General features: G+C 66.6%; 2 protein-coding genes and 1 long non-coding RNA gene across 4 annotated transcripts; 1 reads left to right on the forward strand and 2 right to left on the reverse strand.

Annotated features, from left to right (window-relative positions):
- The first annotated feature begins 308 nt into the window (after positions 1-308).
- On the forward strand, positions 309-4,043 carry LOC101419152 (uncharacterized). 2 transcript variants are annotated; one of them, XR_011645596.1, is made up of 4 exons: positions 309-747; positions 1,066-1,189; positions 2,530-2,604; positions 3,448-4,043. It is a non-coding gene; the product is annotated as an uncharacterized lncRNA (long non-coding RNA). The 2 variants fall into 2 exon arrangements; XR_011645597.1 differs by having other exon boundaries at positions 1,066-1,159.
- Positions 4,044-8,977: 4,934 nt separating this feature from the next.
- LOC139436387 (uncharacterized) lies at positions 8,978-24,738 on the reverse strand. Its single transcript, XM_071207789.1, has 5 exons — positions 24,573-24,738; positions 21,118-22,593; positions 10,357-10,433; positions 10,041-10,176; positions 8,978-9,264 (listed from the first exon to the last, which is right to left on the reverse strand). Exons 1-5 carry the CDS (start codon positions 24,736-24,738, stop codon positions 8,978-8,980), a joined length of 2,142 nt encoding a protein of 713 aa, XP_071063890.1.
- A 7,833-nt stretch (positions 24,739-32,571) lies between these two features.
- On the reverse strand, positions 32,572-46,793 carry GPR20 (G protein-coupled receptor 20). Its single transcript, XM_058276104.2, has 3 exons — positions 46,739-46,793; positions 36,336-36,552; positions 32,572-36,143 (listed from the first exon to the last, which is right to left on the reverse strand). The coding sequence occupies exon 3, from the start codon at positions 36,081-36,083 to the stop codon at positions 35,040-35,042; it is 1,044 nt and encodes a 347-aa protein (XP_058132087.1). The 5' UTR covers positions 36,084-36,143; positions 36,336-36,552; positions 46,739-46,793; the 3' UTR covers positions 32,572-35,039.
- Between the last annotated feature and the right edge of the window lie 17,995 nt (positions 46,794-64,788).

Consider the following 64,788-nt stretch of genomic DNA (forward strand, 5'->3'; position numbering starts at 1 on the left):
AAATGTAGTTACCAAACGCAGTGAATGGGCCACACTGATGGGGAGGTTGGGGGGCGGGGTATATGGGAACCTCTTATATTTTCTAGTGTAACATCTTTTGTGACCTATGGATATTTTTTAAAAAGACAATTTTTAAAAAGTTTGAAAAGTGGAAAGAAAAAAACAAGAGGAGGTGGGAGACAGTGAGCCCGAAGGCACGGAGCTGCTGCTGGCCCTGGGCGCAGCAACGGGCGGAGGCTCCTTTGGGATGGGGGGCGTGGTACCCCTTTGGCAGCCGCTTGCAGCAGGGTTGGACTGTCTGCCCCGGGGGCAGCACAGCCCCAGAGAGGTTGCCAGCGTGACCGAAGTCACCTGCCAAGGCCGGCGGGGCGCAGGGTGGGCCCACCCCGTGTCCCCAGCGGTGGGGCCCGCGGGTTCCCTGAGCAGCTCTGGCCCCGAAGAAGCCACCAGCCTTTGGGCTGCACTGCCAGGGTCAGTCCCCAGGCAGCGCGCTGGGCGAGAGGAAGCCGGTGGGGTGACTGCGCTGGGTGCCCTGGGGCCAGGGGAGTGGGGTGGAGCAGCAGGTGGCCGTGGGTGGGGTGGGCGGCCCAGCCCCTCTTCCCCGCAGGCCTCGAGGACCACTCCCCATTCCCACCCCGCACCTGGGCACAGAGCCTGCGTCGCCGATGCCGCGTTCCCAGGTTCTTGGCCACATCCCGAGAAAGAATTCAGAGAGACGTGCCTCAGGTTAAGCAAGCAAGAGAAGGGGTGAGTGAGAAAGGGAAGTGGGTGCGGGCATGCTGGGGCCGCGGCCTTGTGTAAGCCCCCCCATGTAAATGAGGACGTGGGAACTGCAACATCCCCCAGTGTGCAGGAGAAGGCTGGGAAACTGCCTCTCGTTGGCTCAGCGTCCGCCTGCGGGGGAGGGGGCGAGCGGGCTTCTCCTTATCTGTTGTCTGCAGGTGTCGGGCGGTGGTGGGCTCCTCCCTTGTTGACGGGGCTTTCCACTGTCGTGTACAGGCAAAGATGGGCGCCCACGAGCGGGAGTTTTACCCAGAACTGGCTGTTTTGTCCTTCTCGCCCTAGTGCTTTCCTGCATCGCTTGGGTCCCTGTTCCAGCCTGCCTCGCCGAGGCCGGGAAGACAGCGAGCTGTGAGCCTTCGCTCCAGGCTTCCTGCAGGTGGCAAAGGGGTCAGGACGCAGGAAACAGGTCAAGCTCAGGCAGGAAGCCAATGGGGTCAGGGTTCAGTCAATGAAACTAGAGCCAGGGTTAAGTATGGTCAGGGTTCAAGGTGTAAGACAGCAGAGGTGCAACATCTGACCAAGGTCAGGTCTCAGAACATGAACAGGGATCAAGACTCAGTCTGCGAGGAAGGCCAGGGCTCAGTGTGTGACAACAGTTAGGACTCAGTGTGTGATGAGGGTCAGAGTTCAATGTGTGACCAAGGATTAGGGCTCAGTCCATGACAAGGATCAGGGCTCAGTCCGTGACAAGGGTTGGGGCTCAGTCTGTGACGAAGGTCACATTGAGATCAGGGTTCAGTGTGGAACCAGGACTCAGAGTTCCAAGCAGATCAGGGCACAGTCAGCTGCTAGGTTTGGGCTCAGTCTATGAGTGGGGTCAGGGCTCAGTCTGACTGACCAGGGTCCTGCATGGGGCTGGCGCTCCTGAGGCTGGAATGGCAGGGTGGGCTGATCCCTCTTCTCTGTATAGCCTGACAGCTCCAGCCACAGGAATGGCCTTGCCTGGGCTCGGTCACCTGTGCGGCGTGGGTGTGGCTCAGGCACTCGCCCCCACCCCACCGAGCCCGCTGGGTGCGGCCCCGCCTCCTCAGACCTCAGCTGTGGCCACCCCCACCCGCACAGACCCCCAGCCGCACCCTCTCAAGCCTGTGGCCAGCTCCTGCCTCTACCTAACACCCTTCGGGGGCCCTCTGATCCGTGGCCAGGCAGGGAGGGCTCCTAGGACCACCGAGGACAGGGCTGCGCTGCTGGGGCCGGCGCGGGGAGGCCCCGGAGGGGAGCGAGGGAGCCCGGCCAGGGGCGAGGGGCGCGGGCGGGGCGGGGGCCTCTGGGGCCGGGCCACAGGCCCACACACTCCAAGAGCCTGTTCCCTCGAGCCCGGCGCCGCCAGCCTCCCTGCGCACGGGTGAAGCCGAGCACGGAGGAGTTGAGTGACGCGCCCGAAGTCTCCCCCAAATCGCACCACCTGGCCCCCGCAGTTGGATCTCCAAATCCCCAGAGCTGCCAGGACCCTCTACGGTGGGCAGTATCTGGCTTGAGAGGGGACTGGGGGCCGACGACATGCCCAGCACCCTCCCAGGCCCCCGAAAGACCCCCTTATCCCCTCGCCCCCCACACGCCTCCTTACCCGGGTACGACCCGTCACTTTCCTGGACGTAGTGTCCTTTGTGCCTGATGATAATAGCAACACGGCCGGCATTCACTGAGCACTTACTCAGTGCTAAGTAAGTGCTAACTAAGTGCTAAGTAAGTGCTAACTAAGCACTAAGGCCTTTTCACCCCTGGCTTCGGCTTTATCCCTGACAGTTGGGGACCATGTGCTGATCTTCACTGTACAGATGCAGAGACCAAAGTTCAGAGTGGCCCGGCGCCACACCGCAGGTGAGTGCAGAGCTCTGACCCCTCTGTCCGTTGCCCTCAAGGCCGGGAACGAGGTCGCCCCAGGCCCACAGGTAGTGGGGTGCAGGGTGGAACAAGGCCCACCCAGTTCTCGCCCAACCTGCTGGGTGGGTTTGGCGCTGCCCACGCCCCACGCTCCGCCCTCCCCGCTGGCTTTCTCTAAGAGCATCAACTCCGGCTGCAGTGGCCAGGGCGGCCTCGCCCTGCCATGTGGGCTGCGGGCGCTCGCGCTACCCTCCTCAGTCTCTGGAGAGAGCTGGGTTCGAGGAGCGGGGCTGCACCCTCCCGGGCCAGGGGGCGAGGGCTCCAGCCACTGCCACGGCCGCCCGGGACCTGGGGCCACTCACAGACCCCAAGGCCTTGTGCCGCGGGAGGGTGGGCCGGGGAGGCCGCCAGCCCTGCCGGCCCAGGCCTCGGTTTCCTCATCTACAGCAAGGCAAGGAGCACCCTCTCAGAAGGCCCGGAGAGGATTCGGGGGTGAGGGCCATGGGCTCGGGTCCAGGCCGGCCCACCTCCGGCCCTTGTCCTGGGGACCCCGTGCGGCCAGCCCCACGGAGGCGGGAGGCACAGCCTGCCCAGGGGCCGCCTGCCGCGTGGCGGGGGCTGGAATAGGCAGATCTGTGATTGGGTCTCAGCTCCACTCAGATGACCCAGCTGCCACCCCGTCCCGCGCCTCAGTTTCCCCGTGAGCACAGGGGCACAGGTCGTCGTGAGCCTTCGCTTCTCTGCCGTGGGTGGGTGGGCCTCGCGGGGCCTCCGGTGCTAGGAGCCACCCTTGGTCCCGTGGGTGAGCCTGCTCACACACGTGCACACCCACATGCACAGACACGCGCTGCACCCACGCCCACCCCAGAGGACCCGCGCCTGGTCACCCACCCCCTGACGCCTGCCGCCTGCCGCCCGCGTGGCCCTCACACCTGTCTGTCCAGCTCCACCTGGCTCCCGAGCCCTGGCTCCTGCCCCCCCGCCTTTGCCCACCCCCACCCCCCGCACCCCCTCTGGGCACCTGTTCTGGAGCTCACGTCTCCCTGAGGGAGTCAGAGCGGCTTAGGAGAAACAGGAACCGGCCAAGGGCAGGGCCAGGGCCCTTCCTGCTCCTGCCTGGGCCCCCGGGGGACGACCCCGCGGGCCGAGGTCACGGGCGTCTGAGGCTCCCGGAGGTACCTGGACAAAGGCCCACAACTGGCGACGTTTAGACCCAGAACTTTCTTCCCTCCCACTTGCGAGGCCAGAGGTCCGCCGCGCGGTGTGGGTGGGCGCGCCCTCAGGACCTGGGACCTGTCCAGCTCCTGGGGGAGCTGGGCTCTGTGTCTGCGGCGCTGGCCCCTGTGTCTGGCTCTCCGTCCAGTTCTCCCCCCGCCTTTTTTCCACGTCAAAATAAAAGCTATTTAACTGTTGACATCATAACAGATGTTGACATTCCCTGGCTTTTCCTTGTACCCTACGCGGTGCCTCTGAAAATGGTTTGACAGTGCTCTCCTTTCTCCTTACCGTGGCGTCCCCACACTGGAGGGTGCTCGGCCAGCGTTGGCCAGTTTTCCTCTTGAGCCGTTTGCTCGGACCTATTGGTGTGTGTTCGTGTTTGCCAGCTTTGACAGTGTTACGGTTTTTGGAAGAAATATGCTTTTGTTAATACTGGTGTAAGACACAAAACAAAAAGTACATACACTGAACAGAACTTGGCCTATTTAAAGAATAAATTGTTTGTTTGGCTTTTTCTTAGGAGGCTCAGGTTAGCGACCGTGAAACTAGGTCACGTGTACATGGAAACGTGAAAGGCGAAGTATAAAGTTGCTATCATGTTACTTTTTCTGACTTGTTTTGCCAGTTAGTGGACTGAGAGATGATATTTTATGCTACGGCAAGATATTTGAATAATTTTAAGGACTTATGAAATAAAGTCCTCTACAAATTGTTTCTTAAATATCTTCAGATGCGGATGTAAAACTAAGAAAACTGGTTTTCATTTCAGTGTTTCAGTGCATTTTTAACTTCCAGCTGGTGGGAATAAATATTTGAGGAAATTGGTGGCAGAAATCCCTGAGATAAAACAGTCCACAAGTGATTCTTGGCAAGTTAAGTTGTGCGGGAGTGGGTGGAGGGGTCTCCCCCCCTTTTTAAGGAGGTCCTGGGGATCGAACCCGGGACCTTGTACTTGGGAAGCAGGCGCCCAGCCCCTGCGCTGCAGCCGCTCCCTCTCCCCTTTCTGAGGACACTAGCCATGCTGGACGAGCACCACCCTCATAGCAGGGCATCAGCTGATTATGTCATCAAAGACCCTATTTCCAAATAAGGTCTGGGGATTCGACCCTGAGCACGTCTTTTTGGGGGACACAGTCCAACCCCCGTCCCGCATACCCGCCTTCCACCCGAGCCCACAGGGTGGCGTCAGCCTAGGACGCTGGCTGTGTGGGCCCAGCAGCACTCGGGGGGGGCCCCCACTGCCCCACAGGTGTCCCCTCCTTTTGGGGGTGCAGGCCTGCTCCTCTGCCAGGGTCCCCGTCTTGTAGGTCTGCCAGGCTGCACGTGGGGGGGAAGGAGCCCCAGGAGGTGGACAGAGGGGCTGTGCCCGGGGCGGCGAGCTCCCAGCGACCCCGCGGGGGGCTTCTCCAGGGACGAGGTGCGTGTACCCCGAGTGCCCGCATCCAGCTCAGGCCCGGCCCGGAGGGCCTGAAGCTTCTCAGAGTCCCCGAGGCTCTGCCCGGGCCCCCCGCAGGCGTTCTCAGCAACCACGGGCTGGGGTCCGCGGAAGGGTCTGAGCTCGCCCGGTCAGTGGGGCCTTGTCGCGTCACAGCATGGGCACCCCCTCCTTGTTGACCTCGGAAGGGCAAAGAAAAGCAACAAGAATCGATGGTCAGCCCCGACCCGAGAGCAGGCCCCCAGACAGTCCCAGGAGCCCCTGAGCAGCTGCTGCCACCCGACTCCCCAGAGGGCCACGCGTTGGCTGCCCGGCCTGGCTCGGAGCCGCAGGGGCACCCGCTCCCCCAGCCTGCACGGACCCTACCTGCCCCCCGGGGCCAGAGGTGGCACAGACGGACATGATCCACCTTGTGGATGAGGAGACTAAGGCTCAAGGAGGGGAGGACACCCCGGGGCTTGGCGGCTGCCTCCTGAGAGTGACGTGGCTCTCCGTGCCTCAGTTTCCCCGTCTGTGAAATGGGGACAGGGTCGTCTAGAGACCGGCTTGCGGTTGCATGAGGCAGGGGGGCCGCCTGAGCCTCACGCTGCCCTCTTTACTGCGAGGCCCGGGGCAGTGAGCGCCAGTCGGGGTCTCCGCCAGCAGAGGAGACAGGGAAAAGCATCCCGGCAGAAGAAACATGTGCGAAGACCATGAGGTCTGGAGTCAGGAGGCGTGCTCAGGGCCAGGCAGCCACCCGGGAGGGACTGGGGCCCGAGGAGCAGGTGCAGGAGGCTGCGGGAGGCACCCTGTCTGCGCTCCGACGGTGCTGGGAAAGGGGGACCCCGGTCCCTGCCAGCCCTGCCGCACCCACGACCCCCTCCAAACTCAACGAGCACACGACTCGTCCGCAGAGGCTCTCCTGCCCATCTCCTTGATCCTAGGGTGGGAGAGTCGTCACCGCAGACCAGCTGGCACCGCGGGGACCCAGCAGGCCTTGCAGAGATGGCTCCGCAGCCGGAGGGCCCGAGGGGACGGGGGGCCAGGCCCCGCCGCGGTTTTGAGTAGGACACGTGCTCTTTACCAAAATCGCCAGCCCCGGCGGAGCACCCAGAGGGAACGACTGACGCCGCGGGGGGCCCGTGCTCCTCGCGCGCCGCGTGCTGCCCATGCGGGGCTGCCCGCTCTGGAGCCCCTGCAGTGGACTCGGGTCTCCGTGCAGCCCATCACCCAGCTGGGCCCCGAGCGGAGGAAGCGGCTGGGGCACCCAGCCGGCCGCGGGCTAGAACTGGGGAGACACCAGAGGGCCGGGGCGGGAGGCTGGGGGAGCGCAGGGGCGGGGGGCGTGGTGTGCAGGGCAGGGAGGCCACGGGCTGGGGGTCCCAGGCAGGGTGGGCGGACGGCGGGGTAAGGGGCACAGGGTGCGGGTGCCGCAGGGTGGGGGGCCGGCGGGCGGGTCCCAAGGCTGGCGCTGGGCGGCGTGGGGCGCGCTCCCGGGTGCCCATCCACGGAGAAGACACATCGATACCCCCGCGGGCGCGCAGGGGCCATGCCGCCCGGGCGCCCCAATTAACCGGGGAGGAGGAGGAGCTGTCGCAAGGGCCCCAGATTTTGAAATTGGGCTAGGACGCCCTGCCTGTTGAACTCGATTCACCCCCGGTGGGCGGGGAGCCGCCTCCCTGCGGAGCTCCCCGCCCTCCAGGTGAGGCCGCAGCCCGCTGCACCTCCGGCCGGGGACGCCGCCCCCTCCCCAGCCAGGCTGGGCCTCCCGAGTGGGGGCGGGCGTCCTCCCGCTGGGGGGCTCGTGGGCGCCGGGCACGGGGTCTGGCGGGTGGGGGCCTCCAGTGAGTGTGGCGATTATATACACCTGAAACAGTGTGTCACGTCCTTGGCAAAACAGAAACAGCAGCAGGGACCCGGCGTCAGGTGGCCACGCAAAGCAGGGCACAGGGTTTACGTCTGGGCCCTTGAGAGGAGGGCACGGTGCTGCCTAGCGGTGAGAAGCACGGTCACGTAGGGGAACCCATTAGCTCCTCCGTGCCTCAGTTTCCCCATCTGCCAAATGGACTTAAAAACAGCACCTGCCCAGGTGGTTGTGAGGTTTGCCTAAGGAAGGGCTCAGCTAACTCTTTCTGGAAAGGGCCAGAGACAAAGCATTTTCTTCTTTGTGGGATGTGCAGTCGCCATCTCGGTTCTCGGCTCTGCCATGGAAGCTGAAAGCAGGACCCGGGCCATAAATAAAGCTTTATTGGAACTTTGCGTATGGACATGGAAAATCAAATTTCACATCATTTTCATGTGTCATGAAATATCATTCTTTAGCATTTGTTCCCAATCGTTTAAAAATGTAAAATCCATTTTTGGGAAGCAGATGTGGCTCAATGGATAGAGCATCTGCCTACCACGTGGGAGGGCCAGGGTTCAAGCCCAGGGCCTCCTGACCCGTGTGGAGCTGGCCCATGCGCAGTGCTGATGCGTGCAAGGAGTGCCGTGCCACGCAGGGGTGTCCCCTGCATAGGGGAGCCCCACACGCAAGGAGTGCACCCCACAAGGAGAGCCACCCTGCACAAAAAAAGCACAGCCCGCCCAGGAGTGGTGCCACACACATGGAGAGCTGGCACAGCAAGATGATGCAACAAAAAGAAACCCAGATTCCCGGTGCTGCTGACAAGAATGCAAGTGCTCGAGCTGTCCCTGGGAGGGAGGTCCTGTTGGCATCGCTGCCATTTCACAGACCAAGCAGAGGCTCAGAGATGAGGAGCTCCACCAAACCCAGCTGAAGCCAGGCCAGAGGAAGCACAACCAGCCAGGGGGTGGGCAGGGAAGGATCGAGGAAGGAGTGACCCTCCAGTGAGAGCCGAGAGGATGGCCCCAGGCAAAGGGGGAAGCGGGAAGGCATTCCCGGCAGAGGGAACAGCTTATGCAAGGGCCCAGAGGTGGGAGGGATGTGGTATTGGTGGGGCAGCTGGAAGATGGGGTTATTGGTGAGCAATGAGGCTGAGTCGTAGCAAAATCCACACTGGCCATAAACACTTTTGGCTTCAAGCAAGAGAGGACAGATGTGACTTAGATTTGAAAGGCTCCCTCTGTTGGCAGTGTAGACCAGAGCTGTTCAATAGAAATCTAATGTCAGCCCCATAATGTAATTCTCAATTTCCTACTAACCCCGTTAAAGGAACTAGTGAAATTTATTTTAAGACTCTTTTTTATTTATGCCAATTTATCCACGACATTATTTCAACATGTAATTAATGTAAAAATCCTTAATGAGCTATTATGCATTGCTTTTTTCATATCAGGCATTTATTTCACACTTACAGCACATTTTAGTTTGGATGGGCCATGTGTCAAGTGCTCAGGAGCCACACAGGGCTAGTGGCACCTGTACTGGCCAGCACAGGTGTAGACGTGCAGGTGTAGACAGTGGGCTGTGGGGCAGTGTGGGGGCATGGAGGCCACTGTCCAGGGGAGGGATGGTGGTGTCTGGCCTGGAGCTGTGGCCGGGCCTTTTAGCCTCCCCTCGGACGCCAGTGCAGGGGGGCACACAGTAGGGACAATAAAATGGCCCCTCCTGGCTCGCACAGTGGGGGCAGTGGCAGCGCGGGTGAGGCCTGGCACTGGGGCCCTGGCCGAGAGCAGGGCTACCAGAGCTCCGTCCCGGCCACTTGGCTGTCGGCCAGACGGCTGGTGTCCCCAGGCCCGCGCTGGCCTCCCCTCCCCTGCGCGCCGCACTGATTGTCAGGCTTCCTGTCCCAGCTGGAGGGTGACCCGAGGCCCTGGCGGATGAGCCCAGAAGGAAGCCTGCTCCTCCGTGCGCTGCACGGCGGCAGCCCGCGGGACGTCCCCGGAGGCTCCGCCAGGAAGCACTTCACACGTGGGCGGGCTCTCGGCCAGGGCGGCCCCCGGCGGCGCAGCAATGAGGGACTCCGGGGCTGCCTTCAGTGACCCCGCAGGACGGTGGGAGCCCTCAGGGAGCGCGCCAGGCGCCAAGCGGGCTGCCTCTCGGCCCAGCCCGGGACACGGGGCTGCGGAGAAGGGGGTGAGGAGCCCCCTGGCCGGGGGCCCCCTGGGGTTCCCCCTCTGTAATGGGGCACAGGGCCCCTCCTCCCCAGCGTCGGGTGGGAACTCAGGGGGCCTGCGCGGGTGTTGGGGGTGCCAAGCCCGGGGCCCCAGGAGAGCGTCACGAAGCTTCAGGTTCTGGAGACCCCCTCCCCAGGCGTGCGCCCCCTCCCCAGGCGTGCCGCCCCCCTCCCCAGGCGTGCGCCCCCTCCCCAGGCGTGCGTCCCCCCTCCCCAGGCGTGCGCCCCCCTCCCCAGGCGTGCGCCCCCCCTCCCCAGGCGTGCGCCCCCCCTCCCCAGGCGTGCGCCCCCTCTCCCCAGGCGTGCGCCCCCCTCCCCAGGCGTGCGCCCTCTCTCCCCAGGCGTGCTGCCTCCTCTCCCCAGGCGTGCCGCCCCCCTCCCCAGGCGTGCCGCCCCCCTCCCCAGCTGTGTGCCCCCCCTCCCCAGGTGTGCGCCCCCCTCCCCAGGTGTGCGCCCCCTCTCCCCAGGTGTGTGCCCCCTCTCCCCAGGCGTGTGGCCCCCCTGGGACTTAAACCCTCACATGGTCCTCCTGCTTCCCACAGAATCAGCTCTCAGGGTGCTCCGGCCAGCCCCCCGCCCCTTCCTTTAGTCCTCCCACAAGTTCTTCCGGAGCGCCGACTGCATGCCAGGCTCCAGCGCAGGCACTAGGAGTCAGGGGTAGTGAGAGAGGGAGAGCCCTGCCCTCCCAGACCTGACGCGGACAGAGGCTGTTCATATCGGACCGGACGACGCATGCTGAAGGGCGGCTGCTGCCAGCGCCGGGAGCAGCGGGGCCAGGCCGGAGGCAGGAGGCAAACAGCAGGGGGCTGGGGCTCGGGAAGGGACCACCGAGGCCGGAAGCGGCGAGAAGGGGTGAGACTGCGAGCGGCAAGCGCAAAGGCCCTGCGGCAGGAGTCGGTTGCCCCGCAGGGCGGCCTCTGTGGGCGGCGCTGGCGGGGACCCTGGGGAGGGTCCATGGCAGGGCGTTGAGGGTGCAGGGCTCCTCTCCCCTCCAAGTGGGTCCAGCAGGGGCTGGCGCAGTCTGATTGAAAGGGTCACCTGGCTCCCGAGAGAAGGCTTGGAGGGCGCCAGGGCTGCACAGTAGCCGTCCTCCGCGCGGAAGAAGCTGGCTCGGCCTGGAAGGAGGGGCCCGAGGCGGTGGACTGAGAGACACGCGGGCTCCCACTCGGGGATCTCAGGGAGAAGCTCCAGAGCAGTGCTCAGGCCACACTCCGGCCCCCAGCCCGGGCCGCCCCGGCCCCCAGGCACCCGCTGACGGCTGAGGCTGGAGGAGAGCCAGCCCCTGCTGCGCCTCCCGCCCCGTCTGTTCATTCATTGAGAAGGACCTGGGGTGTCCTGCCCTGCCCACAGGTGTGCGGGGGGGGAGAGGGAGGCATGGGTGGGGTGGGGTGGGGGAGGGGGTTCCCCAGGACCTGCTCTCCCTTGCAAAGCGGGAAGCATGCGGAGTTCGTACCACCCCTGCCCTTCCACGACCCCAACGTGGGCATCCCGAGTCCCCAGTCAGAACCCGGGAGCCCCCCGGTGCGTCCCGGGGCCCTCTGCTCCCTCCCCACCCTCGTCCCCTCCCCACCACTGCCCGGGGACCGGGGTTTCCGACTGGCTCCCACTTCCAGTCTCAGCGCCCGGTTTTGTGCCAGTCCGTCTCCCTGCCCCGCTGCCTTGAAGGTGCTTGCTGAGCTGCGTGGGCAGCGCGGGCGCAGCGGGGGCGCGGCTGCAGCTGGGGGGTGGGCCTGGGCAGGATGGACTCAGGAGCTCAGGGGCCAAGAGCCCACGGGCCTGTTCTGCGCCTGGGTGGCCACTCCTCGCTCAGCCCTCCGGGCCTGGCATCCTTGGCCGTGAGCCGAGCGCGGCGCCCGCCGGCCTGCTGGCCCCACCCCTGCCAGCCTAGCCCCCGGGCCGAGGGGAGGGAGGACGGGCTGGTGGGACTCCCCGGTGGCGACAGGTCTGCATTCTGTGTGAGCGAGGACGGCCGACACGCAGCGCCAGGTCGTGGCAGGGGCGTCGCAGGGGGGAGTTGGCCGAGCTCCCCAGAACTTCCCGACCGGGGCAGCCTCGGTCCTGCTGGCGACGGACGGCAGGAGGGAGGCCCAGCCCGAGGGCCCCCACACACTCCCAGCTTCCTGCGACTGTGCCCTGGGCCGCGAGGTCGCTGGGGGCTCGGTCCCCCCGAGCGCTGCCCGGAGCCTGGAACCCCCACTGGCCTCGCGCGCTCCTGGTCCCACAGCGCTGCGGGGTTTTCAGCGCCCCGCGAGCCCTTGGGCCGAAGCCGGCTGGGAAGGCAGGGAATGGACAGGCGGACCTGGAACCTGGCGAGACGTCCCCGTGGACATCAGCACCCCCGAGACGGCGGCTGGAGGGCCCCCCCAGATCCCGCCATTCAGGACGAGATCTCCTCCGGAAGTCAGGAGAGGCCCCGGATATCCCCCAGGGCCTTCTCACAGGGCCTCCTGGGGCGGACGGTGGGGTGATCAGTCAAAACAGCAGCAGCTGGCTCCTCCAGGGCCATTGGCTCAGGGGGCAGTAATGGAAAGCTCAGAAGGCAGGCGCCAGGCTGAGCGCGCGCTCTCCCCTTTGGAGCCCGATTCTGGCCGCCTTCTCCGTGACACGGGTCAACACGCGAGGAAAGCTGGGCATCTGCAATCTATAGCGGGAACTGCAGGCTGTGAGCCCGCCCTCTTCACCTCTCACCCCTTCCTCTCTACCTGGGGCCCGTGATCTGTTACTTTCTCCCATTTCTCGTCCCTCGCTCCCTGGGCAAATGACTGGCTAACTCCCCTGACGTGCTCTTGAAATTCCTCTCCGCAGCCTCGCCAGGCACCTCGACAGAGCCGGTGGCAGTGCCCTCGTTGGAGCCGCCTACCTTTTGAGCCTGTCCCCTGCCTGGTCTCACAGCGGCAAGTCGGCGCCCCCAGCAGCCCATGCCAGACAAGGTCAGGCCGCTCGCCCAAGGTCCCCCACTCATGAGGTAGAAGCCAGGTAGAACCCCGCCCTTGGGACGATGGCCTGGGGGGCCCCGACTCACCTTTAGAGACCCCACCCCAGCCCAGGCCCCTGGAGGCAGGCTGAGCTCAGCTGGGGCCATCGGGCAGCCGTGGGGGAGGGAAACTGAGGCTGCCGAGCTGGACGCCAAGCCCTGTGCCCTTGGGCAAGTGACCTCACCCTCGGAGCCTCAGTTTCCTCCTTTGTCCAGTGGGGTACTCAGATGGGACTGACAGGGAGGTCGTGAGACGTCCATGGGGAAATCCTGCTGTGTCTGCAGCCAGGAGGTTTCAAAGAGGAGCTGAGCTGGGGTTTGCATAGACCCCAGCCTGGGGGGCAGGGCAGGGGGTCCCGGGGGCCAAAGGGGGCCACCGGGGAGGCTGGGTCAGACGATCAGAGGAGAGTGTCTTCTGAGCAGACGCAGGCCCTCCGGTCCAGGGCGCAGCCCCCTCTGGAGACCCCCTCCAGGGCCCCTCCCGGGCACAGAAGGACCGCCCTGCCCCCGCCCCAGAGCTTGGGCGGGCACGTGGCCGCACCAGGCCCACAAACTGCTGGCCGAAGTGCCACCGGCCACCCGACCCCAGTGTCTGAGGCCAGCGCGAGGCCCTCCCAGACCCCCGCCCGCCCAGCGATGAGACAGGCCGTTCCTGTGGATGCAGCGGCGGCTCTGATCTTAGCTCCCGCGAAATCCCTGCGGGGCTGCCGGGACTCGCAGCGGGCTCGCGCGTGAAACTAAGCCTTTGTTGCTTTGAATCCCCGAGACTCGGGAGCTGTTTGCTCTTGGGGAGGACAGATGCAGGTGGACTCAGGCCTGTGCCCGGAGCACAGGGTGGTGGAATTAAGCACGCTGGATTTTCTGGCCCCACTGAAGTCCACAACCTACACAACTGGACAGGGCGACCCTGGTGTCAGAGTGGCCCAGAGCCCAGAGGTGCGGGGTGAGGGCACAGGCAGAGACCAGCCCAAGGGCTTGCCAAGGGCACACTCTGCCAACCGCAGCCAGCCCGTGAGGCCCCGGGCTCTGGTCTGCTGCAGGGGAGTCAGGGAATGAGGGCTGTGGCAGGGCTCTTGGGCCAGGGAGGTGCAGGGCCCAGGCCAGCCCTTGCCGAGCCCTCCAGCTTCCCTGCTGTCTGGTTTGGCTCAGCCCCCGTTGCCTCGGATGACCTGCAGCTCCCCAAGCTCTGTCTCCCCAGAAGCTTTGCAGATGCTGTGTCCTTGCCTGGAACCCCCTTCCCCACCTGCCGCCCCCTGCTCGGGCCTAGTGGTCTCCCTCCAATTCCAGGACAGCTGGGCAGGGACAGGATTCGCCTCTCACTCTGCTGCCTCTTCTGCTTGCCTCGGACATAAGACTGACCACGCCGTTCATTCAATTATTCAACTCAAACATTCCCTGAGTGCTACTCCATGGCAGGTACGCAGCTTCGTACAGAACCTGCAGACTAACAGAGAAGACAGGGGCTAAGCAACAAATAGGCTATTTGTCTACTACCTAATTAATTAACAAAACTTCTCTTAGGTCCCTTGCAGGGAGAGTTCAAGATTGAGGGGACACTGGTACCGTCCAAAGCCCATGGAGGAGACTGTGGGGAGTGTCAGGGTTTAGCATGTGACCAGGGACAGGGCTCAGGTTATGACCAGGACCAGGGCTCAGTGTGCAACCAGAACCAGGACTCAGCATGTAACCAGGACCAGGGCTCAGTGTGTGGCCAGGACCAGGGCTCAAGTTGTGACTAGGACCAGGGCTCAGCATGTGACCAAGGGACAGGGCTCAGTGTGTGACCAGGACCAGGGCTCAGAGTGTAGAGTGTGACCAGGGTCAGGGCTCAGCATATGAATATGATCAGGATTTAACTTTTTTAAAAAGCAGTTGTATTGAGATATATTCACATAGTATACAATCTATTCAAAGTGTACATCGATGGCTTTTAGTATAATCGCAATGCTGTGCATTCATCACCACGAAAAATTTTAGAACAATTTTATTCTGAGAACAAATTTATGCTGAGGCAGTCACATTTCAATCCTTCTATCCTTCCCCAGCCATACATAACTGCCAATCTAATTTCATCTTTATAAACTGATTTATATTTACATTTATATAAATGGAATCATACACTATGTAGTACTTTGTAACTGGTTTCTTTCACTGAGCATCATGTATTGTTTTTGTTTGTTTGATTTTAATATCTTGTAACATTAACATACTCGTTCAATTTCAAAGAAAAGCAGTCGTATATATGCAATTTTACCCATATTCATATTTCACATGAGGTTTTAATATGCTGTACAGTCCCATGTTATAATTTTCAGTTTTCCTTTCAGTAATTTACATGACTTTAGACTTTCCCTTTAAACCACTGTCCTACCCACATAGCAGCACTGCTAGTTACAAACACTGTGATGTGCTTTCACCTTCTCTATTCATTTACAAAGATTAGCACACATCCTTTTTACCAATTCTGCACAACTCAACCCTCGGCATTCCATTCTCTATTCTCATTCTATTTTCTGGCTACCCATATTCAAATTATTAACTCCATGAGATTATGCAATATATTTAGTTCGTAAGAGCACAGTCACACCATATTTGTCCTTCTGTGCCTGGCTTGCTGCACTCAACACAATGTCCTCCAGGTTCATCCATGTTGTCATAAGCTTCACAACTCATTTCTTTTCACAGCTCAATAATATTCCATCGCGTGTATACAGCACAGTTTGTTTATCCACTCTGGTTGATGGACACCTGGGCTGTTCCCAACTTTTGGCAACTGAAAATAGCGCTACTGTGAACACAGGTGTGCTGATGTGTGCTTGTGCCTCTGCTCTCAGTTCTTCTGGCTGGCAAATCTGCAATCCACTTCCTTGGGAACTACCAAACAGTCCTCCACAGTGGCTGTACAGTCTACCTTCCCAACAGTGCATATTTCTCCACATCCTATTTCTTCACATCCTCTCCAACACTTGCAGTTCTCTGTCTTTTTAACAGTGGCCATTCTAATAGGTGTGAAATGATATCTCACTGTAGATTTGATTTGCATTTCTCTAATCACTAGTGAAGTTGAACATTTTTTCACTTTTTTTTTTGCCATCTGTAGTTCTTCTTTGGACAAATGTCTATTCGAATATTTTGCCCATTTTTAACTTGGGTTGTTGATCTTTTATTATTGAGTTGTAGCCTCTCTTTATATATCCTGGATCTTAAACCTTCATTTGATATGTGATTTCCAAAGTCTTCTCCCATGAAGTCAGCTGTCTTTTCACCCTTTTGACAAAGCCCTTTGAGGTGCAAAAGTATTTAATTTTGAGGAGGTCCCATTTATTTATTTTTCCTTTTGTTGCTCGTGCTTTGGGTATTTGATCCAAGAAACCACCCCCTACCACAAGGTCTTGAAGTTGTTCCCTACATTTTCTTCTAGTGGTTTTATGGTCCTGGCTTTTTTATGCAAGTCTTTGATTCATTTTGAGTTGATTTTTATATAGAAAGTGAGATAGGGGTCCTCTTTCATTCTTTTGTTAATGGAGATCCAGTTCTCCCGGCACCAACTGTTGAAGAGCCCCTGTCCTCAACGCAGACTTGGTAGGATTCTCGAAACCAGCTGGCCATAGAGGCGAGGGTGTATTTCCAGACTCTCAATTCTACTCCATTGGTGGATGTGTCTGTCTTTATGCCAATGAAGCAGGCTAGTAAGACAGGAAATCAATAGGTGGATCTGGAACCTGGCAGAAAGTCCACGTGGACATCAGTAACCCCCAAATGGCTGCCGGAAGACCCCGCCCCCAAGATCCTGCCGTTCAGAACAAGACTTCCTCCGGAGGCCAGGAGAAGCCGCAGGTGTTCCCAAGGGCTGTATCATTGGGCCCTCCTGGGGGGTTGACTGGGGGTGATCAATCAAAACAGCCAACAGCTGGAACCCCGCCCCTGCCATTAGCAGAAGGGGGAATAATAGTTCAAAAAGCAGGCGCAAGGCCTGACCGAGGGGTTGCACTCATGCTCTCTTGCCTCCGGAACCATTCCTGCCCTCTGTGCACCGCTCTCGCCATTTTTCCTCTGCCATGTGGCCACGCAAGTAAACCTGGGCATTTATCATCTACAGTGGGGAATTGTAGCCTGTAGATCAGCCCTCTTTACCCCTTTTCACCCCCTTCCTCTCTACCTGGGACCCCTGCTCTATTATTTTCTCCCACATCTCTTCCCTTCCTACCTGAATAAATTACTGACCTAACTCACCTGGCATGCCCTTGAAATTCATTTCTGCAGCATGGCCAAGAACCTGGATAAAATCCGGTAACACCAGTACCACTGAGCTTTGTACTATGTTTCAAGTTCAGGCAGTGAAAGTCCTCCCACATGGCGCTCCTTTTTTTTAGAATGCTTTTGGCTATTTGGGTGCACTTTCCCTTCCAAATAAATTTGGTAATTGACATTCCAATTTCTATAAAGTAGGCTGTTGGAATTTTGATTGGGACTGTGTCGAATCTACATATCAGTTTGGGTAGGATTGACATCTTCATGATATTTAGTCTTCCAGTCTGTGAACACATAATGTTTTTCCATTTGTTTAGGTCTTCATTGATTTCATTTAGCACTGTTTTGTAGTTTCTTGCATTTAAGTCCTATATGACTTTGGTTAAATTGATTCCTACTATTTGAGTCTTTTTGTGGCTATTGTAAATGAAAATTTCCCCCTGATTTCCTCTTCAGATTGTTCGGTACTAGTGAATAGAAGCATTATTGATTTTTGCGTGTTGATCTTGTATACTGCCACCTTGCTGAATTTATTATCTCAAGTAGCTTTGTCATAGACATTGCAGTATTTCTAAATATAGGATCATGTCATCTGGGAATAGTGAGAGTTTTTCTTCTTCTTTTCCAATTTGGATGCCTTTTACTTCTTTTTCTTGCCTAATTGCTTTAGCTTGAACTTCTAGCACGATGTTAAATAACAGTAGAGACAGTGGGCATCCTTGTCTTGTTCCTGATCTTAGAGGGGAAAGTTTCATCATCTCCCCATTGGGTGCGATGTTAGCTGTGGGTTTGTCACTTACGCCCTCTATCATGATGAGGAAATTTCCTTCTATTGCTATCTTTCCAAGTGCTTTTATCCAGATAAGATGTGGGTTTGGTCAAAAGCCTTTTCTGCATTGATCAAGATGATCATGTGTTTTTTTTCCTGTAATTTGTTAATGTTCTGTATTTGTTAATTGCATCTCTTATGTCGAACCACCCTTGCATGCCAGGAATAAATTCCACTTGTGGCGTGTAATTCTTTTCATATGCTGTTGGATTCTATTTGCAAGTATTGTGTGGAGAATTCCTGCATCTATGCTCATTAGGGAGAGTTCAGCCTTTGACCAGGGCTAGGATCCAGTGTGAGCAGGGTCAGGGCTCAGGGTGTGGCCAGGGCAGGGCTCAGAGCGTGCCACGCTAGGGTCAGTTTGTGAGCAAGGTCAAGGCTCAGGAAACAAATGAGGTCAGGCCGTGTCCTAAAGCCGGATCTCTCAGTGCCCTCACCTCCAGCTGGAGCACGGTGGCCCGGTGCCCAGATCCTCACCTCAGGGGCCTGGACGGACAGGGCCAGCAGACTTTGGGTGTGGCCCTCTCACCTGTGTCCTTAACCTCCCACTGTGAAGGATCTGGACGTGGGATGACAGGACTAGCTCCTTCCCCAGGCTCCTGCCACCCTGTCACTCATCTTGCAATGTACCTGCCCCTTCCCCCAAGCCCACCTGCAAATTCTCAAGGCTCCCTCCCCACCCCCACCCCCATGCACAACCTGGCTGGGACGTGGGCTGGCACAGCTGGAGAGACAGACGGTCTGGGGGGCCAGGCAGCTTGTGGGTGTGCACAGGTGCCCGGGCACCTGAGTTGGACATGCCAATTTCTGGGCAGGGGGACCAGAATCTGGGGGAGGGGTCCTCAGCCAAGGTAGGAGTCCAGTTTGTCGCCAGTGTCGTGCTGGGGAGGGTCAGGGGAAGGCGTGAACTGTCCACTCCACGGAGCTCCTGGCTGTGTCTCCCAATGTGAGCTTGAGCAGGTCTGTTCACCTTGCCAAGCCTCAGTTTCCCCATCTGTGGCATGGGACAAAGGTCACCTCTCCTTCCCAGGGGTCTTGTGTGGATGATGCGAGACCCACGTGTGAACGGTTCTGGGAGACCAGAATCATGGTGCCTGTCCTTGCTGTCCACGGCCCCACCCCAAGTCCCTGCCTGTCGGTCCCCCAGCCTTCCCGGAGCTGCTCCTCGGTGCCGGGTGCTAGGTGAGGCAGGGAGGGGCGGGAGACACACCCGGCGTGACCCCTGCCTCAGTGGAGCTCGTGGGCCCTGGGGAAGAGGCGTGAACCTGGCTGACAGCCGTCAGCGTGGCCGTGGGAGTGGGGCACAGGGCCGCCTTACTCAGAGTGCCAGCGGGAGGACGCCCCCCGGGCAGGATGTGCCAGGCGGTGCCCCGAGGGACGAGTATGGGCGCGCGAGTTGGCAGAGGGTAGCGCAGGTATGCAGGTGTGCCGGCGGGCGTGCAGGTGTGCTGGCAGGCGTACAAGTGTGCTGGCAGGCGTACAGGTGTGTGGGCAGCCAGCACAGAGGTGAGGCAGGGACTGGGGGCACTGCGGGGGTCCGGCTCTAGCACATCCCAAGGCCCAGCCTCACGCTCTGCGGGGAGGAGGCTGAGCCCTGAGCAGGTGCCCGGCCGGGTCACAGAGCGATGGCAGGAGACACGGCTCAGGGTCCGGCTCCCACTCGCCACCACCCGAGTGGACCCCAGCCTCACACGGCCCCAGAGCCCCAGGCTGGCCCCCTTGGATAGCACCAGGGTGCGGGGGGCTCTTTGCACTCCTCCCAGGAATACTTCTATTTTCTATTTTTAAATTTGTGCCAGGGTAACATATATACAATGTAACATTTCCCATCTAACCATTCCCAGCGTTCACTACATCCACAACTGCTGCCATCAGCACCAGTTACCAAAGCCTTTCCATCCCCAAAGAGAAGCCCTGTCCACGCTAAGATGCAGTCTTGGGACTTCTGGTCTTGCCAACGGAGCGAAGGCGGTGCTTGGCCCAGAGAGGGCGGTGCTTAACTCTGGGGAGGGCAGTGCTTGGCCCAGGGGAAGGCGGTGCTTGGCCCGGGGGAAGGCGGTGCTTAGCTCTGGGGAGGGCGGTGCTTGGCCCCGGGAGGGCCCTCTCTGGTCTCGGCTGAGGCAGCTGGCCCACGTGGACGCCTCGGTCGATGTCCATCCGCTGTCAACCAGTAAACAGCTCCCTGTCCCCAGCTTCCCGTGACCGTGGAGAGCAGAGCAGAGCCGACGGCGAGGAGCGGGGCTAACCTGCGCCCTCAGTGGGCTGTGCTGCCACCCCTGCAGGTGCCCTCCCTCCTCCGTAGCGTCCACTGCTGTGTAGATGTGGCCGTGCCCTCGTCACACCTGGACTGCGAGCAGAACTCCCGCCCTGCCCTCCCTTGCCTGTGTCACACCTTCTCTGCTGAAATTGTATGAGTTTTTAATTCAAAATGTGCTAAGACAAAATATCTGCTTCAAATAATGCGGCTGAACGTTTACAGATATGATGTGCCATTGCAGATGGTAAACACATGGTGTTAAAAATGGACATGGACCCCCAATACATTCTCTTTTCTTTTTGAAAAAACAACTTCAGTGGTACATATTATAAGGAGCACAATTCATCCAGTGTCCAATCCGTACTATTTGGTATAATCACATGGTTGTGCATTCGTCACTGCAATCATTACAGCATTTTCATTATTTCAATAACAATAACAATAAGCAAAAAACAAATAAACAAGAAAATTCTTCACCTCTCAATCTCCTTACGTTTCCCCTGCGGTACATAGCTGCTATTTCTGGCTCTTCTTGCACAGTTATTTATTAAGCAGTTTTATTGAGACATAGTCACACGCCACACGAGCTATCCAAAGTGTGTCAGCAGGGCTTTTAGTATAATCACAGTGCTGTGTGTTCATCGCTACAAAAAATTTTAGAGCCATCTCATTACTCTGAAAAGAAAGGCCCCACACCCCTTAGCACGCCTTCCCAGCCCTGCGTGACCGCTGATGTCATTTCATCTTATAAATTGGTCCGCTGCATTTCCGTAGAGTATGCATTTTTGTTTAAATCCGTTCATCCATCTGCAAAGTGTCCTGAAAGTGGACAGAGCCCCGTGCCGGCGGGCAGGCCTGGTGGGGGGCTGTTGTCCCACTCCCTCTCGGGGTGGGCGGGGGCCAGCTGGAGGCGGTCTCGGACCCTGGTGCGGCTCCTGGCTGGAGCGGGGGCTGCTGCCCGGCCGGGGTCGGCGGTGCAGCCCGCACTCAGCCCCGCGCCCTTTACGGAAGCTTCGGTTCCTCCCCTCGCACAGCCGAGGAGACCGAGGCGCGGGCTGGGGCAGAAGCGTCCCCGCTGCTGTGCTGACCCAGGCCTGCCCAGCTCAGGGCCGGTCGGGGCGGGGGGCAGAGGGCCCGAGAGGCGGCGCTCTGCTCTGGGTTCCCTGTCGGGCTCAGTGTCCTGCTCTGTGACGTGACCGGCGGGTCCCCGGGTCCTCTTGCCTGGGGCTTGTCTCCCCTGGGAAGTGCCAAGGTGAGGGGCACGCCTGGCGCCCCCCAGGAGAGAGATGGCGGTGGGGCGGGGATCCTACTTCTGGGTCCTGGGGGCGGGTGGGAACTTGGGCCCACGGGCTCCATCGCTCCCCGGGCCTCAGTTTCCTCATCTGTAGGTCCTGCCCCCCCCCCAGGGCTGGAACACGAGCGCAGGGGGCACAGAGCCCAGGGAACTTGGGGCTCCATGGGAACGACGCCAGGGTGGGGGCCACGGGCAGGGCTGCTGATGGGGTGGGGGCCCGGGGCTGCTGGCGGGGTGGGGGCCCGGGGCTGCTGATGGGGTGGGGGCCCGGGGCTGCTGATGGGGTGGGGGCTGGGGGCTGCTGGCGGGGTGGGGGCTGGGGGTTGCTGGCGGGGTGGGGGCTGGGGGTTGCTGGCGGGGTGGGGGCCCGGGGCTGCTGACGGGGTGGGGGCCACGGGCAGGGCTGCTGGCAGGGTGGGGGCCCGGGGCTGCTGGCGGGGTGGGGGTCAGGGGTTGCTGGCGGGGTGGGGGCCACGGGCAGGGCTGCTGGCGGGGGTGGGGGCCCGGGGCTGCTGACAGGGTGGGGGCCACGGGCAGGGCTGCTGGCGGGGTGGGGGCCCGGGGCTGCTGGCGGGGTGGGGGCCACGGGCAGGGCTGCTGGCGGGGTGGGGGCCCGGGGCTGCTGACGGGGTGGGGGCCACGGGCAGGGCTGCTGGCGGGGTGGGGGCCCGGGGCTGCTGACGGGGTGGGGGCCACAGGCAGGGCTGCTGGCGGGTTGGGGGCCCGGGGCTGCTGGCGGGGTGGGGGCCACGGGCAGAGCTGCTGGCGGGGTGGGGGCCCGGGGCTGCTGGCGGGGTGGGGGCCACGGGCAGGGCTGCTGGCGGGGTGGGGGCCCGGGGCTGCTGGCGGGTTGGGGGCCCGGGGCTGCTGGCGGGGTGGGGGCCACGGGCAGAGCTGCTGGCGGGGTGGGGGCCGAGGGCTGCTGGCGGGGGTGGGGGCCCCGGGGCTGCTGGTGGGGTGGGGGCCACGGGCAGGGCTGCTGGCGGGGTGGGGGCCCGGGGCTGCTGGCGGAGGTGGGGGCCGGGGGCTGCTGGCAGGGGTGGGGGCCCGGGGCTGCTGGCGGGGTGGGGGCCCGGGGCTGCTGGCGGGGGTGGGGGCCACGGGCAGGGCTGCTGGCGGGGTAGGGTCCCGGGGCTGCTGGCGGGGTGGGGGCCCGGGGCTGCTGGCGGGGTGGGGGCCCGGGGCTGCTGGCGGGGTGGGGGCCACGGGCAGGGCTGCTGAGGGGGTGGGGGCCCGGGGCTGCTGGCGGGTGGGGGCCACGGGCAGGGCTGCTGACGGGGTGGGGGCCCGGGGCTGGCAGGGCGGGGGCCACGGGCAGGGCCTCGGTGTTCCCGTCGTGAGTCGGCGGTGGCGGGAACATTGGCTGATGTCAGTGGCTGGCGCAGCCGCGTCCTCCGAGGGCAAGCAGCCGCTGCCAAGTCTGGAGCGGGGACGTGGGGGGTGGGCGGGGGCGGTGGCCCGGGAACGCACCTTCACAGGCACCGTGACCGTGTCCCTGGGGTCTGCTCGGGCCAGGCCCTGTGCTTGGGGCTGGCACATGGGGGGCCACCGCCCCACGGTCTGATGGGGGAGGCAGTGGTCCTTGAGGAGGGGCCCAAGGTTGGCAGGGGCACCGGGCAGCACTGGGCCCTGAGGGGCAAGCCAGCGCTCCCTTGCCTGGAAGAGCAGGGCTGCAGAAGGCACAGCGCGTTCGAAGGCACAGAGGCGGGGGGCCGGGCCAGGGGCTGAGGCCGGTGGGGGCAGAGGGCAGGGAGGAGCTCCAGGGGCGCGTGGGGACGCTGGGGGTGGGCCGGCCTGCTGCAGCCTGGCCTGTGGGGGGCAGAGGCCGGGGCCTGAGAGACGGGGAGAGCTCGCGGGGGGGCCAGGAGGCGGGGCTGGAGGGGGCTCCACGGAGCTGGCAGAGCCGGGGCCCGGAGGGAGCCGAGAGAGGGCAGCTGCCAGGGGGCTGCGGCTTGCTCAGCCCGACCCCGCCTCTGCCCTCAGTGCACCTGTGCCGCAGTTTGACGGAGGGGCAATGGCGGGGGTCTCCCCGCTGTGGCCTGTCCCCTGGGCGTCTCTGGGCTGGCCACCTGCTCTTTCTGAATGACAGGCCAACCCCCGGCGAGGGTGGCCACAGCTGCCGAGAGGCCGCTCTCCCTCGCTGGGGCACCCAGGGCAGTGGGAGGGAGTCCCCGGCCCGCCTCCCACCCCGGGGGCCGGCGCACCCCCCGTGGCTCTGAGCTGGGTCCCGGGGTCCTGGGGCGGGCGGCCACCCCCACAGCCTGCGGGGTCCAGCTAGAGAGGGCCAGGAGGTGCGGGGGCGGGCAGCGGCGGGCGGGGGCAGGGGGCCGTATGTCACAGCAGCCTGCTGCCAGGCGGCGAAGCGGGAGGCTTTCTGGGCCAGCACCCACCAGCTTCTGCCTGGCCCTGCCCAGAGCCCCCGGTGACAGCCCCCGGCGTCCCTTAGCTCCCCCCCCGGGTCTCCAGGGTGGCGCGTCATGTCGGGGTCCAAAGACACCCGCCCCCAACAGGCAGCATGGGGGTCCCCAGCGGAATGGCAGGGCGGGGTGCGGGAGGATGCAGAAGGGGGGGTCCCAGGGGCCGGTCCCTAGGCCCGTCTAAGTTTCCCGGCATGCTGGAGGGAGCCGCGGCGCAGCGGGTGTCCCACCCAGGGCCCTTTCCCGGCTGCCTGGGCCGCGGCTCAGGGGCTGTTCATTCAGCACAGGGTTTGGCTCGAGGCCGGGCTGGGACGTCATCAATAGGACTTCTCGTTCCTCCTTGTGGTGACCCTGAGAAGGCCACAGAGGCACAGGGGGGCAGGGGCCCCCAGAGCCACACAGCCCGTGGGGCGGAGCCGGGATTTGAACCCCTCTTTTGGGGGTCTCCATCTGCACTTTCTCCCGCAGTCCTCAATCCCCGGGCACCCGTGGAGGGAGGCCAGAAGCGGGGTGCAGAGGGCGCCACCCCCTCGGAAGCTGGGACCGTGACCTGGGGCCGGTGCCCGCCAGGGGGGCTGGGCTTGGGGTGGGGGTGCCCCCTGGAGCGTCCACCTGGCCTCCAAGGGCGGTGGGCGCAGCCCGGAGGTGGGGGTGGAAGGACACCTGGCGTGGGTGGGACGCCCGAGGCCGCTCCATGGCGTGGGCGTTGGGGGACAATGCAGCAAGGCGCCCCGGGCTGGAGGAGCCCACCAGCGGTTCTGCAGGGGCCCCCTGCCCCGGTGGGACGGGGCGCTGCCAGGGACCCTGAGCTGGGGCTGTTTCCGGAATTCCCCAGGCTGCAGGTCCAGGGGCTCAGTCCTGGCGGGGATCCCTGTGCCCCCAGCCCCTCCCGGGACCCAGGCCGTCCTGCCTGGGCGCTACCACCACCCGCCGGGCAGTGGCCCCACCCCCTCCTCGCCAAGCTGTCCCTCCCCGCACTGGCTCCGGCCTGCCCCTGCCCCGCCTACCCCAGCCCCCCAGCTCCCCCCTGCCACCCCCATCCCCCACCAGGGAGAGCCTGGAAGGGCCCCTGGCGGGGTCCTGGGGTGGGAGATGGGTGACGGGGGGCTTTCACAGAGGAGTGGGTTGGGCCACTTCCGGCCAGCAGAGGGCTCTGGCAGGAGGGCAGCGGCTGCCCGGGTTGGGGGGCGGCGCACAGCCAAGGGAGACCTGCCTGCTCCCCCTGGTCCCACCTTGCCCACCCGGGGCCCAGCCTCCGGGCCGGTCCTCGGGCCTGCCTTCTGCTGTGGAAGCGGGGGCGGGGGGGGCGTTGGAAGTGGGGGGCGGGGGGGGGCGTTGGCACCGGGCCTCGGGCCGGCAGCGGGAGGGCGGGGCGCTGGGCGGCAGGGGGTCCCGCATGTCGGAGGCGCTTCTCGCCTGGACCCCCCCGCCGGCCTCCGGCCCCCTCTGTAGAGGGAGGCCTTGGGCTGGGATGCTCGGGCCCGGGCCCCCGGCCGGGCTGCCTGGGGTGGGGAGCACCACGGCCGGACCCTGCCCGCCCCGGGGTCTGCGTGGCTTCACGGGAGAACATCTTTGTCCCGCGCCACGTGCCCTGCCTCTGTGGGAAAGGACGCGCTCCAGGCTGGAAATAGCTGAGTGTGGACAGAAATAACCCTGGGCTCCAAAAAGAACATGGGAAATTAAATATGGAACGTTAGCGCTCGCCCGGCATTTTCCACGGCCATTATCTCATTTGGCAGGCTGGTATTTTTATCCTTCGTTTGTAGACAAGGAAACTGAGGCCAGGGAGGGAGTGGCCTGTCCCCTGCCTAGGGCCTCTTGCACCTCCCACCACAGGGCCTGCATCATGTATGTAAGAGCCTCTGTTCCCCTAGTGCTGCCCTCACTTGCTTCTCTGAGAGGCAAACTCCTATTCATCCTTCAAAACCCAGTGAAATGTTGCTTCCTTTGGAAAGCCTTCCCCACCCCTCAGGCAGATGAGTTGAGCCCTAGTATTGACCTCTGCCAGGACACCGGCCACCGTGGGTTAGAGCTGTGGACCCCCCCAGGGGCAGGGATCGTGCCTTGTTTGTCTCTGCTTCCCCCAGTTGCACGCCAAGACGCATGCATTGTAGGTGCTTAGTAAATGCACGTCAGTGGTGCGAAGTTGAGTGCCTTGCCCCTTCCCCTGCATTTCATCCCAACAGCCCCCACAGCTGGCACCCCGAGGCTGCTCTACTGATGTGGATGCTGTGGCTCAGAGAGGTGGCCCCCCTGCCCAGAGGCCACACAGCCCCCCCGGGACTTCACCCAGCTCTACAGCGCGGGCCTTTCTGGGGAGGGTGCCGTGTGCTGGCCCGGGCTGAGGTGGGACTCAGGAGGGCAGGGCTCCCTCCCCTGCACCCCGTGGCCCTGCTGTCCCCGGCCAGCTCTCAGGGGTGGCATCTCGGCCTCCCGCCGACCCCGGCACCCGCTCTGCGGGGCCCGCGGAGTCTCCAGGGCCTTCCTCCGCCCAGGCGTCCGGGCTCCCGGGCAGGCCTCGCGCTGCGCCAGAGGTGCTGCCCGTCTCAGCAGAGCTCCCCGAGGTGCCCCCTGCAGCCAGGAGGGGCCTGGGAGAGGCCCTGCCGCGGGAGAGGAGGCGGGTCCCGCACCCACACCCGGGGCCCAGGCGGCGTCGGGGACACCTGTGAATCACGGCTCTGCTCTCCAGCCCTCCCTCAGCCGGCCTCCCCCCTTCCTGTCCCCTTCGAGGGGCTCTTGAGGCGAGAGGCCTGCTGGGAGGGTGGGGCGGAGGCCGCGGAGCCGGGACGGAGGGGTGGGAGGTCCCGGGGCGGGCGCAGCACAGGGCAGGGAGAGCGTTTCGGGATCCGGCTTCGAGAACCAAGGTCTGGGAGTCGGGGGCTGTTTCCATCCCTGCGGCACCCCCAGGCCTCCGCCAACTCTTTCCCAGACCCCAGGCCCCCACTGGACCCCAGGCCCCACCTGGACCTGCGCCCCCCCTTACCCCCTGCCCCTGCTGAGGAGCCGGGGGGCAGTTTGCCAGAATGAGTCGGACGCCCTGCTCTTCCATACACCCCCGGGGACTCCCCCCGCCTCAGAGTAAGAGCCTCGGGGGTCTTCCTGTGGCTGCAATGTCCCCCACCCCACAGCCCCTCTGTGCTCAGCACCCGCCCCCTCGGCCACACGGCCCTGTAGACCCGCCAGGCTCTTCCCTGCCCCAGGGCCTTTGCACCCGCTGTCCCTCGGCCTGGGAAGCGTGTCCTCCTCTTCCGCTGGGCGGCAACCCCCTTTCCCTCTTCAGGGTCTGCTTGAACGCCGCCTCTTCGGAGAGGCCTTCGGGGTGGCAGGAAAATGGCCCGGTTACTCCCGTCCCCGAAACGTCTCCACACCCGGGGATGTGGCTCTGCTGTTCCCAGCACCCAGAGGGCGAGCCCACGTCTCCGCCCTTGACGCTGCGCTCGGCCTCGTGACCTGCTCTGGCCCGAGAAGGCGGCGAGAGTGAAGTTGTGCAAGTGCTGAGCCAAGTCCTCGCGGCTCTTGCTGTCCTCCCTGGAGCCCCGGGCCGGCCGGGTGAAATGGCCATGCGAACCTCTGGGGTGACGACAGGCCCTGTGGCCGACGCCGTTCACCTGCCAAAGGTGCGTGGAGCTCTTCTAGATGCTTGCCCCTGCTGGTCACAAATGTGTGGCTGAGTTTGGTCCGGATGAGCAGAATCACCTGATCAATCGAGGCCACTGAGTTTTGGGGTGGTTTGTTATGCAGCACCAGCTAACTGATACACTTTCTCTGTCCAGCTCCTATGGTGAGTGATTTTGCTTAAAATCTCAGCCCCTGGATTATTTTTACCGTTTTTATCACAACTTATGGTTCTGCCCTGGGGGGGCGCCCTTGAGCCGGGCCTTTGTGGAACGGGTCGGGGGGGTGAAGGAGGTGGGGGAAGGGGTGCGGGGGCTGTACAAGCACTCAGGGGCTGGCAGTGGGACAGGCCCCGAGGACCCTGAGAAGGGGGCGATGGCCCGTGGGGCAGCGCAGGACACGCAAGGGAGAGGAGAGGGAGAGGAGGCGCAGCAGGGAGGCGTGAGGCCTGGGGAGACGCGCCCTCTGGGGCCCCGTGGAGGAGCCCGGGGACTCCTCCCGCCTGGCCTGCGCAGGAATCCAGGCCCCGGGCGGGGCCGGGCTGAGCTCGGCCTTTGTGCAGCGGCCTTGGCGCCCCCTCGCTGCCGGGCAGTGTCCAGGCCCCGAGCCGGGGCCAGGCTCGGCCAGACACGGTCTCCTTCTGCCAAGGTGGAGCCCACCCCGTTCCCTCGCCCAGGGGCTCGCTCCCAGCCCCGGACCCCTGACGTCTGCCGATCCACCTGCCCGCCTGCTCCTTCCCGGCTTTGGGGCGGACGCCAGCGCCCTGTGGCTGGCAGCACGCGGCGGCTGCCTGTCAGGACATCCCAGGCCTCGGGCGCGTTTCTCCTCACCCACACAGCACGCTCGCTGCCAGGCTGTGTGACTCAGAGCGGGCGTCTGACCCTCTCTGACCTCGAGACGGTGGATGAGCTTCTTCACCTGGGGACCTCGGATGGCCTTGAAGGGGGCGGTGTGCAGAAAGTGGCCCGGGCAGTGGGATCCGCGGGGACCTGGGTGTCCAGCCTCTCCGGTCAGACCCCCCCCACGGGCACCCACACGTGCCCAGTTGGCCAAATGGGCCCGTTCGTACCCAGCTTCCCAGAGTGCGCTGCCCTGCGGGTGACGGACCTGTGTCCCACCCCTTCCTCCCAGGGGACCCCAGGAGGGTGCTGGCGCCCGAGCCCTTCCGTGGGCACCACCTGCCCGGTGGAGCGGCTCAGGGCGCCGGAGCACGGCCAGCACGGGGAGGTGGGTTCAGGGGGCCGCTCTGGGGACGGCGTCTCGCCAGGTGTCAGGCACGAGGAGCTGGTGGGCACTGCGCACAGCCGCCCCTGCCCCAGGCAACACCCAGGCAGCGCGAGGCGCTCCCGAGCGAGACACTCGGGCCAGCGGGCGCTGCCCTGCCCAGGTGTGCAGGGGGCGAGGGGACCCCGGAGGGTGCAGCCCCAGGCCCAGGCTGCCGAGAACGCCCCTGGGACAGGGCCTGGGAGAGGCCTGTGCTCCCCCGCCGGGCACGCTGCCCGCCTGTCTGCCAGGAAGACGAGCGCAGCTGCCAAGGCCTCCCCGCCCGCGGCCTGGCGCGGGAACTCGGGCGCTGGAGCACTGGGCCCCTGTCTGGGAGCGGACGCCAGCCTCTGGAGGTGGGCAGGCGGACACTGTCACTGAGGAAGAGACCCCAGCCCCGCTCGGGCCTGCGCGGGCACGTCCTGGGCACTGCCGCGCCCGCTGGGCCACATCTGCCCCTTCCCCACGCACTCCTGGACATGCAGGCGCTCCCTACGCTGTCGCCCACCTGCAGTGCTGGCCGCCCGCTCTCCACGCGGGCCCCTCCTGCTCCTCCAGGAGCGCCCTCGGATGCCACCTCCTCCTGGAGGCCCCCTCGGATGCACCACTGCCTGCTCCAGGGCAGCAGCGTACGCTGGACTCATGTTCGCCCACGGAGTCCCCGACGGCCATGTACGGACGCGGGCGCGAGGCACAGCTGGCATCGGGCAGGCCCACGGGGATGGTCCCCTCACTCGCTGGCCCGCTCGGTGCCAGGATGGGGGCCTGTGGGGCCCCTGGGGCCTGGGACGGGGCGTTCTCGCTGTTCTCTCCCCTCCAGCCTGGGGCTGCCTCGCCCATCTGGCCCAAGCGGGCAGCCCAGAAGGTCGAGGGCGAGGTGGCCGCATTGGAGCCCCGGGCCCTGGCCCGCGTCGCCATCCTCTCCTGGTCAGGAGGCCGCCGCTCCTCCGACACCCGCCCGGCGGCCTGGCTCAGGGCTGGCCCCTCTGAGGGGCGGGCGGCGGGGAGGGGACGGCGGGGCCTCGGGTGGGGGGTGGACACCTCCGCTGCCGCTCCCGGGCCGGCACTGCCCCCTGGTGGCCCCAGGTCCCTGGCGCCGTCATCCCGGTCCCTGGCGGAAGGCGCCTCGGGAAGGCGATCGCTCAGGGCCGCTGGCAGGCGGGGGGAGCCGGGGGGGCCCCTGCGCCCGCTGGACCCCGGGGTGCGTCCCTCAGCTCAGCACCCCAGATGCGTGCAGGTTCCCAGCGAGGCCCGGAGATGTGTGGCTTAGCCAGAGCGAGGAGCGCTGACGGGGGTCTTGGCTGTGGGGCGGGGGGCGTTCTGTTGGGAGAGAGACCCTCAAGTGACATCGGGCACAGGGGAGGGAAGGGAACCCTGCTGAACGAATGAATGCGTGAACGAATGAGTGAGCGGGGGCCTTCCTGGGGCAGCCCCTTTCCTTCCTCAAGGTGGCATCGCTAAACCGGACACACGACACCCCTGACTCACGGCTGCCCTCGAGGGAGAGTGTTCGTCAAACCCATTTGACAGAAGAGGAAACTGAGGCTCAGGGAAAGCACGTGACCTGCTTAAGGTTGGGGAAGGCGGCTTGTGGCCTCCCGGTGGGCAGGGCACCCCCAGGTACCCCAGCTTGGGCTGTTTCCCGAGGTCCCCCACGGCCGGGGCTGGGTGTCCAGGGCCTGCTGGCGTAGAGGGCGGTGCCGGGGTCCCACCCCCAGGGCCAACCCAGGCCCACGAGGGTCAACGGCCACTGTCAGTGCCTGCCACTCCTCGGACTCCTGGACCCCCTTCCCAATAAAATGCCAAGGACTCCCCAAAACACCAGCGATGCCACGTCATTGAAATAGTGAAAGGGGCACCGGTAGACCACGTGGCGTTTCCGTGGTGACGCGGGCGCCGTGGGGTCTCCCTTGGGGCCGGGGTGGTGGGCCCACGCTGGGTCCTGCCAGGCCGCAGTGCGCTGGGATGCACCGTACCCTCCGAGGCCCCTGAGGGCACCTGGCCCGCTCCTCTCGCCAGGGTCATGCCCCTATCCCACCCGGGACCCCCAGGAAGGCATCCCTCTGCCGGGGAGCCCCAGGAGCCCAGGAGGCCACGGGGCCGCAGGGGAGTGCGGCTGATGGGCACGCCCAGCGCTTTCCCGCGTCAGGCCTTGGTACCAGCTGGATGCCAAGGGTGAGAGAGACGCGGGCGAGGGGGCGGGCAGGGCCTGGGGGGCCAGGTGGGTGCCTGCAGCGCCGGGGCTGGGCGCCCTTCGTCCCAAGCCCTGGTTCACAGCGGGCGGGGGCAGTGAGGTCTCAGGGCCTGGGGACTCCTGCCCGCGCAGCTGCCTGTCCCCAGGCCTCCCCGCGCCGCGTCTCGGCACCTGCCAGGAGCTGACCAGGCGCTTGTGCCCCTGCAGCCCGGGGCACCGGCAGAGCTGTGCCCGGAGGGTTCCCGCGACATGGCCACACCGCAGGGCAGCCGGCGCCCCTCGCCTCCATTCTGCGCCGAGCTGGGGTGACACGCCCTCGGCATGGCTGACCAGCGGTGAGGACGCTCCCCGCGGAGACACCCCCGGCTCCTCAGCCCGGAGACGCGCCGCTGCGAGGCCGCCGGGACGCGCCTGGGAGAACCCCTCCTTTCCCAGGTGGGTAAACTGAGGCCACTGCCTCCTCCCCACACACCGCAGCTCTCCCTGGTCTCTGCCCCACCGAGGACGGGGTGGAGGGCTCTGAGCCCCCACCCAGCTGGGCCAACAGGCTGTGGGCTCCCAGGGAGCGGGACCCCCCAGGCCCTGCGGGGTCCTGACCCCCCCAGCTGAGGCTGCGGCATATAAGGTGAAGGGTGGGCATCAGCCAGAGAGCCAGGACGGGCAGGGGTGGGGAGGGCAGAACCCCTGAGGGCGCGGCGAGGGGCAGGGGTCCGGGCTGCAAGGCGTGGGCCTGCGATCTGTCCTGGGCTGGGGTGGGCATGAACCAGGCCAGCCCCAAGGGCGGCGGGCGCTGCTGCTGGCACAGGCGGGTGGGGGGCGGCTGAGCCCTCTGCGGAGCAGGGCCCAGCTCCCACCCAGAGGCGGAGGAGGGAGGCAGGCGGGGCTGGGTGGGGACTTCGGGCGGCCGGCGGGGACACCCGGGGGGCTCCGGGCGGGTGGTCGTGAGGAGATGGGGGGCACTCGGCAGGGGGACAGCAGCGCCAGGCCTGGGGGCCCGTCCCGCTGGTGCAGCTGCCCTGGGAGGCCCCTCCCCACGCGGCCCCTCCCCACGCGGCAGTCCCCCCAGCCTCCTGTCCTCCCCCTCCTCGCCCCCACGTCCCCCTGCACCTGGGCGCGCCCCTCCAGGCCGACCGCCCCACCCCTGGCTCGCTTTCCGGCCCCTGCCCCGGGATGGCAGCGCCCCCTCCTGGTGGCCCTGGGTGGCCTCGGATGGCCCTGTCTCTGAGCTTTGGTTTTCTCTGAATTGGGGCAGGGCCCCGCGGTCAAAGCCGTGGTCACAGCCCAGGAACCACCCTCTGGCCTCAGGCCCGCCCCTGCCCCCCATCGCCCCACAGTGCCTGGAAACGACCACCCCCTCCTGGCACCAAGGGTCCAAGGGGGCACGCAAGAGCCCCTGGGGTGCAGAAACTTCCGAGGCCAGCACAGTTGAGCAGCGGGGGGGGGGCCTGTCTGAGCAGGTGGGGGGGCGGCCAGGGCAGGCGTCTCCGCCGGGTGCCCCAGCCTGGCCCGGGCGTCCACCGCCTCCAGGAGGCCGGGCTGGGACACCGTGTCGCTCCTGCCATTAGCAGAGCGAATCTAAACAGGCCAGTGTCTGCGGCCACAGGCCTCCGGCCCACCGGCCGCCCCGTGCTGCCACCAGTGCCAGGCCAGGGGCTGGCGGAGCCACGGACTGGGCCCCGGGGCCCGGGTTCGAGCCCCCGCCCTCGCCGACTGCCAGTGCCTCAGTTTCCCCATCTGTGACATGGGGTGCTCGCCCCAACCAAAGAGGCTTGTCGGGAGGTTCAGGAAACGGGACACCCCGGCAGGCACTTGGTCTCGAAGATGGTGCCTCCACGTCGTTTCAGCCAGCGGACGGCCGGGGGCTCCGGGAAGGACACGGGGGCCGTCCCCGTCTCCCCCTGGGCAGGTGGCGCTGGGACCCGGCCTGCGCCCCCACCCTGCCTGCAGGCCCCCCGGCTGTGCCTCCCGCGCTCCCTGCCCTGGAGCGCCGGGCTGAGCTTGAGCCCCTCACCTCCGGCCCACCTGCGGGCCCCCCACCTGTCCACAGGCAATCACGGGGGGAGCGAGGGGGCGCGGAGGTCCCCGCCCGGCTCCGCGCCCCACGCCCAGCACCTCCCGCCCGGCCCCGGGGGAATAAGCATCATCACGCAGGACAGGCGTCACGCTGCAGGGCTGTTTACATTGGCTATAAATACACTCGGCGTTTTACATCACTTGGGCTTCTTGAAAATCCAGGGAGGAGGCCACGGGGAGGGGCTCAGAGCCTCGCGGTCCCAGGGACCCAGGACGGTCCCCACCTGGCCTCGGGAGGCTCCTGGGCCTTGGCCCCAGTGGAGGAGGCTGGAGGGAGAGTGAGCTGGCCATCGGGAGGAGGAAGCAAGGGTCTGAGGCAGCTGACAGGCCCTGATTGCCTTGGGGGCCCAGACAAGGGCGGCCCTGCTCCCCCGGCCCTCGAGCTCCAAGGCAGGGAAGGGGCGGGAGAGGCTGGGGAGGGGGCAGGGCACACTGGGGCGGGCCTGGGAGGGCGCGGGGCGGGCGGCCGAGCCCCCGGAGCCACGAGGCCCACAGTCCTTCCAGCCCCACGGCCCGGGCCTCGGCCCTTGGTGGGGGGCCGGCCTCCCGGGGGCCGGTCGGAGCCCCCTGCCGCGCTGCGCAGGGACTTCAGACGGGCCGGCAAGGGCGGGGGCTCGGGGCCTTCCTGGGCTTGGACCCACTTCTGCCCCGGGCAGTGAGGACCAGTGGTGCTGATGCAAGGGCCTGCCCAGCCGGGGTGCCGGGGCCCCGGGCGAGGCAGTTCCAGCGCGTGACGCTGGCCTCTCGCCGCCTGTGGTGTGGGCATATGGCGGCTTGGGGCCAGCGCGCAGTCCCCGGAAGGGTGAAGCTCTGTGGGAGCCCCTCGCCTGCAAGCCCGCCCTGGGTGGCACCGCCACAGGGTCAGCACTGCCCCCCGCCACGTTCTCGGCGGTGAGCAGGGACAGCCCGACCCGGCTCGGAGGGCTGGGGCCCTTGGGTGAGCACTGCCCTCTCGGATCGTCCAGGGATGTTCCGGCACCACGGCTGGCGCGCAGTAGGCACTCAGTAATGGCGGGCCCCACCCGATGGGAGGGACACGGGCAGGGGTGCAGAGGGGAGCCACGGAAGGTCATGAGTGTGGGTGACGAGATGATGACGGCTCTCCCGCTGCCTGGTGGGTGTTGGGGTTTGGTGGGGGTCCAGCCCCTCTGCCATCAGCCGGCTGCAAAGCCACTGCCAGCGCCTGACTCTGGGTTCAGGCCATCCTGGCGTCCCCCAGCCCCAGCCACACGACCGCTCCTGGAGTCAGGGGATCCCCTGGTGTCCCCTCTCCTGCCCGTGGGGCTGTGGCAGGACCCCTCCAGGGCCTTCCTGTCTCCTGCACCTTGGAGGTTAGAATATTTGACCTGGAGCCCAGCTGGGGTGCCCTGGTCACTGCCTCCCCTGCCTCCTGCCCCCCTCAACGCAGGCCATAGGTCACCCCCAAACATGGGGGCAAACGTGGGGCCCAGATTCCGGCCCCTTAGAATCATCTCAGCCGCTTCAGGGGCGGTGGCCAGGTGCAAGGGCGGGCCTGGGGCGGGGCTGCGCAGCACCCAGGGGTGCCCACCCCGTCTGGCAGTCTGGAGGGGCTCGTGGAGTGTGGAAACGCAGGGAGGCATGCGGGGTGCAGAGCCGGCGCTCGGAGGCCGAGTCAGGGCTGTGTCCATCCCAAGGAGGACGGGCGACAGTGCGAGGACCGCGCAGGCGGCCGCCAGAGCCCGCGGCTGGCTGAGGGGAGAAGCGGGGGTCGCGTGTGGGGGCAGCATGGGTGGGGGCCACCGGGGCTCTGGTCTTGGTTTTCCCGTCAGTCGGGTGGAGGGGTGTGGGCTCCCGGGGCGGCAGGCGGGGTCTGCCAGGAGCGATCCGGAGGGGGCTATGGAAGACGAGGACACAGGGCCCTGGAGGGAGGGGTGGCCCACCTGTGCACCCGTGCAAGTCAGCCTCCAGCACCTGGAAATGGGGGAGATGGCCCCCCCTTTGTGGGAGGGCCGCGGGTCTAAACATCAACCCAGAAAGCAAGGCCCTCGCGCAAGGCAAAAGGCCCCGTGGACGTCACGCCACCCAGCGGTGCGCGCCGCGGCCGCTCCGGGCGGGGTCCTGCATCCACGTCACGTTCATGTCTCCTGCCCCTTCCTCTCCGTCCTTGCTCTTCTGCCGCAGGGGTGAGGCGGCGGGGACCTCCTCAGGTTGTCTCGGTCCTCCTGGGAAACCCCAGGGCTAAAATCCCTTCTCCTCTCCCAGAGGAGCCCCTTCTGGGGGTAACATGGCCCAGGGGAGCAGCAGCTCGCGGCGACCTCTCTCAGTGTTGATAGACATAACTGCCCCAGAGATGGCAAAGAATTGGCATCCAGACCCCCACGCCACACCCGAGTCCACGGCAGACATCGCCAATCAACCGCAGCACGGCGGCCTCGGACTCTTTCTCAGTGCCCAGGCAGCCATTGCCAATCGATCAGGAGGAAAGCGATTGGCCACCTGCACCCAGCAGGGCTGCTCCTGACCTGGCTTGAGGAAGGGCCCCTGCAGCCCGGCCCGGCCCCGGCCTTCCGTCCCCCCGGCAGGGTCTCGCTGACTATGCCCGGGGCCCATTAGCCAGGGCCAGCGGGAGAGCGCGGGGGCTGGCCCCCAGGATGGGGTGGGCAGCACCCTTGACGCTCTTGTGCACGCTGGCCGCGTCGCCGCTGCTGGGCTCGCGCTCTGCCCCACGCCGGCGGAAGAGGCCGCGGACCGTGGCCTGGAAGCCGCTGGTGACGAAGCAGTAGACGACGGGGTCCATGCAGCTGTTGAGGCTGCTGAGCGTGACGGCCACGTGGTAGGCCACGAGGCTCACGGGGCGCGGCATGCCGGGCCACAGCGCCACGGCCACCTGGCGGGCGTGGAAGGGCGTGAAGCAGACCAGGAAGATGACGAGCACCGTCAGCAGCAGCTGCACGGCCCGCACGCGGCGCTGGCGGCCCTGGCGCAGCAGGCCCGGGCGCGACAGCGCGCACACGACGCGGCCCGTGAACACGCTGATGACCAGCAGCGGCAGCAGGAACTCGAGGACGGTCAGCGCGAAGACGCGGCAGCAGGGCCGGCCGCCCGCCGCCACGCCCAGCACCGACAGCGTCACGGCGCCCGCCGCCAGCCACACGAGTGCGCACGTGGCCTTGGCGCAGGTGGGCTGGCGCCAGCGCTGGGCGCCGTCGGGCCGCACGATGGCCAGGTAGCGGTCCACGCAGATGCAGGTGAGGAAGAGGATGGAGCAGTGCATGTTGAGGAAGTAGCCGAAGACGTGCGGGAAGGCGCAGCGCAGGCAGCCGCGCATGCCGTAGAAGACGGCGAAGCGCGTGGGCAGCGACAGGCCCACCAGCAGGTCCGTCACCGCCAGGTTGATGGTGTAGATGACGGACGGCGTCTTGGCCCGCGTGCGGCAGCAGAAGACGTAGAGCGCGAGCCCGTTGAGCACCAGCCCCGCCAGGAAGATGGCGCCGTGCACTGCCATCAGCGCCAGCCACAGGCCCGGGAAGGCCGCGTGCAGGTCCTCGTCCAGCCGGGCAAACAGGTGCAGCAGGGGCCCCTCCGGCCCGCTGGCGTTGGGGGCCCACGCCGCCGCCGTGGCGTTGGGGGCCGCCATGGCCGGGGGCCCCACCGGAGGCGCGGACGTTTCGGCAGCGGCCGGCGCGGTGTGCTGGGCCTGGGAAGAGGGGGGGGGACGGGGTCACCTGCACCCTGGCCGGGAGGCGGGTCCTGCCCGCCGGCCGGCTGCCCACAGCCCTGGACACCCCCCCACCGCGAGGCTTTGCCTGGGCCCTTTGCCAGCAGACGCGCTCGAATCCCAACCCCGGCAGTGGCCCAGGCGCTAACTTTTCCAACCCTGTTTCCTTACCTGCCCGAGGGAGGCAGAAACCCCTGCAGGACCGAGCGAGAAAACAGGGGCGACAGGCTGCGGTGCGGTGAGGCAGGGTGGTGCCAGTGTGGCCTTCCGAGTCCTGACCCCAGCTTGAATCCTCACTTGGCCTTTAATCTCTGTGGGGCCCCAGGCAAGTCGCTTACCCTCTCTGTGCCTCCATCTCCTACTCTGTACAGCTGGGATTGCGGAGTTGCTAGGAGGTGGAATGCAGCTAGTCAGGCGACGTAGTTATTGCCCAGGTGACCGTTCCGCCCAGGGGGAGCCTGGCACACGGTGGGCACTCACCACCCCCCCCCGGCTGCCCCCAAACCCACCCGCATGGCCCCGCCCTCCAGGCCACCCGTCTGCTCTCCCTCCGCGCGGGCAGGTGCCGGCTCATCGCCCTGGATGCGAGGCCCTGTGAAGGGGCCCCCGGGGGCACCCCGCCAGGCCCTACGGGTCACCACCCCCCTACAGAGGAGGACGCCGGGCCCAGGCGGGCGGCCCGAGGAGCCAGGCCGGGTGTGAGTCAAATAAACACGGCGTGTCCCCTCCCGGGCCGGCGGGGGGGGCCCTGTTTATGCTCCTGCCGGGCGTGTGGAGCTCGGCCGTGATTTATCCCTTTATTTATAAACGAGGGGCTAACCGGACCCCACCCCCGCCCGGCGGCCTCGTCCTCCAAATAAGGACATTTCTGGCTTTTTCAGGAGAAAGGAGAGGACTTGGGGAGCAGCAGCGCAGGGGGGCGGGCTCGGAGGGACGATGGGGGGTGCGGAGCCCTCTCCAACCCGCAGGGGCCGGAAGACCCCCTCCCGCTCCCGAAGGCCCTCCCGGCGGCCCAGGAGGGGGAGGCGGCACTGGCCACCCTGCCCCCGCCCCACGGGCTCCCGCTGCCAGCTGGCCGGGGGGCATGGCAGAGGGTCCTCACTGACCAAGGACCGGGGGTTCTAGCGCAGCCCAAAGCCGGGTCCGGCAGGTTTGGCAGGGTGGGCGCCGGCTGCTGGGAGGCTGTGGTTGCAGCCGGGGCCCGTGTCCCCCAAGCCCGCGCTGGCCCAGGCCCCTGCTCGCTGGCCCCCCACGCGCTCGGCTCCCCTGGCCCCTAACTGGGGGCACCTGAGCTGTTGCACGACCCCGTCCTCCTCCAGGACAGGTGGGCTCGGGGAGACGGGCAGCAGAAGGGGCACAGCGCACAGCCCGTGAGGCTGGTGCCAGCCCCCCGTGCCCCCGCCCTGCCGTGAACAAAAGTGGTGCGCGGACGCATCGCCAGAAGGAAGGGTCCGAGCAGGCAAGCGGAGCTGGCCCAGGGGACGGGACGGCCAGGCGGGCTGCATTTGGATCCCCGTCTTGGCGCTGCAGCGTCCCCCCTTTGTCGGGAGTAGGCCCGCGTCAGTGTCACATCAGAGATGGGTTGTGAGGGCCACGGGACGTTTCCTCTGGGACATAGTCCCAGGATGACGCCAGCCGCGGAGCCTGCCCTCCCGGAGCGCCCCGGGGCCACCGCGCACGCTGTGGCAATGCGCTCGTGGCGCTCCAGCTCCCGTGCCCCTCGCAGAGGCCATGCAGGTGAGCAGGGGCAGGGCCAGTCAAGCTCTCACCAACCCTCAGCTTGAGCCTGACCTCCGACGCAGCCTGCCCTGCTCACACTCTGAATCCAATTACTCAGCGAGCCTCGATCCCTGACACTGAGATGGGACCCTAATTACACTCTGCGCCCCAATTCCAGTCACACACTGAGCCCTGATCCCCATCACAGGCTGAGCCCTAATCCATTACGTTGAGTCCCTGTGACATAACAAGCTTTGTCACACTCTGAGACTTGATCCTAATTATACTCTGTGCCCTGATTCCAGTCACACACTGAGCCCTGATCCCCATCACAGGCTGAGCCCTAATCCTGGTCACTTGTTGAGTCCCTGTGACACAATGAGACTTGTCACGCTCTGAGACCTGACCCTCATTGTTTTCCGAGCCCTGATTCTGGTCACAGTCAGCCATGATCCCAGCACACACTGAGCCCTCAACCTGATCATATTCTGAGCCCTGATCCTGGTCAACACCCTAAGCTTGTCCCTAGTCACTGTCTGAACCTTTACCCTAGTCACACTTGAGCCCTGATCCCACTCACAGACTTAGCTTTCACCCTGGTCACTGACTGGGCCCCAATCCCCATCACAGGATGAGCCCTCAATCTGATCTCACTCTGAGCCCTGACCCTACTCCTACTCTGAGCCCTGATCCTCATCACAGGATTAGCCTTGACTCTGGTAACTGACTCAGCCCTTTTCACCATTGTAGGCTAAGCCCTGATCCCGGTCACATGCTGAGCCCTGACCCTGGAATTTCCTACACTCACCCATTTCTTTCCCTTTTCTGTCTTCTGAGTCTGGGGGGTCTCTGTCTTTCTATAACAAGCCCCCCTGCCACCCCATCCCAGTTACTCCCCCAACCCCCCGCATACCCATCCCATTCACTGCCTAGCTTCTCCCAGGCACTACGGCTCTGATTGAATCATCAAGCAGCCCCAGCCTGGGGTCCTGGCCAGGCTCGGCGTGTTGGGGCAGACCCCTTCTCTCGCTGCCCTGGCCCTGGGGCCCAAGGAAGAACATTCCTGCTCTGGGGCTCGGGGTCCCCACCGGTCTCCCGGCCTCAGTGCCGCCCTGATGTGCCCCCCCCCATCGCGTATCTGGTCTTGTCCTGGATGTGCCCTTCCAGTGGGCATGCTGGCCCCTTGACAGGGCCGCCCACCCCTGCTCCCTCAGCGCCCCGTGCCCCTGCTGTCCTCTGGGCTCTGTCCGCTCCCACTAGCCTCCGCCGTGGCCCCTGCCCGTCCCCACGCCTGCGGCCCTGCCCTCCTCCACCGTCCACCCCGGGCCCCCAGGCCTGCCCTGCCCACCAGGGCTCTCCATGCTCCCCCTGGGGAGACGGGGTTCAGGCCGATGGCACAGCCGGCGATGGCGGGGGAGGGGCAGGCGCTGGCACAATGACAGGGACGACGTCACAGCAGCGGCCAGCCCCGCGGAGGGCAAGGGGCAGGCGGGTCAGCCTCTGCCCACCCGGGCCCTCTCAGAGCCTCGGTTTCCTTGCCGGTAAGCGGTGTCTCACAGAGCCTCCTTCCTGCGCCTTCCGGGAAGGCCCCAGGGTGGATCTTGGGGGGGTGCGCGGCTGAGCCCAGCTCCTCGCCCCCCCACCTCCCACACCAGGACTCAGGCCCACCCCTGCCAGGAAAGGCCGGGACGCGGACCCCAGCCGGCCCGGGCAACGTCCCCAGCCACGTCCTCGGCCCCGAGGGGGCGGGGGGCACCCAGGCGCGGCCCCTTCGTGGCAGACGGGCATGGCGGCACCCCGGCCCTGCAGGCTGCCCCCCCCCCGCCTCTAAATATAGCCTGGAATGAGAGAAAAGCAGTGTGCCTCGGGGGTGGAGGAGAGGTCTGCTCCTCCTGGGGACATCTGGTCCAGGGAGGCACGGAGCTGGCCCTCCACAGGCCCGCAGGGCAGCCAGAGGCCTGGGTTCAAGTCCTGCTCGGCCACTCTCTCAGGTCAGGCAGGTCAGTGGGCCTTGCTCTCCTCACCTGTTAAATGGGCACTAGTGCCTTCCACAGACTGAGGGCAGAGGCACAGCCCTGCCCTGGGAGCTGGTCTGAGGGAGAAGGCAGAGTCCTGCCTTGGGAGGCTGGTCTAAGGGGGGAGGCACGGCCCTGCCCTGGGAGCCAGGTCTGAGGGGCTCAAGGTCTGGAAATGCACCAGGGCCGCCATTCCGGCTGGGTGGCTGCCAGCCAGCTGCGCTGTCCGCAGGCCCAGGGCCGGCCCCGCCTGCCCACACCCGGGCATGCCAGCAGCTGGAGGGGGCAGGGGACGGGAGTGCAGCCTCCGAGTCCCCGCTCCAGCCAGGACTGCCCCGCCCGCAGCTGGCTCGGGCCTCAGCGGCCTCACCGGCAGATGGGCGGCTGGAGAGGCTGCGGGCTGCTGGACCGAGGCGTCGCCAAGCGCACAGCACCTGCTCGACGGGGCAGCGAGGGACGAGCTGGGTTGGCGGAGTGGGGAAGGGGCAGGGGGCGGGTTCTGCCCAGGTGGGGCCTTCGAGGAGGGTCTTGAAAAACCTCGGGTGAGCCAGAGCATTGGGGGAGACGCACAAAGGTGCGGAGGTAGAAGGGGCTCCCCTCGAAGAGGCGGCAGGACGGCGGCTGGCAGGGGGCTCCACACGCCCCAAGCCCCTCCTGGTGAGGCTGCCGGGAGGGGAGGCGGCGGGACCCCGGGGCTGAGCGCCCGCTCGGCCCCCACCCCAGCCTCCCCTCTGCGCTGCGCTCCCCCCACCTCCCCTCCCCCCTGTCTCGGAGGCCATGCGGGGCCACAGAAGGGAGGTCGGGACTTCCTCCAGCCGCCGGCCCCCTGAGGCCTCGGTCTCCCCGTCTATACAGTGGACGGGCGCCGGCTCCCCACGGCCCACGACAGGCCTGCGCCTCGGGCACGTTCTCTGGACCTTGAGGCACAAGCCCTCTGGACCGCTCCCGAGGGGCCCCCCGAGAACGGGGTGGCGAGCGGGGGCTGAACCCCGGGGCCCGGCCCAGGCGCCACCCAGCCCAGCGCCTCCGAGGAGGGGGCGTCCCTTGCCCGCCTCCCTCGGCCGTCCGCGGCTGACGTCCCTGGGCCCGGGCCCTGCTCCGGGCTCCCGCGACGCTGAGCTGGGTGCCGGGGCCTCAGGGCCCCAGCCTGGCCACACGCACCGCACCAGCCCTGGGGCTTCTGCTGGCACCTCTGTCCCATCGGGCCACTGCTGGCCGTATTCCACAGGAGGGCCCAGAGAGGGGCATGGGAGTGAGCCAAGAGGGGAGACCGAGGCCTGAGCGTGAGACTCAAACACCCGGACCAGCTGCCCGGAGCCGCCGTTGCGGGCTGCGGCCACTGGGCCCAAGCCACTTTGCGTTTCTGTCCCTTGCAGCTAAAGTAAACCTGACCACTGCCCTCTGGGGCCAGCCTGCCTCGGGGCAGATGCCTCTTCCTTCAGAGAGCCCCCCCCCCCACGATTGCCTCAGGCGCACCTGCTGCCTCTTCTGGGCTCTCGCCCCACCCCCAGCTCTGTCATCGCCTGGCAACTCGTCAGGGGTCCTCACTGGCCCGTGAATTCCTAGAGAGGAGGGGCCTGCCCAGCAATGCTTACGGAGTAAAGGAATGCGTGAAGGCCTAGCTTGCATGCCTCTGAGAACGGGGAGCTCACTACCAAACAGGTTAGCCCACTGCATTGCAGAACTTCTCTGAAAGTGAGGACGGTCCTTCTGTATTTTAGCCTAAATTGGATCCTCCTGACCCCAGTCCATGGTCTCGGGCTGGGACATGCCTGCTTCCTCCCCCCCCTCCTGCTGAGGAGCCCTGGGGGGAGAGGCCAGAGCCGGCTCTGGGCGATCGGGACGACCTGTGTTTAACGGGTGAGGACAGGGGCAGGGTGGCCCAGCCCCCAACCTGCCCTGGCCGAGCTGACCCTCGCCCCAGGCTTTCCCGCTCAGCTCCCAGGTGCCCCACAGGCCCCGCCCGCAGACGCCCGACTCCCTCGTCCCCCCCCCAGCCTCTGAGGCCCAGCAGTTCCATTTTTTTGGGGGGGGATACTGAGGGGCAGGGTGGTGAGGGGCGGAGCCCAAGATCACATCAGGCAGGGCAGGGTCCAGCTATCCCCCCGGGCCCGAGCCCCAGTGTTAGGGGCCACCGTGGTCTGGGAGAGACGGGCGGCTGCAGTGGGGAGCCCTGCCCGCCACCCTCCATTCACGCCCGCATTTCCTCCAGGGCCCCCGGGCCTGGCTCAGGACAGACCCTGCGCGGGGCACTGGGAACCCCAGCCCTGCCCGGCAGGCGCCCTCGGGTGGGGAGATGGACCCTCACTGAGTGGCGGTCACCGTGACGGGGGTGCGTGTCCAGGGAGGAGACGAGCCCCGTCTGGGGGGTGGGGGCGGGGGGCTTTCTGGGAGAGGTGACGAGCTCAACATGGGTGGGGCCTGGGCTGAGCGGCCAGGGCGGCCGCGGCACCCGAGGCCGTGAGGCTGCGGCCGGAGCTGACCCTCAGGGCCTGGAGCCCTGCGGGCGAGTCAGGACCCGGCCCGGGCCCGGGGGGGCTTCTGGCCAGCGGAGAGCGCGCCCCCTCCTCGCAGGCCCCTGGGGCTGCTCACCGCCCGCGCCGGAACCCCGGTCTCTTCTCCCGTGACGTGGGCACGGCCACATGTGGCTCCTCGGGGCTGGGCAGGGGCGGGCAGGGGAGCAGCGGGCAGGCAGGGCTGTACCCTGAGACCTGCTGCAGAGCCGTGGGGGCAAGACCGTGCCCTGGCCCCAGCGTGTCCCCTCCCCGGGGGTCTGTTGGCCACCCACAGGGGCAGGCTTCCCCCCCCAGGGGCGTCAGGCCAGGGCTCCTGGGCAGGGCTGGGGTGCCCCTCCAGTCCCGTGGGGTCTCCCTGCCTGCACCCTCTGGGTGCCCCGAGCATGCCACGCAGGCCCTGCCTCCGTGCCTTCGCACAAGCTGTTTCTACCACCTGGAGCCCTGCCCACTCTCCCTCCCCTCCCTGGCCCTGGCCTCATCCTCGGGCGCCTCCTCTGCCCCCACCCCGGGCTGGGGGTGCCCCTCCCCGGCCCTTCCTCCTGGTGCCTCCTGCCCCCGGGGGGGCTGCACTCCACGGGCCTGCCCGCCCACTAGACAGCAGCGCGGAGAGGGGGCTGGGTGGGCTCGGAGCCCCACTGTCCCTTCAGGACCCAGGCACGGAGGCGGCAGAGGGTGCCCTGTGAGCCCCGCGGGACGAGGCCCCCGTTTCTCACCCGGGCACGGGATGTCCTCCCCCCTGGCTGGCCCCCATAGCCCCCCAGCCGGCTCCCAGGTCCTAGCGCCGTGCCTCGCTCCTGACCAAGCGGGATCACCACCTCCTCCAGGAAGCCCCCCCGGTTGCCCTGCCTGCTGGGGCCCGCACTTGTCTCCCCATCAGCGCCCTCAGGGCTCTGGGTTCAGGCCTGGCTGCCCCACCCACCACCAGCGCGAGACCCTGGGGGCGTCATTCTGCTTCTCTGAGCCTCAGTTTCCTTGCCTGTGTCCCGGGGAATCACCTTTATTGAATGAATGAATGAGAGGCCAAATGAAGGCGTGAAGTCGGGCAGAGGGACTGGAGGTGCCAGGTGGGGCCCCCGCCCGGGCGGAGCGCGCAGAGGGTGCGCCCCCGAGCGCTGTGGGCCCTGGTCTCCCGCCTGGCCGCGGCAGCTGCGACACGCGGGAGGCCCACCTGGGAGCGCGCGGGACCCCTCAGCGGGGCTCAGGCGGGAGAAGGGGCATCTTCGCGCCAGGGGTTGGCGCTGCCCCTCTCCTGGGGCCGGAGCTCGGGGAACGCGCCGGGAAGCGCAGCCTCTGATGGAGCCGCGAGGTCCCCACTCCCAGATGTGCTGTCCCCAGGCACCCGGAGCCAGCCCAGGGCACGCGCTGCCGCCTCGGTGCCCCCCACCTAGGGGGTCCCCGCTCTGCCTCCCTCTCCCTCGACCGATGGGCACCTGGACGCCCTGGCCAGGGCGCTGCAGGACAGGAGGGCAGGACCTGCGGCTCTGGGTAACGGACCCTGTGCAGGGGTGTCAGGGCTGCCACTGTCCCCTGAGCTCTCTGTGGTGGCCTGGTGCTCCCTCCCTCCGGGCAGCGAGGGGGACAGCTGGTGGCCCAGGCAGTGGCCAGCTGCCTGCGAGCGGCCGAGGACCCCACGTCCTGCTGTGGCGCACGTGCCAGGGCCCTGGAGGAAAGCCTGCCCCCCTCCAGCTCGGAGCACCTGCCCTGCAGGACACCTGCCACCCGGGGTCTACAGGTGAGGATGCAGAGGCCCAGAGAGGCAGGGATGTGCCTGAGGTCACACAGCACGGGGGCAGTGGATCTGGGACTCGAACCCAGTCCCTCTGGTTTCCATCCGGGACGAGGTCCTCCCACGGGCTCCGAGGTGGGGAGCGGGGAGAGGGGGCCCGGCGCCCCATGCACCTGGGATCCTCGGGGCGTAGGAGTCCCCACGTGTGCCCGTGTGTGCTCCAGCCATGGCCCCGACGGGGCGACCCGCGTGCCCTCGGAAGGCCAAAATAGCCGCGATTGGGAAATTATCTGCCTGTTTATTTTTACAATTATTCTTGGGTTAGTGGCGTCTGTTTTGGGACGTCACCTGCTGTTTCTGGCTGGGCTGAGCCTCCCTCCGTCCCCCTGGAAGTGGCCGGCCTGGCTGGGCCGTCCGGGAGGGGCCAGGCCTCCCTGCATTTCGGGGCCCTGCACTTCGGGGACCCCCCGGCCAGGGCTGCCCCGCGCCAGCAGAGGAAGAGGGGTGCGTTGGGCCTCGCACCTTCACGAGGCCAGCCTCAGCCGCAGGCCCCACCACCCGACAGTCCCCGCATCTCCAGGTCCCACTGGGGGCCCGGCCAGCCCCCCCCCGCCACCCTGGCTTGACCCCCCCTTGCCCGGATGGCTGACCCCAACACCCCCGTCCCCATCACCCAGGTGGATGTGCCCGGGGCCTGTCCCCCAGCCCTGCACCCCCTCTGCCCTGCGGTCTGTGCCACCGCCCTCCCCAAGCGGCTCTAGGTGCCCTGTAACCCCCAACACAGGGCAGGGGTGCGCTCTGATCGCCCCAACCCGCAGGCGCCCGCCGACATGATCCCCCCCACGCCAGATCCATGCCACCCAGGGGGAAACAGAGGTACCGAGAGGCTGTGGCGTGTGCGGGGGTCACTCAGCGGGGGCTGGTGCGCTGGTGCCGTGCAGGGCTCGCCCCAGGGCATGGCCGGGGGTCAGGGGCCATGGGAGGAGCAGGGGGACAGCGTTCCCGAGGGCACAGCCCGTGCAAAGACCCCGAAGGGACGAGCCTCGTGTGCTCAGGTCACAGAGGCTGGCGAGGCCGGGGCAGTGGGGCAAGGCTGCAGGGGAGGCAGGGGCTGGCCTGGGGGAGGAGGACTGCTTCAGCCAGGCCTGTTTGGAGGGGGAGCCCCGTTGGGTTTGAGCAGAGTAGGGACTGGGCGTAGTTCAGGCTCGGAGCTGCCTCGTTTGGGAGGCCCTCCCTGAGCACCCAGCTGCCTGCACCCCTCGCCTTGCCCTGAGCACCCAGCTGCCTGCACCCCTCGCCTTGCTCTACGTTCCTTGCAGCCGGCGTCCCACCACCCGGCCGCGCCTACTTCTTTGCTCTGTTTGTTGTCTTCCCCGCTGGACTCAGGGCTTCAGGAAGCCCCTCTGGCCTCTTGGAACGTCAGTTTTCTCATCTGTAAAGTGGACACGCCCATACCCGCCTCCTCTCATCAGGCTACTGCAAAGACGAAAGGGGCGACCCCCCTGCGGGCTCCCAGGTGGCGTCCGAGCGCCCAGTTCCCATGCCCCGGGGGCCATCAGAGCCGCAGACCCTGCCTTCTGCCAGGGGGCCTGCCCCGCGTGGCTCAGAGGGGACAGCCGCCCCCTTGGAGAGCGGGAGCTCTCAGGACCCCCCGGGGAGGGAGCCTGGGGCAAGGATGGGGACGAGTGGGCAGGTCCAGCAGCCTGCGAGCGGCCGGCCGCCGCCCCTTCCGTTCCCAGTCCTGTCTGAGGCCGTCCAGCTGCTGCGCCTGCCCTGCCCGGCCTGCCCTGGCCACCGGCCAGGCCCCAGCCCGCCGCCCCTCGGGACCCTGTGCCGGCTCACACGGCCACCGCAGCCTCACCGTCGCCGCCGGGAGAGCCAGGAGGCGGCCGGGCCTTCCCCAGACCCCACGCAGCTGGGTGAGCGGGCTGCCCGGGCCTCAGTTTCCCACCCCTAGAGTGCAGGGCAGGACCAGGCTGGGGCAGAGGCCCCGTGCCGCTAGAGGCGGGCCCCCTCCCCACGGTGCGTGCCCGCTCAGAGGCCGTCCTGTCCCTCAGCACGGCCTGGGCCAGGGGCTGCGGTGGCCGAAGTGCAGGACTCCCCCAGGGTCTCTGGGGCCTCCTGACCCCCCCGGGCCTGGCCTTCGGGCTGCCCCACTGCCTTGACAGGTGGGGAAGATGAGCTCCAGCTCTGAGCACCCGGCAGGTGCGCCCTGTGGGTCTGTTTCAGTGAATGAATGGTTGAATGAATGAAATCCAGAGGAGGGGCCCCAGCAGGACAGGCGGAGCTCTGTGCGCCCCCCAAGCCCGGGGCCTCACGGCGGGGTGCCCCCACACGCCCGGCGCCCTTGAGAGTGCTCCCTGCCCTCACACAGCCTGGCCCTCCCCTGGGGCCTCAGTTTCCCCATCTGTACAGCAGACTCAGCCGCAGGACCTCCGCGCCCCCTGGCAGTTCTGAGCCTCCCTGGGCTGGAGGGCACTTCCATGGCCCCTCTCCCCTTTCCCCGGGGGAGTGAGGCTTCGCTGGCACCCCCAGCTCTGGGGGCCCCCTGCCTGGCGGGGGGAAGGAGACCCCGGGGTCCCGGGCGGGGGCACTCACCGCACCTTGGCCGGCGCGGGCCGAGCGGGAAGGCAGCTCCGGGACGGCTCTGCCCGCGCCCCGCCGCCGGCTGCCTGGGCCCTGACGTCACCCCGCGCTCCGCGCCCCTTTTGGGCAAAGGCGGCGGGGCCGGGGGCGGGGCGGGCCCGTGGGAGGGGCGAGCCGGCGCCCTCCCCACCCCCGCCGGCCCCAGAGGCGCCCGGCCCCGGGGCCCTGGGCGAGGGTCCCCAGGCAGCCTGCTCCCCACGGGCGCCAGGTCCCCACGGCCCCGTGCAGTGGAGGGGGACACTGAGGCACCGCGGGGCAGAGCCGAAGCCACATCACCGGCGGCGGGGGGGGGGGGGGCATGGTTCCCAGGCCTGGGGGAGTCAGGAGGGCCCCGGGCCGTGGAGAGTGGGGTCCTGTGGGGCCGCGTGCGGGGTGTGGCCCGGCCTCCGCCTGGGGGGGGGGGCAGGCGCGTGAGGATGCGGTGCCGGTGCTGCCGGGCAGGTCGGGCCCCCGCGCTGCCGCTGCGCTTTGGCGCTGACAGCTCCCGGGCGTGCCCGTGCGCCGTGCCCGAGGCCCCGCACACGCGGTATCCAGCCTCCGCGCCCACGCGTGTGTCACCCCGGGGGTGGACGGGGGACGCGGGTGGCTCCGCAGGGACCCGCACGCCTGAGTGTGTTCGTGGGGCCGTCAGCAGCCCGAGGCCCACGCAGGACCCGGCGGGACCCCCGGGTACGTGGGCAGCTTCCCGGAGGTCCCCTGAGGACCCGCGCACGAACAACCTGACGTGCCCGGGCAGCGTTAGCGGCCGTAAATCTCAGCGGCCGGGACACCCGGACAGACGCCAGAGTGCGGGCGGGACCAGCGAATTCCAGGGTCAGGCTCCGGCCGGGCCAGGTGGGCCGCCCGCCTCGGGGTCGCCTCCCCTTTCCTGTCCCTGCGTCCTGCTCATGCAGGACTGTGGTCATCCGACAAACATGTACCAAGCCGGGCGCCGGCACCCTGGGGGCACATCCCACCCGTGAGGGGCACGGCAGCCGTGGAGCCCACCGCGGGAGTGGGGAGGGGGCCGTCAGCGGGCGCTCCATGGAGACAGCAGCCGCGCTGGGGCGGCGGGCTCGGGAACGGGGGCAGGCGGCCAGGGGGCTGTGGGGCAGCGGGCGGCGGCCCCTGCAGAGGCCAGTGCCAACCGCGCGACGCGGGCAGGAGCAGAGAGTGGGGGACGTCCACGCATGCTCGAGCCCACAGGGCACTGGGTCCCGCGGCAATGGGGAGCCATGGAAGGTTCTGGGAGAGGATGGTGCTGTCACTGTGGGCAGCCCCCCCCCCCCCCCCGTCCCCAGGCTTCCTGCTAGGACAGGACTGAGCCCACCATGACCTTTGTCCCTTTAGAACAGTCGCTCCTGTGCAGAGAGGTGCAGGGACCCCCAGCCCCTGCCCCTGGCCGCTCTGGCTCCTGGCTGCCTGGGCAGGGGTCCAGGGCTTAGCTGGCTGGCGGCGTGAGGGTTTAATAGCCTTGCTTCGGGAGGGGGCGAGGTGGCCTGGCTGTGGGCCGGGCAGGACGCCGCCAGCGGAGGCTCAAATTTTACGAGCTGAGTCACGGGCAGCCGGGCCTCCTGCCCACCTTTCTCGGCTTGCTGCCAAGAAATCTCGGGGCGGCCCCTGGGGGCTCCTTAGGGACACCCACCGCCTGGGGAGCTGCCTGGGTAGGGCCAGGCCCCGATCGGGGTGCAGGGTGCTCCGTCAGCACTGCCAGGGCCGTCGGGGGGCTCTCCTCGGGGCCCTGCCCAGCGGGTGTCGGGGAGCACAACGTCCCTACCCGGGGGAGTTGACGGGTGAAGGGCAGTGCCGTCCGTGGCTATCCGTGTCCACTGCCGGCGTGGCTGGTCAGGGCCGCCGTGAGCCTCAGGGATGATCTTGGGGGCCTGGTGGACCCTGTGGCTCCCGCCCCATCTCCCTCCCCAGGCTTGGCCTTGACTCTGTCTCCTGGTCCTAGCATGGGCTCTGAGAGCCTGGGGTCCCCGGAGGAAGGAGTCTGGGGGTGCGGGGAGCCTCTCCTGCTCACGCTTGATAACGAGGCATCTGGAAACGGCCTTCAGGATGCACAAGCGTCTCTGGTTCAAGGGCAGTCGCAGCGTGGCTGGCGCCTGCGGCTCTGAGGGGTGCCGGGAGTGGGGGGGCCTGTGGGGAAGGGGCAGGTGAGTCCCTCTCCCCCGCCCCTCACTGGTGCCGGCGGCCCCAGGCCTCATCTGTCCTCCCCGAGGCTCTTGTCCCGGTGCCACTTGATGTAAACAGCCCCAGGCCCCTGGCTGTGGTCTCCTGCCGTCTGCCCAGGGTGGGTCCAGGGGAGCAGCCACCGGGGAGGCTGAGCTGTGGCAGGGGCTGCTTGGAGCCTCGGTCCACCTCCGGCTTCTCCAGGCATGGCCCCCGAGGCCAGAGAAGCTGGAGAGCTGCCCAGAGGCCCAAGCGGGGTGGGGGCGGCCACGGGCCAGGCAGGGCGTCCGCCTCCGGGGACTCCGCCGCCCCTCCCGGGCGAGCTGGGGCCGTTCGGTGTCTTACATGTTAGGGGCGGTGGCTGGGCCTGTGGCAAGGAGCAGACAGTCCCTCCTGGTGGGGGACCGAGACTGTGGCCCCAGCCCACGCGGGCACAGGGCGGGGCCTGGCGGTCGGCCCTGCTGTGGGGAGCCCTGGGTGGCCTTGGCAGAAGCCTGGGGGCCTGTGGCAGCAGGGGAGGCGCCCCAACAGGGAGTGGGGGGCATGCGGCTGCCAGGGCATCCATGAGAAGGCAGAGGGGGAGCCCCAAGTCTCCAAAGGGCGGACCCAAACCAAGAGGGCTTGCTGGAGGAGGCGGCTTACCAGGCGATGGAGGCAGGACGCACGAAGGCCCTGCTCGCTTGCACAGCCCTGCAGGGCGAGCGCAGCCGTGTGGCCCTCTTCACAGATGTGGAGACGAGACTCGCCTCTCCCGCCCTGCACGCACACACAGCACCCGCCCCGCTCCAGCCCACACGCACGCACACGCATGGGTGACACGCATAGGGTGCGGACGCATGGGTGCACGTACATGGGGTGCTCATGCATGGAGTGCAGATGCATAGGGTGCAGACGCACAGGGTGCACACGCATGGGTGCTCACACATAGGGTGCTCGTGCATAGGGCACAGGCGCATGGGGCGCACACGCATGGGTGCAGACACATAGGGTGCACATGCACAGAGTGCACAAACCCAGGGTGCTCGTGCATGGGGCACACACGCACGGGGTGCCCACACACGGGGTGCCCATGCATGGGTGCGCATGCCTAGGGCGCAGACACGCAGGGTGCACACGCGTGGGGTGCAGACATCCAGGGTACACACGCACGGGGTGCACACGCATAGGGTGCAGACACACGGGGTGCACACACACGGGGTGCCCATGCATGGGTGCGCATGCCTAGGGCGCAGACGCGCAGGGTGCACACGCGTGGGCTGCAGACGTCCAGGGTACACACGCACGGGGTGCACACGCATAGGGTGCAGACACACGGGGTGCACACACATGGGTGCTCACACGTAGGGGGCACACGCACAGGGTGCCCACGCATGGGTGTTCGTGCCGAGGGTGCACACAGACAACCATGTGTTCACACACACACACACACACATGCGCGCACACCCGTGTGTGCGCACGCCCCTCCCCGCCTCCTGGTCAGTGTCAAGTCCTGGCAGCCTCTGCAGCCCCCCCAGGCGGGCGCTGAGCCTGACGGCGGAGGAGGAAGCCTCTCCAAACAGGAAGCGCGCTCCCGGGTGGCATTCTGTCTTCCCCATGTCAAACAGCCCACCCCGGCCCGGCTGGTGGGGGGGCCCCTCCCCGGCCCGCGGAACCCTCCCTGGGGTCTGCACGGGCTCCCTCGGCGGGGCAGCTGCAGGGGGTTCTGAACTGCAGCCTGCAGAATGGGCCAGAAGACCCCGGGCCCACTGAGGTGGCCCACCTTTTACAGGCAGGGAAACTGAGGCATGGAGTGGACCGGCCATCAGAACTCAGTTGCAGCTTGGCCCCCAGAGCCTTCTGGCAGTGCACCCCCTCCTCGTGCCCCCTACCCAGGGCGGCTTGGAGGTGCTCGGGGAATGGGGGGCGTTGCTCCAGGGCAGCTCCTCTGGGAAGAGAGGACAGAGGGACTTGGGGGAGCCTCCTGGGTGCAGCCGTCCATGCCAACACCGGGTGAGCCCTGGGCCCTCCCCCCAACCTGAAGATAGGGGGCTGCCGCACAGAGCCCCGTCCCACCCTGCCCTCGGGGCCACACGCCGGCCCCCCGGGAGTCAGAACGGGAACCTGCGTGCTCTGGGGCAGGGCCATGGGTGCTCCTCCTGCCCCCGGACCTTCCACCCTGGGGTCCCAGGGGAAGCCTCTGAGGTCCCAGCGCTGCAGGGGCCGCAGGGTGCCCCGGGGACCCGTGTGAGGGCTGAGCCTGTCCCTCCCTCTGCAGCGTCCGGGGGCGCTAGGCCCAGATGGGGAGGGGCTCTGTGGGGCCACTGCGGGGGCCAGGGTGGGGGCAGAGCTGGTGGGAGCCGCTCATCCCCCCACCCAGGCCAGGGCACTGAGATGCCAGAGACTGCCAGCCGGGACCCCAGAACTCGGCTCCCGGGAGGTGGAGGACGCCCCCCCCGCCCCCCCCCCCCCGTGCATCCCTCCCTCCGGGCAACCCTGCCGAGGTGAGGTGGCAACAGCCTTCATTTATTGAGCACTTACCGTGTCCTGGTTGTGGCGCGGGCCACCTGGGGTGCCCCTTACCCAGCTCCCCAGACAAGCCTTGATGCGAGCCTCATTTGATGGCGCAGGATGGGGAGGCCCACAGGCAGTCCCCTGTCCAAGGTGACGCAGGGGTGAAGCTGGCACTGGACCCTGCCGCCGGCTCTTGAGCCTCCCCCGGAAGCCTCCCCCAGAAGCCCCCCCCGAGCCGTCCTGCCCTCTCCCCGGGAGCCCCAGCGCCCTGGCCAGGGGCACGGGGCCGAGCCCTGTCCCGGGTCCAAGCCCCTGGCCTCGGGCGGCTGCCCAGGTCCCAGGGCCCGGGCTGGCCTGCGCCGCCCTCAGCAGAGCCAGAGGGCCCCCCCGGGCCGACGTCCCCGCTTGGCCTTAGGACGCGGTTTCGATCTCAGCCCTTCCGGCCTCTGCACAGCCCGTGGGACCGGGCGGCCCGTCCACCGGTGCCCATCGGTTCAGCCCGGCCCCGGCCACTGTCCCTCATGAGGAGAGCGGAGCTGCTGCCATCGTTAGCAGCCACAACCGGGCCTGGGCAGAACGCTCCAGAGCTGCTCGGGGACCACGGGCCCTGGGTGGGCCGGGGGCTGGGGGACGCCGGGGAGGCAGCTCTGGAGCTGGGTGGGGGGCTGGGGACCCGGGGAGGCGGCTCTGGGGCTGGGCCGGGGGCTGGGCAGGGGGCTGGGGACCCGGGGAGGTGGCTCTGGAGCTGGGCGGGGGGCTGGGCCGGGGGCTGGAGACCCGGGGAGGCGGCTCCGGGAGCGGGGCTTCAGCTTCTTGGAGTCTAAGAGCCTGTGATGCCAAATCTCTAAGGTGCTGTAGGTTCAAAGAAACGCCACCACAGGGCCTTTGCTCCCTCGGCCCCACTGCTCTCTCTACCCAGCCCTCCTGCAAGGCCACCTCTTCCAGGAGGCCTTCCCTGACTGGCCTTTGTCACCCTGGGCCCTGAGAGCCAGTTGGGCCCACATTTGCCTGGTTTCCCTGGCCCAGTCTCTCTCTAGCTGGCTGGTCAACCTTCCCTCTCTAGCACTCAGCATATAGAAGGGTATATAGTAGGCGCTCAATAAGCACAAATGCCTACTCATTGCAAAAATGGGCAGAAAGCTCGAGCGAGACAGTGGCAGAGGAGGGGCTCTGTGCCAGCCTGCTGGGGCCCCTCCCCAAGCATGGGGATGCCTTTCCTGCCTTTACCGACTTGGGCAGACAGCTGTCAGGGTGCTATAGAACCCTCTACGGATGGGAAGTTCTTCCTAGTGTCTAACCTAATTCCTTCCTGCTGCAGCATCATCTCTTTCTTGCTGGGTCTCGAGGACCCAGAGGCCTGCGCTGCCTGCCTCAACTTCTCCTGCGTGGGGACAGGGGGCTCCTCCCGGGCGGCGGCGGGGATGGGATGGACTGAGATTGTCAATGTTGTCCTTCCTGTTAAAGGCTGAGAGGGCAGGGCCTGAGGCCACCCAGGGAGGACAGAGCCCCGATTTGAGCCAGAGTCGGTCCCAGAGCCCAGGCGTGGCCCCTGCTGCCTGCGACCCCCGCATTTCTCCATGCAGACCCCCCCCGAGGAGGGGGGTCGGGGGCCCTGGACCAGGCGCCGTCTCCTGGACCTTGGCCTGTCCCTCTGGGCAGCGGAGGCTGGTGGCCGCCCGGGAGGGTCCCCGTCGAGGCCGCCCCGCGGCCTGCCCCCTGCTGCCCGGTTGCGCTGGGGGTGGGGGCGCGGGTGGGCAGCTGGCGGGGACGGAGGGGGACGCTGTTTCTGTTGGCCGGAGATGGTCACTTTCCCGAAAGCCGAGTCTCCCGGGCTGGGCTGGCGGGGAGGGTGCTGGGAACGGAGTGGGCGGGCGCTGGCCGGGAGGGCAGGGTGGGAGGAGGCAGGGCCCCGGCCGAGGGGGTCGGGCGCCATGTGCACCCACGCGCCCTTTGGCTGGGACCCCGAAATCGAAGTGCTCTGAGGACGGCGGGTCTTGGCGTAGGCGTGACATCACCTGAGCAGACCTGGCCGGGGGGCGGTCAGACGATCGGCCCGCGTGGGGTCATCACCGATAAGTTCACTGCCGAGCGGGTGTGACGGGGGAGGGGCTGCTCCAGGCTCATGGGGGTGGGGGGTGCGTGTGCTTTTCTAAAATCTGGACAGTTTCTCCCCGGCTGACCTGGGCCGGCGGCGGCCTGCGGGGGCGAGGGCCGGGCTCGTGGCACCGGCCCCCTCGCCGCCGCCCCCAGGCCGGGGAGCTCGGCGGTCCGGCTCCGTCCAGCCGCCCGGTCCTCTGCCTGGCTTGGCGCAGCCCCTCCTCTGCCACCCTCACCCGGCTGCGCCCTGGCACCTGGCCAGGCCCGCAGACCCTTCCGGCGGGAGGACGAGCCCTAGCTCTGAGCCCACAGCGCCGGCCTCCGCGTGCTCGCCTGGAGGAGGGAAGGGCCCCTGCTCTGCCACCCTCTCGGGGCCATTTGGGGAGCCAGGCGTGAGGCCTGTGACCGGGTGAGCGGCCAGCTCGCCCAGCCTGGCCGATGGCCCTAGCAGCTGGCCCTGGGCCCCCGATAGGAAGGCCTCCTCTGCCTCTCGGCTGGGGGTGACTCCTGCTGGCCTCTCCGCCCTGCTCTGCCCCGGGGAGGCCTCCGGCTCAGGTGGGGGGCAGGGAGGGGGTGGATGGCCTGTCCCGCGCCCTTCCCGGGCCCCCTGCCCCCACCCGTGGGGCCGGTGGAGCCTGGGATCCACCAGGCCACTTCCTGCTTACAAGGCATGTCAGGACGACAGAGACCAGGCCCGGAGGTGTTGAGCCAGGCGGGAGGGGGTGACAGTGGCTGGAGCGCGGAAGGGGCCCAGGAGCCGGGTGGGAGGGGGTGACAGTGGCTGGAGCGCGGAAGGGGCCCGGGAGCCAGGGGGTGCAGGGCTGCTGATGGGCCTGCCAGGATGGCCGCCCCAATCCAGGGCACGTTTGATGGCCAGTGATCCGGCTCCCATCCCCACCCACCCGCTGGCCCCCTGGGTGGCCTTGGGCAGGTTGGTGGCCCTGGGCCGCAGCTTTGGGTGGAGGGAGTGAGGGGCTGCTCTCTCCAAGGGAATCCGTGCTCCAGGTTCAGCGTTCCCCACCCCCCACTGCTTTGAGGAAGTGAGCTGTGTGTCCACACAGGTGTCTGTCCCAGGCCCGGCACTCCAGGCCTGTCTCTAGAGGTGACGAGAGCCTGGAATCTGTCAGGGAAGTCGGTCAGCAGATCCCCGAACACAAACAGACCAAACGATAATGATAATGAAAATAATGAGCCCGGCAGGGATCATAGCAGCAGCTGGAGAATGGATCCCAGGCAGGCTGCATGGCCTACTCAGAGCTCAGTGTGTGACCAGGGTCAGGGCTCAGGGTGTGACCAAGGACAGGACTCAGAATGTAACCAGAATCAGGGCTCAGTGTGTAACTAGGATCAGGGCTCAGTGTGTGACCAGGATCAGGGCTTAGCATATAGCCATGATCAGGACTGTGACCAGGCTTAGGGTTCAGTGTGTGCCCAGGGCCAGGGCTCAGGGTGTGACCAAGGATAGGACTCAGAATGTAACCAGGATCAGGGCTCATTGTGTACCTAGATTGGGCTCAGTGTGTGACCAGGATCAGGGTTCAGCATATGGCTATGATCAGGACTGTGACCAGGCTTAGGGCTCAGTGTGTGACCAGGGTCAAGGGCTCAGGGTGTGACCAGGGACAGGACTCAGAATGTAACCAGGATCAGGGCTCACAATGTAACCAGGCTCAGGGCTCATCGTATGACCATGATCAGGGCTAAGTGTGTGACCAGGCTTAGGGCTCAGTGTGTGGTGAGGATCAGGGCTAAGTGTGTAGCCAGGCTCAGGGCTCAATGTGTGGCCAGGCTTAGGGCTCAGTGTGTGACCAGGGCCAGGGCTCAGTGTGTGGCCAGGATCAGGGATAAGTGTGTGGCTAGGCTCAGGGCTCAGTGTATGGCCAGGTTCAGGGCTCAGTGTGTGGCCAGGCTCAAGGCTCAGTGTGTGTTCAGGGGTCAGTTGGTGGTCAGATTCAGGGTTTTCGTGTGTATCACGATCACATCCATACACTAGTAGTCAGGAATTTGTAGTTTTGAGAAACCCTCAATTCTGAGGACGTGAAGTCCCATGAGGGTTCGGGTGACAGTGCCACCTGCTCCTGGCTCCGTGCTCTTCCCACCAGGAGCAGGGCCGTGGCCCTGGAGCTTCCTCCCACCACATAGGGCCCATCTGGACGGGGCTGCTGGCCTGGGCCAGGGGCAAGGCATGGGGCCGCTCAGGGCTGCCCGGCAGGGTTAGCCTGCAGGGTCCTCCCGCCAGGGCACGCTCCCCACCCACCAGAGCCCCGGCCCCCGAGGCCTGCCGGGACCCCGAGGCCTCGCTTGAGGTCCCTGCGCCCCGCAGCTGGCCTGGGGCAGAGCCAGGACCCCCGCCTGGCCCGCCGACCCCCGCGCACAGCCCCTTCCCCACGAAAGACCCTGTGGAGCTAGGACGGGTGCAGAAGCTCCCCTGCTCGAGACTCAGATCTGACGGGGGCAGGTCCCCGCTCTGCGGGCCCTGATCTGACAGAGGCGGCACAGCTCAGCCTGCGGCAACAGGAAAGTGGCTTATCCATGGGGTGTGGGGGACTCTGGGGATGTGAGACTTGGGTTCCAGGGTTCCCAGCCCTGGTCCTGCTGCCCCCACCTGAAGAAGGTCATGTAGACTCCTGGGCCTCAGTTTCCCCCTCTGTACAGCGAGGACAGCATGCTGGGGGCTGCGGCGAGGAGGAAATGAGTCTGGCCATGGCCACGGGTGGGGTTGGACGCACAGGTGTGTGCCCACCTATGTGTGCATGGGTCAAATGCAGAGGCCCAGGCCCCGCCCTGGAGATGCCCGGTTAATTGGTCCGGCCGGGGCCCCGGGCACTGGCATTTTTCAGAAGCTCCTCGAGGTTCCGCTGTGCAGGCTGGGGCGACGCACGGAGACGCCCGTTGAGCGGACCCCAGGTTCCTGGCCCCCCGGCTCCCGGCCCGGACGCCACCCCGTCGGTTTGCTTTCCGTCACCCGCTCTTCCCAGGACAGATGGGCTTCGCTTCGCCCAGGCCCTGCGGGTAATGACTTTTTTCCGCCCGTAAATCAAGTCCTGTTGAACTCCCCTGGCCGAGCCCCCGCCGCCCACCGCCTGCGCCTCGTCTCCGGCCCGAGCCGGTTTGTTTAGGGCCGGGTGACACCTCTTCTCCTGCCGCGCCGCGGGTGTTTACGCGGGGCTGTCAGCGGAGACGCGAGGTGGGCAGGGAGCCCGCGGGCCGGGCCCGGTGGGGCGGGCGCCACGGCCCGTTCCACCCGGCCTCTCGGGCAGTGCTGGCCCCCGCCTGTCACCGTCCTCTTGGCACAGATGAGGACTCCGAGGCTCGGGGGTGGCGGAGCGGGTGCTGGTGATGCCCGGCAGGCCAGGGCCAGGGCCGGGAGGCAGACCCTGCCCCTCAGAGGAGGGAGTCCTGGAAGGCTTCTCGGAGGAGGGGGCACCTTACCTGGTTGTGAAGCCTAAGGGTGCCGGGCGGGTGGGTGGAGGGTGTCACCAGCAGAAATGGGGTGGGGGGCCGGAGTGCAGGCAGTGTGGGAGGGGGGCTGCCTGCCCTGGGCAATTCCACTCTGCTCTAGAACGAGGGAGTGAGCATGTTAATCCAGGCTGCCCAGGCAGGAGCCTGGAGGCCGTGCCCAGGAGGCTGGGCTGGCCCCGCGGGCAGTGGGCTCTGGAGGGGCAGTGCCGGGGGGGGGGGCAGTGCCGGGGGGGGGCAGGGCCGCGGGGGGCTGGCCTTCCTGCCTGCGCTTGGCGCTGAGCTCCAGGGGCCTTTTCTGCACCCCTGGGACCAAGCCCAGGTCCCCGACACCCCCCTGGCCAGGGACTGGTTCAAGGGTGGGCAGGCCTAGGCTGGTTTGGACCAGCTAGAGGAGACCAGAGCCTCGCCTGTGGGTTTTGTGCTCTCTTCTCTTCCTGGAGTGACAGCAGCCTTTTCGTGGCCATGAGGCCTGCCTAGAAAGTGAGAAGCATCTCAGAAGTGCCCCTAGAGCTCTGACTGCTCACCGCTTCTTCCGTGAGACCTTACATTTCCTTGAGGAGCGAGCCAATGGAATCTGGATTTCTGTCACTTGTTGTCCGAAGTGACCTGAGGAATCTCCCCCCTGTAAGCCTGTTTTCCATATCTACGCATTTACCTGGTCTGGACATTTCCTACATGGACCCACCCGGCGTGGGTCCTTCTGTGTCTGATTCTCCCCCTGAGCACGATGGGCCAGCTCCTGCCGCTGGCACGTGCCGGCCCTCCTTCCCTTGGTGTGTCTGAACTACATCCCCCAGTGTAGACGGAGCGCTTTGCCTCTACCCCCTGTCGGGCGGTGGACACCCGGCTTGCTTCCAGCTTTGGGTGATTATGAATCGAGCTGCGGTGAACATGTCCACGCGTGGATTTGTTTGAACCCTTGTACGCTGGGTGGCATCGGGTCTCCCCAAAATTCCCGTCGACCTGGAACCTTTGAACTTACTTGGAAACAGGGTCTTTACAGATGCGGGTGGTGAAATGAGGTCACTCTGGAGTCGGGGGGCGGGGGACACCCTAGATGCAATGTCTCTGTGCTTCTAAGAGGCGCAGACGCAAGGAGCGAAGGTGGTCGTGGGACGGGGCATGCTGGAGCAACGCCGCTGCAGGCCAAGGCGCCGCCAGGGCCGCAGGGAGCTGGAGGAGACAGGGGAGGGCCTCTCGGACCTCTGGGGACAGCACGGCCCCGCTGGCACCCTGCGCTCGACGCCTGGCCCCCAGAGCAGGGGAGACCCCCCTTCTTCTGTGGTGAGCCACCTTGTGGTCATTTGTCCCGGCAGCCCCCGGCAGACCAAGACAAGCGGGTCTCCATTCCTTTCCGTCTACACCTGGACGCCACCTTCAGCTCACTGGTTACTTGCAGTTGTCACTTGGTCCTGCTGTGCCTCAGTTTCCCTGTCCATAACTTGGGGATGTTAATACTCCCTGCCTCAGGGGGTCGCTGGAGGGGCTTTTGTCCGTGGAGGGCCGAGGCCGCCGCTCTCAGCCCCCGCCCGCCAGGGTCCCCTGCTCTCACCTCCCTTGTGTGGCTCTTCAGGTCTCCTGCCTCCACAGCCATGAGTACCACGAGCCTGGACACAGGGACTGCCCCGCACCCACGGCCGTCTGGCCCACGGCGCTGCACCCACGGCCGTCTGACAGGTGTGCTGAGCACACGGTAAACGCAGAGGTGCAGCTCCACCCCGGGGTTTTGTCGGCAAAAGGACACCTGCTGTCAAAGGAATCTAAAAGCAGGGCATGATACCACTCGGCCAGCACACTCAACGCACCCGGGGCCAGGCAGGCGGGCACCAGTCGTGCCCACCCCTGCTGGGCAGGGCACCCACTGCCAAGCGCCATATTTGGGCACAAGCAGGTAGCGCTGGGCAGCACCTGGTACCTCTTGGGTCTTGTAACTATGTCAAAGAAAATTCCCCAAAGGAGCTTCGGTGCTGCTCTGCCCAGGACAGCGGGCCCATGTCCCTCCAGGGCAGAACTCCTCCCCCATCTTCCACTAGAGGAGCCCCTGCGGCCTTGGTTACCTCCAAGGATGGGGTGCTCACTGCCTCGCCAGGAGCTGGCTCCACTTTGGCTGTTCTTTTCCAAATGCTCCTAGAAACAAGGGTGTGTCCCCCTGCCCTGTGCCCAGCAGCCCGACCCCGCATCCTGAACTGCCTTCCACCCCTGCTTCTTCTGCCCCTGCCCTGGCTCTGGCCTCAGCCTCTTGCAGGGCAGGGCCTCCGAGTTGGTCTAGGGCTCTCAGACAGGTTAGTAGCTAAGAGGGCTGCCCTCAGAAAGTCCTGGGTTTGGGGAGCGGTTGTGGCTCCACCAGTTGGGCCCTCGCCTCCCACATGGGAGGTTCTGGGTTCAGTTCCCAGTGCCTTCTAAAGAAGACTAGCTGATGCAGCGAGCTGATGAATGAGCAGCCACAATGAGCAGGAAGCGGATGTGGTCAAGCAGTTGAGCACCTGCCTCCCATAAGGGGGGGGGGGTCCTGGATTCGGTTTCTGGTGCCTCCTAAAGAAGACAAGTGGACACAACAAGCAGACACAATGAGCAGACATGATGAGCAGAGACAACAAACAGAGGAGGAAGCCATCTTGGGGGGGCATTACTAAAAAAAAACAAAAAACAAGGCAAGTTCTGGGTTTGCCTCCGGCTCATCTCTTTGTTGTTTGACCGTGGGCAGTTCCGACCGTCCCTGAGACTCACTTTCTCCTCTGCTAAGTGGGGGAGACCCCGCGGGGTGTGCTCAGTAAGACACCAGATGCGCCCAGCAGCTGTGACTGCCCCCACAAGGCCGGGCATTCGGGCCCCTTGCTGGCACGTGCCCGCAGCCAGGGGTCCAGCCCGGCCCTGCCCCCAGGCAGCTCCCAAAGCCCCCTGCGCTGTTGCGCCTCTGTGCCTCTGCAAATGCCGCCCCCGCCCGGGGTGCTCCTCCCACGTGGCCTGCAGCAAGCCACACCCGGGGACTGACTGGCAGGTCGCCCCAGCGTGCGCCTGTCCCCCTCCCAGCCCCCGGCCCGCCTCCGGCCGTCGCTGCCCGCAGAGCCTCCAGTTGGGGACGGGCCCCACCCCCGCCGCCTCTCCCGCACCCCGGGGGGGCGCTCCGCCAGCTTCCACGGGCCTCTGTCGGGATGGCGCCCGCCCGCGCCCGCACAGGCCCCGACGCCAGGCCGGGTTGTCGGCGATGGCCGCAGCGTCCTGGAACGCGGGGGGCCTGGCGCGGGCGGCCGGGGGCGCGGGTCCCGCAGCGGCCTCGGGCGCCGGCGAGCAGCGCTGCCCCCTGGTGGCCGCCGCCCGCAGGTGCCCGGGGCCGGGCCGCTCGGGTGTGGGCGCGCGCCCCCTGCCGGGCACGGGAGGCAGGGCCGCGCGGGGAGGAGAGGAGGCGGCGGCTCGCGGGCGGGGACACCGGCCTCCCGGGGCCGGGGCGCCGCGGGCTCCCTGGGCCTGGGCCCGCCGTCCCTGGGGGCGCGCCTCTGTCGGGGACCCCGTGGCCGTCGGGGGCGGGGCCGCCTCTGTCTCCTGCGCTCCCCGCGGGGGCTCACCGCTTAGGGGCCGCGCGTGCCAGACGCGGGGCGTCCCCGGCCCGGCAGTCCCCGAGCTGGCCGCCGCGTGGCCGCACCCACACCGGGACCCCCAGGCCGCGGCCCTGCTCTGCCCCGCTGCCCTCAGGTCACATCGCGGGCGCCGGCCAGTCCTCCGGGGGCGGTGGGGGACGGGGGAAGCGACAGAGTCCCACCTCCAGGGCCAACTGGCTCGTCCCCTCCCCTGCCCCTCCTCCCCACTCCCCCTCCTCCTCCTCCCCTCCCCTCCCCCTGCTCCTTCCTCACCTGCCCCTCCTCCCCTCCCCTCCCCCTTCTCCTCCCCCTCCTCCCCCTTTCCCTCTCCTCCTCCTCCCCTCCCCTCCCCCTGCTCCTTCCTCACCTGCCCCTCCTCCCCTCCCCTCCCCTCCCCCTTCTCCTCCCCCTCCTCCCCCTTTCCCTCTCCTCCTTCTCGCTTCCTCTCCCTTTCCCTCCTTCTCCTCTCTTCCTCCTCTCCCTCCCTCCCTCTTCACCCCCTCCTCTATCTGCTCCCCTCGGCTTTGGGACCTTTATTTAATGGGGGTGGGGTGGGGCAGGAGAAAACAAGCAGGTTTGTTCTAACCACAAACTCCTTAAATTTTGGGGGGGAGGGGCATGAAGTCCAGCGCAGGGAAGGCAGAAGGGGGGAGGGGTGGGGTGCTTTCGGGGTTCTGCTGTGGCAGGTGGGCCGGGCCGGGGTCAAAAAGGCTCTCCAGGAAGATGGGGGCAGGGCTGAAAGGCCCCGTCAGCGCGTCTTGCTCAGAGCGGGGGCCGCGGGGGGCCCGGGGAGGGGGAGGCAGGAGCCAGCAGAGGTGCCCCGCAGCCTCGGGGCCCCGGAAGGGCTGAGGGGGGCGGGGGGGGGCTTCTACAAGGGTGTGGGCCGGTGGGCAGGCCCGGCGCAGGGAGCGGCAGGCGGGCCTCACCCCTGCCCTCCGTACCGGGGCGTCCCTCCTGGGGCTCCACTTGAGACCTCCGGCGGGCCCCCCTCTGCAGCAGGGGGTCTTCTCCATGGGGGCTGAGCCGCCGGGACCCAGCCGCAGCCCTCCTGTAGGCGCCGCGGCCCGTCCCCTGCGCCGAGAGGCCCTCACCCCGGCCACCCCCGGGCCGAGACGCTGCTCCTGGGGCAGGCGGGGCCGGCTCGCCCCGGCCCTCCCCGGCGCCCCCTCGGAGCGGGCCCTGCGGGGGGGCAGGAGCGTGCCGAGGAGGCCGAGCGGGGCCTGCTGGCGGTGCCGCGGCGTGACACAACTCGCCTACCACGGCCCCCTGTGGCAGCCGCGTCCGTGACACCGCGGGCGGGTGGAGGCGACGGGCTGCGGCGGGGTCTGAGTCCGTCCCCCGTGGTGGTGGCGCCTGCCCTCGCCTGGGGAGCCCCGGGGCAGACGCTGCGGCGGGCCGGACTGCGCGGCCGGGGCACGAGGGTGCCTTGCTGCACCTTGGCGACCTCACCCTCGGCAGGGCTGCGCGGGGCCCACAGATGGGGGCCGCCACGTAATTTTCGGGACTCGGTGCCACGTGAAAGCACGAGCTCCCCGTGGGACCCTGGCCTTGAAGCGGGCCCCGTCGTCCCCCCGGCAGCCGCCCTGCCTCCGGGCACCGCGAGGGGGCGCCCACACACCGCGCCTGCCGCCCAGCCCCGGCCGGCACCCACCTGCTGGCCCGTCTTCTGGGGCGCCCGTGCGCGGCGTCCAGGCCCCTCGCCGCCTGGGGGGCAGGGCCTCGGCCTGCTGCGCTCTGCCGCAGCGCCCGGGGGCTGGCTCGGGTGGGCAGAGGCCGGGGCGGGGGCTCGAGCCTGGGGCTCTGGGGCTGTAGGTCGGGAGCCGGGGACACCGAGGCGGGGCGGAACCGAGGGGCTGCGTGCTCGGGCACGCCCGCCGTGGCTGAGACCCCCGGCCCCCCGGCCTGGGCGGACACAGGGCCTGCTGGTGTGCAGGTGCCTGGGACGCGCAGAACCCTAAGCCGGGGCTACGTGGGTGGGTGCCCCCACCCCAATCTGTGGCCCCTGGTCAGAGCCTCCGTGCGCTGAGGGTCTGGCACGTGCCGAATGAACGAAAGAAAGATGGGGCCGCGACAGAGTTTCAAGCTGGGGAGTCGTGAGGCCGTCGGAGCCCCTGGGCCGTCCCTGTCCCCTGAGGGAGCTGAGCCCAGATGGCCTAAGAGCCCCCAGCCCTGCCCTGGCACTGGGAGGGCACCTCTCCCCCTCGGGGAGCCACATTCACCCTGCAGCTGCTCTCGCCTCTCCAGGGACCCTCTGACCGGGCTCAGGGTGGCAGGTGGGGAGACCGAGGCCCAGTGAGGGCAGTGGGGGACGTGTCTCAGCCCGGGGCAGGCCCAGTGAGCACACCCCAAATGAGCACCTGCCTTCAGACTGCGGGCCTCGGGGGGCCCTTCCAGGCGGGTCCGCCGGGGATGCCCCCGGCGAGGCCGCTCTCGGAAAGGCTCCGCGCCAGGTCTCTGCTCCAGCCACACATGCCTTGGTCTCCTCCTGTCCTGGGAAACGGGTTTACCCAGAGGCCGAAGGGCTTAGACTAGGCCACGCTGGATGTGTACTGAGCCCTGATCCCGGGCACAGGCTCCGGACCATGGCGAATCAGCCCTGCATACCTCTCCCCGCCCCTAGGATACGGTGAAGGTGAGGGGACAGGCAAGGGAGGGGTCTCAGAGCCGGTGGCCACCTCCCTCCAGCCACCAGCGGAATTCCCTGCCCTCAGCCATGGGCCACGAGGAAGTGAACTCTGCCGACCGCCGTGTGACCTTGGAAGCAGAGCCTTCCCCGTTGGGCCTCCGGGTGAGAACGCAGCCCCCCGACACCCTGAGGGCCGCCCTGGAGACCCTGAGCAGAGCCCTCAGCCAAGCCAGGCCAGGCTGGGGCCCAGGGAAACTGAGGCCACAAATGTGTGCTGCTTTAAGCTCTAGGCTGGCCACTTGCCTCATAGGCTAAACAGCCAGTGGGCATTTTCTGTGCTGCCCACAGAGGGTGCAGGAGGTTGGCTGAGCCCGGATCAGTGGCGAGCGACGTCCCCCGGCCCTGCCTGTGACCCATCTGAGCTGGCATGTCTGCTCCCACTGAGGACCTGTCTCTGGGACTGCATGCACGTGTGTGCCCAGGGCCTCCCCAGTCCCGTTTTTTTTTTTTTAAGATTTATTTTATTTATTTCTCTCCCCTCCTGCCCCCCCCCAGTTGTCTGCTCTCTGTGTCCATTCACTGTGTGTTCTTTCTGTGTCCGCTTCTATTCTTGTCAGTGGCACCAGGAATCTGTCTCTTTCTGTTGCGTCATCTTGCTGCATCAGCTCTCCATGTGTATGGCGCCATTCCTGGGCAGGCTGCGCTTTTTCTGCGTGGGGTGGCTCTCCTTACGGGGCACACTCCTTTCGCGTGGGGCTCTCCTACGCGGGGGACACCTCTGCGTGGCAGGGCACTCCTTGCGTGCATCAGCACTGCGCGTGGGCCAGCTCCACACGGGTCAGGAGGCCTGGGCTTGAACCCTGGACCCTCCATATGGTAGGCAGATGCTCTATCATAAATTGGGCCAATCCGCTTCCCCCAATCCCGTTGAGAAGCCTTGACCCCAGGGGTGGAGCTGGCATCTGTGGCAGGATGGCAGGGAGGGGAAGAGTGGCCGGGCCCCTGCCGTGACTCGGTGTCCCGCCCGGCTCATGTCTTGTCCCGTACCAAGCCACTATTTCCCAGAGGGCTGTGCTTCCCCTGAGGCCTGGGCCCTGGATGGTTCCACCACTTAGGGCGAGGAGGCGCCGTGGGACGTGGCCCTGGGGTGGGCGTGGTGGGATGAACAGCCCAGCACTCCCCCTCCTCTGCCAGATGCCTGAGGACCCCGGGCGGTGGCAGCCAGCCTCCAAGTGGCCTCCAACGGTCCCCTCCTCCTGGGACTCACGCTCTCCAACAGACCCTTCCCCACGACCCCACAGCAGTGCAAACTGAAGACGCAGGGCCCTTGTTGGAAACCTGCGAAGCACTCGAGCGCTGAGTGCATGGCCCCCGAGAAGCGGGCCCCAGCCCCACGGCTCTCAGATGGGGCGGCCCCGCCGTCGGGAGCCAGGCCAGGCCACGACTGCCCGGCCCAGCCTCTGCAGAATTCCTGGCCCCAGGAACCGGGGGAGAGAACAGCGCCTTCTCTGGCCTTCAGGTGCCCTGTTTTGCAGCGTGAACTCATCATCGTGGAGCTGATAAGTTTTCGTCATTAGAGTAGCGCGGTTGTATTACTGAAA

Source organism: Dasypus novemcinctus, chromosome 14, assembly GCF_030445035.2.
Source record: "Dasypus novemcinctus isolate mDasNov1 chromosome 14, mDasNov1.1.hap2, whole genome shotgun sequence".
NCBI classification, from domain to species: domain Eukaryota; kingdom Metazoa; phylum Chordata; class Mammalia; order Cingulata; family Dasypodidae; genus Dasypus; species Dasypus novemcinctus.

Coding starts and splice junctions, on each gene's coding strand:
- LOC139436387 (XM_071207789.1), bottom strand. CDS start 24,738: ATGCGGGACCCCCTGCCGCCCAGCGCCCCGCCCTCCCGCTGCCGGCCC. Junction 10,434..21,117: donor CCCACCCCATCAGCAGCCCT/GCCCGTGGCCCC, acceptor CCCTCCTTCCAG/GCCGAGCCAGCTTCTTCCGC. Junction 10,177..10,356: donor AGCCTTCTCTCGGGAGCCAG/GTGACCCTTTCA, acceptor TGCCGCTCGCAG/TCTCACCCCTTCTCGCCGCT.
- GPR20 (XM_058276104.2), bottom strand. CDS start 36,083: ATGGCGGCCCCCAACGCCACGGCGGCGGCGTGGGCCCCCAACGCCAGC.